The sequence below is a fragment of the Humulus lupulus genome, chromosome 2 (assembly GCF_963169125.1).
Source record: "Humulus lupulus chromosome 2, drHumLupu1.1, whole genome shotgun sequence".
NCBI classification, from domain to species: domain Eukaryota; kingdom Viridiplantae; phylum Streptophyta; class Magnoliopsida; order Rosales; family Cannabaceae; genus Humulus; species Humulus lupulus.
This window is the reverse complement of record NC_084794.1, coordinates 189962201-190023148: the sequence shown is the minus strand read 5'-3', so window position 1 is coordinate 190023148 and position 60948 is coordinate 189962201. Positions and strand designations below refer to the sequence as shown.

The following is a 60948-nucleotide window of genomic DNA, read 5'->3' as shown; positions in this document are numbered from 1 at the left end:
AAAGCAAGATCCCTCCTAAGTTAAAAGATCCTGGCAGTTTCACGATTCCGTGTTCTATTGGAGGTAGAGATGTGGGAAGAGCATTATGCGATTTAGGCGCTAGTATCAACCTTATGCCTATGTCAATTTTCAAGAAGCTGGGTATTGGTGAGGCACGACCCACTACTGTTACTTTACAACTTGCAGACAGATCTATGGCTCATCCCGAGGGCAAGATTGAAGATGTGTTAGTTCAAGTGGATAAATTTATATTCCCGGCGGATTTCATCATTTTAGACTATGAAGCGGATAGAGAGGTACCTATAATCTTGGGTAGGCCTTTTCTTGCTACAGGGCGTACTCTTATTGACGTGCAGAATGGTGAACTTACCATGAGGGTGAATGACCAACAAATCACCTTTAGTGTGTTTAAAGCTATGAAATTCCCGGATGAAGTGGAAGAATGCTCTAGAGTTGACGTTGTTGATACTTTGGTAGCTGAGAAGTTCAATGAAAGGGTGGAAAAAGCTGCTATGGAAACTCAGATTTTTGGAGATGAGGAGGAGTATAGCAGTGAAGATGAGGAGATGCTTACATGGGTAGATTCTTGCCAACCAACCAAGAAATTTAGTAAGGTGTTTGAAGCTCTAAATCTGCCAGAAAAGCACTTTCAGGCCCCTAAACCATCTGTTGAAGAACCACCTCAGCTGGAGTTAAAGCCGCTGCCAAGCCATTTAAAGTATGTATACTTGGGCGAAAATGACACTTTACCTGTGATAATATCTAGTTGTCTGGAGTCTGTTGCTGAGGAGTCATTGCTGAAATTGCTGAAGCAGCATAAAAGGGCGATTGGATGGACAATGGCTGACATTCAAGGGATCAGTCCAGCGCTTTGTATGCACAAGATCTTGCTGGAATCTGATTGTACTCACTCTGTGGAGCAGCAAAGGAGGTTGAATCCAGTAATGAAGGACGTGGTTAGAAAAGAAGTCATTAAGTGGCTTGACTATGGGATTATTTATCCCATTTCTGACAGCAAGTGGGTAAGTCCTGTCCAATGTGTTCCGAAGAAAGGGGGCGTTACAGTAGTTACTAATGACAACAATGAGCTTATTCCCACTCGTACAGTCACCGGATGGCGGGTTTGCATGGATTACAGAAAACTCAACAAGGCCACTAGAAAGGATCATTTCCCTTTGCCCTTCATCGACCAAATGTTGGACCGCTTGGCGGGAAAGGAGTTCTTCTGTTTTCTTGACGGGTATTCTGGGTATAATCAGATTTCTATAGCGCCGGAAGACCAAGAGAAGACCACTTTCACCTGTCCATACGGCACATTCGCTTTTAGAAGAATGCCCTTCGGTTTGTGCAATGCACCTGCCACATTTCAGCGGTGCATGATGGCGATTTTTTCAGATATGGCTGAGAGTATTTTGGAGATATTCATGGACGATTTCTCTGTCTATGGGGATTCATTTGAAGGTTGCTTGGAGAATTTAGAAAAAGTCTTAAAGAGGTGTGAAGAAACTCATCTAGTGTTGAACTGGGAAAAATGCCATTTCATGGTGCAAGAAGGCATTGTGTTGGGGCATAAAGTGTCTAGCAAGGGGATAGAGGTTGACAAGGCTAAACTGGAAGTTATTGAGAAACTACCAGCCCCTACCACAGTAAAAGGCATTAGAAGTTTCCTCGGTCATGCTGGCTTTTACAGGCGTTTTATCAAGGATTTTTCGAAGGTGTCCAAACCTTTATGCAGCTTGCTGGAGCAAAATAGGCCTTTTGATTTTACTGATGAATGTCAAGAGGCATTTCTGAGATTGAAGTCAGCCCTTGTTACAGCACCAGTGATCACAGCTCCTGACTGGTCTCTACCTTTTGAACTTATGTGCGATGCTAGCGACTTCGCTATTGGGGCTGTTCTTGGGCAGCGGAAGAACAAAATTTTTCATTCTATTTACTATGCAAGCAAAACATTGGTGGATGCCCAGATTAATTACACTACAACAGAAAAAGAGCTGCTGGCCGTGATCTTTGCCTTTGAAAAATTTCGCTCCTATCTTGTGGGGACTAAAGTTATTGTGTACACGGACCACTCCGCTATCAAGTATTTGATAGCCAAAAAGGATTCTAAACCGAGGCTTATACGTTGGGTTCTCTTGCTGCAAGAATTCGATTTAGAAATCCAAGATAGGAAAGGCACTGAAAATCAAGTAGCGGACCATTTATCAAGGCTGGAATCAAGCACTTACAGCAGCAATTCAGAGGAAAAATTGCAGATTCAAGACACCTTTCCTGATGAGCAATTGCTGGCTGTGGAACAAGAGGAAGTACCATGGTATGCGGACATCGTGAACTTTTTAGTTGGGGGCGTGTATCCACCAGATTTTACCAAACAGCAGCTCAAAAAGTTCCTACATGATGTCAGATTTTACTGTTGGGATGAACCTTACTTATATAAACAGTGCCCAGATCGAATAATGCGAAGATGTGTCCCAGAAAGTGAAGTTTCCAGCATCCTAGAGAGCTGCCATTCAGCCCCTTATGGTGGTCATTTTGGTGGGCAACGAACTGCTGCCAAAATATTTCAGTCAGGATACTATTGGCCTTCTATTTTCAAGGATGCCCATAATTTTGTTCAACATTGTGATCGCTGCCAGCGAGTGGGCAATATCTCCGCTAGGAATGAAATGCCTCTTAATTGCATTTTGGAGGTGGAATTGTTTGACGTGTGGGGTATCGACTTTATGGGTCCCTTCCCGCAATCTTTTGGGAATCTCTACATTCTAGTGGCGGTGGATTATGTATCGAAATGGGTAGAGGCAATTGCTAGTCCGACAAATGATGCTAGAGTGGTTATGAAGTTCCTTCATAAACATGTGTTTACAAGGTTTGGGATACCTAGAGCCTTGATTAGCGATGAGGGAACACACTTCGTGAACAAAGTCTTGGCTGCCCTCTTGGCAAAGTACAGTGTTAAACATAAAATTGCCACTGCCTATCACCCACAGACCAACGGGCAAGCTAAAATATCAAATCGAGAAATTAAAGGCATTTTGGAGAAAGTTGTAAATCCAAGCAGAAAGGATTGGTCCCAGCGCCTAGACGATGCACTTTGGGCTTACCGGACAGCTTATAAAACTCCACTAGACATGTCCCCTTATCGCCTAGTTTATGGGAAGGCATGTCATCTTCCTGTAGAATTAGAGCATAAGGCGTTTTGGGCGTTGAAGAAGTTAAATTTGGATCTTGTAGTGGCTGGAGAAGCAAGAAAGTTGCAACTGAATGAATTAGATGAGATGCGACTGTTTGCTTATGAAAACGCCAAGCTATATAAAGAGAAAACAAAGAGGTAGCATGATCAAAGAATTAAGGAGCGGGTGTTTGAAAAGAACCAGAAGGTTTTGTTGTTTAATTCCAGGTTGAAACTGTTTCCTGGCAAGCTAAAATCCCGTTGGTCGGGCCCCTTCACAGTGACTAAAGTCTACCCCTTTGGAGCTGTTTTAATTCGCGAAGATCAGTCTGGGAGGGAGTTCACAGTTAACGGACAGCGGCTGAAACATTATTTTGGTGGGGAGGTTGACAGAGAAAAGACCTCCGTCAATCTGAAGGATGTTTGAAGGAGAAAGGCTATGGGTTGCCATGTATTTCTTGTAGCACATTTGGGCAACCCATGAGTGAAAGAGACAGTTGTAAATAAATAAAGTTAAATTCTGGAAGGAAGTCAGGATCTGGAAAATTTGGAATCTGGGAAAGATATTAAGTTTGGGGTGTAGAAGTATTGCCCAGTTGCTATAGCAATTCATTTAGCAATTGCTGGGCAGCAATTTGTCAAAGCTGGGTTCAAAAACGAGAAGTATCGGGCTCGAAGCTGGGGTACTTGGGTCTGTGAGAATTAATGGGCACATGGTCGAAAAGAAAGCAACATTTTAAGTGAGCCAATGAGTGGGAGATAAGTATTCAATCATTGGGCTTATTTAAAGAATTAGTGGGACCACTTAAAGAATTAAAACAAAAGGAGATCCATTTGCAAATTTTGGGGATTAATTATTCAAATAACAAAGGGCCCCATGCATTTTCATATTCGGCCAGGCCAGATGGGTTTTGGGCTGACTTATATAAAGTCAACTGGGCCCTATGACACTGAGTTGACTCTTATACTCGGTAGGCCCAAGAAGCCACCATTGACTCACCATTGGCCCACCAAGTTAACCCTACCCTTTCCTCATTCTCACTCCGAGCCGCCTCAGCTGCACCAGTCCCTTGCTTCGCACCCAGTCGTGCGCCGATGCCCACTGCCCTGCCGCCCAAACCGACCACCATGTACCTCGCACCTCCCTGATCTAAGCCGCCGTTAGCCCAAGCCTCCATTGCCCATGTCCCTGTACCTCTGCTCCGCACCAAACACAGCAGCCGCCCCTCTCCACAGCCAGCTCCGTCGCATCAATCCGCACCACCACATCACTCGACCCACTTGCCATATCCACCGCCCATACACAACCCGACCACTCCACGACCACCGACACCGAGCCAGCTGCTGCGAAACCACCACGCGTATTCACAGCCGCAAGATCCCATTCGTCCACCGAAGAGGGGCTGTTGCATCCTAGAGCAGCAGTGAGTTTTGGCCCGGCTCGAGCTTCGAGGACTCATCGTGCCTCTGCCTCCTCCTCAGTGCATGACCCTGCTGCCCCTGTCGACAGTGCCCTCATGGAGCGGTTTACTCAGTACGAGATGATGCAGCACCAAATGCATCATCGGCAGAGCGAGCTATGTGACAGAATGCAAGCATTTTGGCAGTACGAGCAGCAAAGAGACGGCATCGTGGAGCGTACTTTCAAAAAGCTAACTCCCAGGACGGTTCCACAGTTTCCACAGTTCCCGCAGCAACTCCTCGACCCATGGACGGACTACTCTGCCCCTGCGCCCAATCCGGAGGTTCCCGATGAGGACTCCGAGTAGAGGGGGTTCCCTTTCCTATTAACTATTTTTTTTTTTTAAGTTTCTGTTCTGTGTTATGTTGTTTTAGTTTTATGTTCTGTGTAGGTTTTGTTGTTAGTGTGTGTTTTTGTGTTGTCTTGTTGTTGTTTGTGTACTCTAGTGTGTCATTGAGAGGTTTAAAATATTTTCCTTTGGCCTAGTGTTCTGCTCGATGATGATGCCTTCCATTCGTTCCATTCTGCCTGGTTTTTTATGTTGCTTTTGCTTGTTTAGTTGCTGGATATCATGGATGTTTCCTTTTAGTCTCTCCTCAATAGTTTTATACTTTTGTTTTCCCACCATACTTTGAATTTTTCAAATGACTGCTGCATATGTAATTTTAGCATCTAGAATTGGTTAGTGCATTTCCTTGAGGCGAAATCCTAGCTAGACTTATCCCTAAGACATGATTTAGGCCATCTTTGGACGTTTGAGCCTTTCTAGCCTTCCTTATAGGAATATTTTCCCTTAGTCACCCAAATTTTGAGCCGATTAGCCTATTTTTGTGTTCAACCCGATCATGCATACCCATTACCCCTACAATACACTTTCCATACATGTCCCAACTTAATTGCTCTCACTTGTCAGAAATTGATTTTCATGCTAAGTTTGGGGTGAGTGTGGTGAGTGTAGCTTGTGGCGAGCTAATTCATGATTACCATTTTAGCCACATTGGGGACAATGTTGGGTTGTAAGTTTGGGGTGGGGAATTAGCTCACAAGGCGTACCATTATATACTATCAAGCATATTCTCTTGCTATCTATCATATAATTGTATTATAGTGTTATCTTTCTTGTTTTGAATATGTTTAGTCAAAAAAAAAAAAACAAAAAAAACAAAATTTACAGTAAATGAAATATCAGAAAAAAAAAAGAGAGAAAAAGAAAAACAAAGAAAAAGAAAAAAAAAAGAAAAAAAAAAAAGAGATAAGAATAAAAATAGCAAGAGAATTATATTACAACAACATGTCTTTGTGAGTAGAAAACGTTTAGGGAAGTAATTCAAGAGAGATAAATCATGAGGGAGAGGCTCGGTTTTTGACAAGTGAGGTGGTTAGGTTTAAGCTAGTTAAAAGACATCCTTTACCATACCCTAGCCCAAGCCTTACATTACAAGCTTAGTAAAGTCCTAATGATCAAGGGGATAAGTTTAGACTACATTAGTGGAGAGGAGTGCACTAATCCAACATATGGAGCTATAATGAATGTCAAAATCAAAGGGTAGTTGTAGAGAAATTCAAGGTTTTGGTGGGATGCAATTGTATACACTATTGATTAGGTGACTTTGAGGAGATATTAGTGATATCCAGTGAGCTAAAATTGAAAGAGCAGCATATACGGTTAAGGCAGAAACATTTCTCTATTCCACTTAATTCCATTTTTCTGAGAGCATCATGTTCACTAGGCCATTTTGAATCTTTTGAATCTCTCATCTGTTATTGGTGTGTTGTTCATTGTGTTTACTGCTATGTCATCATTACTCGAGGACGAGCAATAGGTCAAGTTTGGGGTGTTGATAACTCTAGGATTTAGAGTTATTTTTATAATCTTTGAACTTGCTTTTCAAAATTAAAAAGAGTAATGAACCCTTATTTCTTATAATTTTGTCAGTTTTAGTGTGTTATTCTAGGTAGTGAGTTTGGGTAAAAGTTAGGTTTGTATTGTAATATTTTTTTAGTGTTTTTATGTAAATTACTGTGTTGTGTTAATCAGGAAGGGAAGCTTACAAAACAGGAGCTGAGGGAACTGTAAATCAAAGGGAAATGTTGCTGAAAAGGGGAGGATGCTAACTCAACAATGCTGTAGCAGTCAGTCTTAGCAATTAAACTGAAGCTAGAGAAAAAGGACTTCGTGAAAACAATTCTCCAGCTGGATTAAATGAAGTAGAAAGGTGGCAAGTGTACTGAGTACTGAGTCAGCTGAGTATGTGGGACAAAGTACATGTAGGCAAATGATCTGGATTGTCCAATTAGGGTAAAGGAAAGTACCCTAGAATTAAAGGAGGAGCCGTATTATTCTGGGATATTGACCATTTTAGAAAGAGAGAGAACTTCTGGCTAAGTACAGAGGAGGTTTCAAGGAGAAGATTTGAGAAGAGTACGACCAAAAGAGAAGAAAGAAGGCTGATGCCATAAGGGGGATTTGAGCTCACAACTCATTCGTCCTACACCATCTCTTTCTTTTTGTATTAATTTCATCTAATTTCTGCAAACTCCATGGATTACTTCTGTATTATTTTCATGTTTAAGTTTGCAACTATGAACTAATTTCTTAAGGGCTAGGGTGATTATGAACCCTCAAGTGTGAACTCAATATACAAATGCAATGGCTAAGTGATTATGTCTTTGTTCAATTGAATGTGCTTTACTGTTATTGAATGTTAATTATTGGCCATTTTTAGCATGTGCTAAGCTAGATCTAACTTGGAAGAGGGAAGTCTAACTGAACCCATTCAATTGATGCAAGAGATTCATCTAGTTTTAGGTGATTGTGAGTAGTAGAATAGGAATGTTTTGCTACCTTGCATAACGTCAGATTTGATGCTTAATTGAATGTTTATAATCTGGTTTCATGCAGGAATGTATAGAAGGGGAGTATAGACATTAGATTGCACGTTTTGGGAAAAACTTGCTGGGTTTTACGAAATTTGTTAACACTGTCATAATTGCTAACCCATTGCTGTAACAACTGGAACGAACCGAGGGGAATTAATCACCCGAACCCATTTTTCTTATATCTGAAAACCACCCAGTATTTTGTCATTTTAATCTCTGATTTTTGGTTTAATTCCTTTGTTTGTCTAAAATTATTTTCAGAGTTAATTACCCACTCTTTCCTTTGTTTTGGTTACTATTTTATAAGTTGTTTTTGGTTGATTTTACATTAATTTAGTTGAAAAGTCCCTGTGGAGACGAACTTTGATACATTATCACTGTATTACTTGTTGTCGATTGTGTATACTTGCGCATATTTTAATCGTTAGAAAATTCACAACACTAACTCAATTGTGCCTATGGGCTGTATCGAATCTCTTGTAAATCCATACAGGGAGGTATTGCAAGGCTTTAGGTGCTTGATGTTCAGTCCCATCTTCTCTAAAGCTGGGCGATACAAGATGTCTACGGAGCTTCCATTGTCCACCAGGACCCGATGCACCCTCATGTTAGCAAGCTGGACAGTCAACAACAAGGGATCATTGTGAGGGAAATGCACACCCTATGCGTCTTCTTCGATGAAGGTTATCAAGTCATTCTCCCCCTTAAAACTCTTTGGGGGTGTTACTCCAAACTTAAGACATATGGAGGTGGACTTCACCTGGCTTCCCTGGCATATTTGTCTCGCCCCTTCCTTGATTCGCCTCTGAACCCTGGCCCTCCAAAGATGGTCCTAACTTCTCCTTGCACCTCTGGGGCTACATCTCGTGCCTGTGGTGAGGATACTCCTTCCGATCTTTGGTTTTCTTTGCAGACGTATTTGGCCAAGTGTCCCCTGCGTATAAGCTCTTCGATTTCTATCTTCAAATGAGTGCATTCTGCGGTGGTGTGGCCAATATCTTTATGATACTGACAATATTTACTAGGGTCTCTTTTTTATCGGTCTTTTTTCATTGGCGGGGGCCTCCTGAAAGGGAGACCTGATTTTCATTTGTGACGAAGATATGCTCCCTAGCGTGTGTCAGGTCAGTATAAAAGGTGTAGGGGGCATGTTTGCGCTCATCAATGCATTGGGGCTTTCGAGGCCGATCATCTCTCGACCCTTCGTAGACCATCTTCTTCTTTGCGCTACTTAGACCTTCCCAGATTGAGGGTTTTGGAGGGGACCTGCTTTTTCCGGCCTTAAGGTTCTCGTGACCATCTTCGACACGAATATATTTTTGTACCCGTTCGTAGAAATCGTCCAAGTCAGTGACCTCCCTCCTAAGCATGTTATCCCACAGCTTACTACCCGGGTGTACTCCGGCCGTAATGGCCATTTTTAATTCTCCACGGGTCAAGCTTCCTACTTTGGCTGCCTCCATATTAAACCTGTGGATATAGCTCTTTAGACTCTCATTTTCTCCTTGTTTCACATTAGGGAGGCTGGTGCCTGGCATCGTGTAATCATGCATGATGTGATGTTGTTGGAGAAATTCATTAGAAAATTATTGCCAAGACCTGATGGACCCTGGTCGGAGTCTTTTGAACCATTTGTACGCAGGTCCCTTTAACGTGACAACAAAGCAGTGGCATCTAGCCCTACTACTAACTCCTCTTAATTTTATTAGGTCATTGAATGCGTTCAGATGGTATTTGGGATTCGTATTTCCTTCATAAAGGGGTCATGTCAAGCTCTTTGAAGTTGGCCAGAAGCCAGACGGCTTGGATTTCCTTAATGAAGGGTGATTCGTAATCGAACTCGTCGTCGACAGCTTGCCCTCCAAACGCGGTGATTATCTTGCTTCGAAGGCTCCTCATTTCTGTGTCTAGGTCTTGTCTCCTTTTTTTCAAGGAGTATCTCAAAGTGGACAGGTTATCCTTTCCCTTCCCCTTGTCTTCCTAGGGAGCCATAGGAGGTGTAGTCCTCTTGTTCATCCTTTTCTTGTTGAGCTCTTCCCTTAAGTCTGAGGGTGTTTTCCTTGAAGTGACTTCGAATTCATTACGAGGGTCAATGTTGTTCTTTTGCTCATTGTCTGGGACGTTCACGCTGCTTCGTCCGAGGGGTATTACTAGTGGAGAGTTAAGTTCTCCCATCATCCACTGGGACTGTGGTTTCGGCCCCCTCTTGGCGTTTCTCTTTTTGCCTAGGAAGAGACATGCTTGATTTCCCCTGTAGCAGGCCATTCAACACCTCTTGCATATTCTCTAAGGTGGTTTCTAGCATTTGGTTCTTCCAGTGTAATTCGCGTATCTCCTCTTCGTAACATTGAGACCTAGAGCTCGAGCTTATGGAATGGACTCGAGGATTCTTTTCATGCTTGCGCGTCGATGGACTCGGATCTTGCCGGCCGGAGTTCAGCACCTGTGGCGGCTTTGGGGGTGGGAACTCTCCGGTATCTCTCACAGGAGCAGTCGCTAATCTTGGACGGTTCTCATCAGGTGGGACAGTTGGGGACGAGGCCTCCCTTTCATCTTCAAGAACCCTAGGCTCCTTTGGTGCATTCACATTTTTGAGTGGCGGAGGATTCTTCATGGAGGCCTTCAGCTGAACTCCATTGAGGTGGACCTCAACCTCCCGTGGTTCTCTCAATCGCTTAGAGCGTCTTGGCATCTTTCTCTACCGGAATCAATGGAAGAATAGTGGCTTGGCACTTATCCTTCCCACAGACGGCGACAAACTGTTGACGGTAAGAACTCGTCAACTATGTTAGATCAAGAACTTCACGAGTTGTAAAAGAAGTAGATTCAAATCAAATGAATTTCAAGAAAACTTTCTTATGATTTCCAGAACACAAAATGTAAATGTTGAAATTTCAAAATGAAAAATGTATAGTGTCTATTCCTATTAACAATGTGTGGTTACAAAATTCTCCCAAAATCTCTCTCTCCCTCTCCAGATGAAGGGAGATCATATTTATAGTAGAGTACTAATGACTCTTTGTAAACTATGGTCCCTGGGGACATGACCCTGCATATGCAGTTTATAGGTGGCAGTGGTGCCAAGAGTGTGGTGGTCAGTTTTAGTACATGCAAAGGGTTTGTTGGAGCGCCTCAACTTTAGTACTTGGATCTACCTCCACCCCTTGTTTAGTACGAACGTCAGAGGTTTGGCTAGGAAAGACCACATCAGGTACCCTATTCGTACGACCACTACTTGTCTAGCGTGGTGTTCAGGGTCAGACACCTGGGGCATTCAGGGTCGTACCTCTGTTTGTACTTCGTATCTGTATGATCTCTTTTGAGTCATTTGGGTTTTCTTATACTCATAATGCATCCTACTATCTTAAACTTTAAGTGTTAAAGCCCTTATAGGTCATCATGGGAGATGCGATCCCAAAAGGCATGGGAGGCTAGAGCCTTGAGGTGCCTGTCACGAGGGGAAGGACTGTGTGCGAGGTTATGCCTCGCGAGGCAGGCTGCCGAGGGCCAATGGCATGAGGCGCTGGTGCGCGAGGCGCTGGTGCGCGAGGCGCTGGTGTCTCGCAAGGCGAGCTTCCGAGGGCCAATGGCGTGAGGCGCTGGTGTCTTGCGAGGCAGGCTGCTGAGGGCCAGTGGCGCGAGGCGCTAGTGCGCTGGTGCACGAGGCGCGGACCAAAGGCGCTGGTGTCTCGCGAGGCGAGCTGCCGAGGGCCAGTGGCGCGAGGCGCTAGTGCGCTGGTGTGCTGGTGAGCGGCGCTGGTGTCTCGCGAGGCGGGCTACCGAGGGCCAGTGGCACGAGGCGCGGTTGTGCACGAGAGGCTACAGCACGCACCTGAGGCGCGAGGCCGTTGGTGGGCGTGCTAGGCGACGCACGCCAAAACGTGGCCTTTTGGACCTTCATCTGGGCGAGGTGGGGCGAGATGCGCCAGGGGTCACAACCTCGCATGGGGCAAGACGGGCAATTCTCGTGTGGGGTGAGACATGAGGTTGCTTGACGTGCCCGAGGTCACTAGGGGAAAGCCTCAACTTTTCTTTCGAGTGTTGATTGTGGCCCTCTCAGGATCATGTCCAATTTTTGGCATTCACATATATCATGAGTAAAAGAAAATGAATGTATCCCCTCAAATAAAAGTGTGTAAAAGTATGAAAAAAAAGATGAAAAAAATAGTACAACTTCACAAAAGATCTCAAAAACACAAGTTCTAGTGAAAATTTGGCATCATGAACTTAGTGTGCAACATCACTCGCCAACTCTTGCATAAATTTAACATTCTACATGAAATCAAAACTATATTCCAAAATAACTAATAAGAAATGAGTTTTGAACATAAATATAAAAATAATTAAATAAGTGTGGGAAAAATGTAGAGTATTGTTGTCTATTTTCAACTTTTTCTAACCATTATACCTTGGTTTTCATCATATCCTTAAGCTTGAGAAGCTTCTCGTGGAAGTGGTTTACAGTAGTCTGCTCATCTATTTTCATATATTGTTCCATGGATAAGTCTAACTGTGGTTGGATGTTAGGATCACGGAGAACTATGCTCCTACTTCTGCCAAAAGTAAAGCATCGAGCAATTCCTGAAATCGAGAGAGAAGTTATCGCTGTGTACCATGTAGACACAACGTAATTTGTTCTAATATTCAAAGCATTTAGCATTTAAACTTAAAAAATGATATTAAAATTCCAAAGCAAGGCTACTAGTAAATTCTCACCACCACCACTGTGATCCACTCGGACAAAACTAAACAATTCTCAATTTACCAGACAAACAAAGATAAATAAAACCCTTGTAATCTAAGAGAAAAGTGGGAGTCAGATATACCACTCTAGTAAAGGGTAGAAACCTCGCAACTCTGCTAAGAAAATACAGCAATAAAATTAAAATAATTTTAGTTTCTCTTCTTCATTTTCATTACAATTTACAACATAATTGTTAAACTAAAACATGGACTAGTGTTAAAAAATCTGAGCTCACCATGACTCACCTTTTGTCTTCCAAAATCAACAGTAATAACTAGATTTATCATCTTTTGATCATTAGTTGCAACCTAATGATCATCATTCTGTATTATGCTATTGCTTATTTTGAATTATGTTACTCACATTAGTAGTGAATATAAAATATATAGAAGTGTCAAAGAATTTTAGAAATTTACTAACCAAAAGCAAGTTGTAGTTTCGTATAACAATTAACATTTAAATAACAAAATTTATATGTAAAAAAATAAAACAGAGAACCATATCCAAGAGAAACTAAAAACCAAATCCATTATCATTAATTATTGTATAATTATATAAATATAAATAGTAAGTTTAAGCAAATAAGACTCAACGCATTTCCTTATCATGGTAATATATAAAAAATTTAAATGGAAAACTTAAATAAATTATTCTACAAAAGCAAGAAAATGGTAAAAATGTCGTTTGGTTTACATTTCTTAACGAGAGTCAAAGTTATTCAAAAATGAAATATAAGTGTAAGAATTATTTAAAGACCCCAGAGAAACTAATTTAGTTTGAACAAAGGACCAAGACAAGGATTACATTAATCTACGCAACAGTAAATCATTTCACAACAACAAAACCTTCTAACTCCTCCCACTAGAAACGAAACACAAACCATCAAGATTCATTCAATATATATATATATATATATATCCAAATTCCCTTAATATATTCCAACACACAACACTACCCATGCCGTAGTAATGGATGAAAATAAAAAACTTCATATACAGCAATAACATAACAAAGATATCCTAGAAATATGTGAAATATATGAGACATAATCCAAACAATATAAGGTGTCCTAATCTTAGCTAGCCAGTAAAATATATGAGACATAATCAAAATAATAGAAGGTATCATAATCTTAATAGTCATGTTTAAATGTTAGACACATGAGACATATCAGTGATTTTATTGCTTTACTATAGATTATATAATATTTTGAAAGTGGACAACTAAAATGAACCAAAAAAACTTGAGTTACGATCAACATCTACTAGCTAAACAGTGAAACAGTAGCCACTAAGAAAGAAAGAAAAATAATCAATGGAATAGATTTCAGAATTGCAGCAGTACAAAAATTCCTCTAAATAAAAGAAAAATAGGAGATAAATTATCTTGTTACATTTGCTGCTAATAGAGATGAAACATATGTCCCTTTCATTGCCAAAGAAGCACATACCATAACATGGCTCAATCTCTCTGCTTCTTGTCATTGTTCTTTTCCCAACAAACCATAAACTTCTAATCATCAACCTGAAAAAAGAAAAGTGATATACTGTCTAGAAGAACAAAAAGAATTTTAAAGCAAGGTAAAAAATGGAGCTGAAATGAAATGACTAAAAATCAATCAAAAGAAAACAGAGATATATACAGTTAAGTTATCCATGTATATTATATATATATATATATGCATTAGCATATACAAGTGGATAATGGTTATAAGAATGAACCTATCATTTGAGAAGATGATGAATAGATGAGAAAGACGGAAAAAAACAAGCAGAATAGCTACCTCAAAATTAGCCCCATCACCAAACGCAAACTAAAAAAAAATGGTAAATCTCAACTGCACAAGACCAAAAAACAAATATCAGCCATATATTGGATAAAAATAGATATTGACTTTAATTAAAATGTTAATTTAGGAAAGAAAAAAAACCCTAACATTGACTAAATACAAAACAATGAGAGATTTACTTACCGAAAAAGGGAAAGCAATTCACATAGGGAAAAGGTGGTTGCCAAAGTTGAGAGAAACGATTACAACAAAATATAGGAAGAGCTAAGAGGGATGCCTACTTGATCGTCGGAGAAAGAGAGACTGAGTATTGTTATTTTTATTTTTCTTTCTTGTTGAATATGTTATTCTAAAAATGAGTTCTAGAATTTAGCGGGCTTTCTCAAAAGTATGCTGCCTTTTTTTGTTTCTTATTTTTTTTGCCTTTGTTTTTTTTTACCGCTTCTTTAACCAAAGATATAATAATACTTTTTAATAGTATTATATTCATTTATTATGGAATGTGGTGTTTGATGTAGTGATACCAGTGAAAGAGGGAGGATGCAGAGTGTACGTAGAGAGGCAGGGAGACGATGAGGGAAAATTAGGTTAAAATATTGGGATAATGCAAAAATTATTTATTTGGTTTTTTTTAAAGCACATATTTATTTTTTAATCAATAAAGAAACAAGGTTTCATTCATCATTTATTTCTAGGGTAGTTCATTCATCATTTAAATATATAAATATTGTTGATAATTTTTTGTGAAAAAATAATTATGTTTTATACCTTTAAATAAATTATGCTTAACTCAAAATATAATATAATAAATTATTTATTAATAACTAATATTAAATATTATTAAAAAGTTGGATAAATTATTTTAATTAAAATACATTTAGTATTACAAATTACAAATTAATATTATTTTATATATTAAGGATATTTATTAAATTAATTTTTTTATTTGAATTTCAGCGACATTTTATAATTGTCGGTATTGGATTTTTATTAATTTTCGACATTGGTCTTGAATTAATTGTCGGTGTTGGAGTCAATAACACCAGTGAAAAGCAACTTTGACCGTTATTAACTATCGGGGTTGGTTTTTATGCGTACAGTTTTTAACTGTCAGCGTAGAGTCGTGCTAAGCAATTACGACATGCAAAAGAGTTGACTGTCATTGTTGGGTGTCGAGAAAACTCAGTTTTGTAGTAGTGAATGGAAATAAATAACGTTAAATTATTAATTGATATTTTGTGAGAGAATAAATAGAAGAAACTTTGAGGATTTTATTGTAAAGCCTCAAAAAGAGAGTATTATAGCCAATTGGGACATTTTTGTTAATATTGATAAATTTGTATTAATATTAATACAATGAATTAAGTAAATGTCAAAATTAAATTGGTTAATTTTGACAAGTATTTAATTAATTATAATTATTAAATAATTAAATTAAAATGAGAAACTAAAATATATTTTATGTCCTAGGTAATTGTCTATATATACTAGTGTTATAGAATGCATTAGGTCAGATGAATTTGACAAAGGTAAAAATTCACTACTAGTATTCTATACATAGCCGCATACTCTCTCTTTGTTTTCTCTCTCTCTTAGTTGTTTTAGAGTAAGACTTGGAAGACTTTGGTCTTGTTTCAAAGCAGCTTGGATTCCTTGCAATACCTAACATTCAACAAGGACAAAATATTAGGAAATCCAAATGGTATAGTCATTATTCTAATACGCTTCTCGTAAGTATTTTAATGGTTCTATTGTTGTATTTACGTGTCTTTATGAAAAAAATTAATTCTATGTATGTATTTATGTTTTTTATTGTATGTTATTTTGAGGCATATGAAATATACATATAGACTTATATAAATCAGATTCTATAAAAGTTTGACATGTATAGTTGTGACTGTCAATAATCATTACAATTTCGTATAGATTTTTTATTAAGACAAATCTTACACTTATATTATTTTGAGGTTTTGTGTATCTTGTCGATGACTGTGTAGATTGCACGTTTGTCTTCGTGGAATGGTTGGATGGTACATGTTAAAATATCTCTTCTCTGAGTAAATTTTGCTTCTATTTAATAGAAAAATGTCTGCCACCTAACTTAAAACAACGTCCGTTGTAGCATTAGAATCTTAGATTGCGAAATGGATCCTCAACTTCAATTCGCTAAGTTTTTCACAAGAAATTAGGTTGTCTTTGATATAGTAGAATGAAATTAAAATGGTGATAGAAATAGTAAATGAATGGAATAATAATGAGTATCTTATTATCAGGTTTATTGTAGGAATGGAATGAATATTTCAATAGATGGGGAATGAAAGGAGAATTCCATTAAATAATAGAATTTTAGTTCCATGAACTAGGAAGTTTCAAACCAAATATTGAAATAACATGTAAGATAAAATAAAGATCCAAAATATCACTCATCAAGAGAGGTTCAAACAAAATATTAAAAATTTAAAAAAAAATGAAGTGTAAATTTCCTTATCCCCCTAATGGACTTTTCATGACAGTTGAAACATACACTAGAGTTTTATCAAACTCTGTTCAAGTAGTAGACATCAATATAATAAAAAAGCCCATTACTTTTCGGAAGAAAGTCAAACACGAGAGAGCAACAGAGACTAGTAGAGCAATGAATTAATTAGGGCATGATAAGTACTAACCTCAAGTCAAAGTAAAAGCAATTTAAACTTCGAAGAAATTATTGCAAGATGAGGAACTGCCAGATTTGATGATCCAGGATTGAAATAAAAGAAACAAAATCTAAAATTTCAACAAACGACTTGTCTTCTTTACTTAGAACTGATTCCTTTCTTGCTATAATTCATCAAGTAGAATAGGCTTTAGAAAAGGGGAAAAAAATTATAATTGGAATTTTACTTTTCACAAGGCTAAAATCTCAAGCGAATGGTAATGTGCTTGTTATACAGAGTCTCTCTCTCTCTCTCTCTCTCTCTCTCTCTCTCTCTCTCTCTCTCTCTCTCTCATTTCCTAATTTCTTTGAATTGTAGGCCAACCTATAGGCTACAGACTCTATAGTTGCCAAATGTCCACATGATATCTATTCTCTAATTTTATCTCTCTAAGAATCCAACCCCTCACATGCATCACTTCCAATATCTTTCTTTTGTTTTGTTTTTCCATAGTATGCTCCTCTTTATGCGCAACACATCACTACATATTTCTACACCTATCAAGATGCTCATAGTTTTGTCGAGAAGATTGCTATATTAAATGTTTGATGTGTACTCACATCAATGTCTTAAGAAGAAAATAAGACACTCAACCTTTTTATGATCTAATACTAAATACTCCCCACCGTGTATCTTGTAAACCTTAAAACTGTCTTCAATCAAGAGGAGAGGCCTTCGGAACTGGCTCAAGAATGAAATCAACTTAGAAAGCACAAACTAGTGTTGTCAGAGTCAAATCCAGCCTTGTGTATTTGTTGTATTTGGGAGAGCTCACTTCGTGGTGGAGATAGCGATGTCAACAGCCTGGTGAAAGCTGGCTTTTTGGAGAACACTGTTTTGTATTCTAAAATTCAAGAGTACAGATTAAGGTAAAACAAAACTTGGAGCGAGTTGGTTTGCAGCTTCACCAGAAAGGACAGTTGACAGGCTTGTTGAAGGTTTTCCTTCTTGAAGAGTTTTGGAGATAAAGGGCCCTGCTTCAATGGAGGTGGGAGTAGGGCTTCCACTTGGTCACAAATTCAACTCTGTCCTGTATCCTGCAAGTTCAGGGGCTGATGTTGATTATGGGGAAGAGATTGGATGAGGTTTTATTTTGAAGTTCAGACTCCGAAGGGATGAAACATTCAGCTGTAAAAGGATGTTGATACTTGAGTACTGAAATGTGCACTCTGAGTTTTGGTGGAAACATGTTGACCCACCAAGACTCTGCCAATATGTGGTCATAAATCCACACTGGATTAAGATCAGCCAAGCCATGGTGGTCCCTCGTGACTATTCTCTCTGGGTGGTCAGTTTTTGACTTTTTTTCTTATTGGCATTCGAAGGTTTCCACAGGTTCTCTTTTCAGATGGAGACACAAGAGGAGTCACAGATGGACCTAGAGGATATTCTTAGAAAAACTGTTTCATTGTCGGTCGAGGATAATGAGGATATGTGGGAAACTATTGATCCAGGGGACCTTATGGGAAAGATGTCAGTGGTCGGGAGAGTGATAGCACGGAGGAAATGTAAGGAGAGCTTCCTACGAACTGTTTTCGGAAGAATCTGGGAGACTACGGTGGGATGGACGGTGACAGTGTTGGAACAAGGAGAAGGAAGCTCATTTGTGGGCTTTACTTTTGAGGAGGAACGTCTGAAAAAAAGGATCATAAGCAGGTCTCCTTGGTCTTTTAAAGGGGGCATACTGCTTGTTGAGCCTTGGCCAGCCTCTGGCTTGTGGAAGGAGGCTCGCCTGGAACATTTTGACTGCTGGGTCAGAATGACAGGTATCCATCCGAAGGCATTGACAAGAAACAACATCAGTAAGCTGGGGAGTATGGCGGGGACGGTGCTGGATATTAAATGGGATGACCCCCGGACGCTCATGATGAAGCAGGAGGTGAGAGTGAAGATTAAATATCGCATAGATAAGGAAGCCTTTGTTGGGAGATACATTACAGTAGATGGAGGGAAACACTGGGTGCAGTTCAAATTCGACTACCTGCCTCTTCTCTGTTTCACCTGTGGTCGGTGGGGTCACCACAAAAATTCGTGTAGTAATGAACAAGTAAGGGTTCAAGAACTGAATGGAGGACTGGTGCCCCTGTATGGAAGTTGGCTAAACACTAATGACGAGCGTAAGAACTGCTTTAGCAACGAAGAGAATCAAAAACGTGTCGATGGTGAAGGGAGAACGGATTCATTGGTGGCCGGAGGAGCATTGCAAAAAGAGAAAGCCCTAGGGGGAGAGGTTGCCGTTAGGGAAGCGTCTGGGACAGCCGTGCATGGAGCGCCTCATTTTTCCTCGGGGAAAGAGACCCCTCAGCCACAGCCGGCGGTTCATGCTTTGGACCACTGGATAGTTAGGAATATAGGCGGGAAAACTAATTCGGAAGCTTTGGAAGACCTGTCTAAGGGACAAGCGAATGGTTCAGGAGCCATATGTGGAGATCGACTGATTAGACAGAAGGAGGGACAGGTGGCGGTAGGGACAGGGGCCTCGGAGCTGGTCTATCTTGATCAGGAAGTCATCAAGGAGTCATCGAGTGGGCTGGGCCTGAGTTCCCCCAGGACGCGGGATGGCGTTTCGGCAGGCCCAAATCAAAGAAAGGCTGTGACACGTGAAAAATTGAGAGGCCACGTGCCGCCTACTGAGATGGAAAAGGAAAAAAGTCAAAGAAAGGGGTGGAAAAGAATCAACAGAATAGATAGTGGACAAATAACAATCAAGGAACGAGACGTGAAGGAGGAAAAGAGCAAAAAGAGAAGAGGAGAGCCAGAGGGGTTCGATGAGTGGCAGGGGAGAATTCGTAAGAAGCAAGAAGTCGGAAAAAAGAAGGAGGATGAGTTCGAAACCACTCCCCTGTCTACCCATCTGCTGGACCCAGGAAATTTCGATATTGGAAGATCCAGTTTACAGGCTGGCCAGATTCAAGGGAAAGGAAAGAAGAAGAGGTCGATTAAGGAAGAGGCTCGAGCCAAAGCCAAGTGGGCAGGTGGAACCAAATCAACTGCGAAAACGGAGGCAAATGGTGAAGGAAAGCGGCTGACGATAGAAGGAGAAGAGGCCACATTGGGGGAGAGGTTTCCTACTTCGGAGGATTCCTTGGCCCCTATCACTGAATACGAAACGGCGAGCCTTGTGGAGCAAGGCCGCCGATCCCAATGAAACTTCTCTGCTGGAATGTACAGGGGTTGGGGAACCCTTGTACATTCAACATTCTAAAATCCCATTGCGATTGTCTAAGGCCGGACGTAGTGTTCATTATGGAAAGCAAACTCACTAGGAATCAAGCAGATAGTGTCACTGTCAGATGCGGGTTCGATAATTTCTTCTCAGTTGATAGAACAGGGCTGAGTGGAGGTTTGTTGCTGATGTGGAATCAATCCCTGAAGGTCAATATACGTAGCTTTTCGAAATCTCATATTGACACTCTGATTATTAAAGAAGAGGAGGGGGGCTTTCATTTTACTGGAATGTATGGGAATCCAGTCGCTGGAGAGCGCTCACATTCCTGGGATCTTCTGTGCCGTATTGCCGACTCTGTCCATGGGCCGTGGATTATAGGAGGTGATTTTAATGAAATCCTGTCTCTGGAGGAGAAGCATGGAGGGAACTCCCGGAATGGTGAAGCTATGAACAGGTTCTAGAGAGCCCTGGATTTTTGTGCCTTGGAGGACATTACGAAACATGAAAAAGTCTTCTCCTGGTGTAACGGTCAGAAGACCAACTTCATTATGGAAAAACTGGATCGTTTTCTGGCCAATGTAGAATGGAAGGAAACGTTCAAGGATTTTAGAATCCAGTACCTTGATTGGATGGGGTCCGACCATAAGGCCATTGTCTCGGTCTTTGGTGAGATCAGGTCTCGCTTGGAGACCAGAGAAGCTATCCGATCCCGTTTCCACTTCGAGGAGGCCTGGTGTGAAGAGGCTGAGTGCAAACGAATTATCGAAGACAAGTGGAATAATGGTGTTGCGTGTAACAGCCCGACCAGATTCATTACAAAGACAGAGGAGTGTAAGAAGAAGTTGAGGCGTTGGAACCATGAGATGAGGAAAAAGATGAATGCTAGTATTGACGAAGCTAACCAAAGAATTAAAGACCTATCCCTCTCTATGGATCCCGCTAACTGGCATCGGCTTAAGACGGAAGAGAAATTGCTGAATTGTCTGTTGGAGAAGAAAGAAGTCTATTGGAGACAGAGAAGTAGAGCGGTTTGGCTAAAGTGTGGAGACCGTAACTCCCGCTATTTCCATCATAAAGCTTCTCTGAGGAAAAAGAAGAATAGAATTGGAGGTCTGCTCAACAGCGATGGTATCCTTAAAAGTGAAGCAGAGGAAGTCGAGAATATTGTGGTCAAGTATTTCCAGACCTTGTTCAAAACTACTAATCCCTCTAACGATATTATTGATGATGCTCTGAGAGGGATTCAGCCAAAAATCTCGGAGGCCATGAATGTGGACCTTCTGGGCCTCTTCTCTGAAGAGGACGTGTTTGCGGCGATTAAGGATATGAACCCCATCAAAGCCCCGGGAATCGATGGTCTCCCTGCCCTGTTCTTCCAAAAATTCTGGAACTCGATTCGGGGTGACGTGGTTAGCGTGTGCCTGAAAGTTTTAAATGAGAATATCCCTCTCCATCAACTTAATGAAACTTTGATTACGCTAATCCCGAAGGTTTCAAAAGCTCAGAAGGTGGAAGAGTATCGGCCTATAAGTCTTTGCAAGGTTATATACAAAATCATTTCGAAATGTCTGGTGAACCGCATGAAAAGCTCCCTAGCGGTGGCTGTCTCGAATTCCCAGAGTGCCTTCGTGACGGGAAGAATGATACACGACAATGCAATTATCGGTTACGAAGGGCTGCATTGCATGAGGAAGGACCGATTCGGAAACGGAAAGAAAATGGCCTTAAAGCTGGACATGTCCAAGGCTTACGATAGAATTGAATGGAGATTTGTGGAGCGCCTCATGTTGAAGATAGGCTATCATGAAGATTGGGTGAAGAAAATCATGGGCTGCATCACCTCTGTCTCCTTTTCCTTCCTGTTGAACAGGGAAGTCAGAGGTAATGTTATTCCAGAGCGTGGCCTGCGCCAAGGAGATCCCCTCTCCCCTTTCATCTTTGTGCTATGTGCGGAAGCTCTCTCGGGCTTGATCGTGGAAGCTGAACAGAATAATCTCATTGAGGGTATCTGTTTTGGCAGGAGAGGGGTGAAGGTCTCCCATCTGTTTTTTGCAGACGACCAGCATCATGTTTCTCAAGGCGGATGGGAACGGGAGTAGAGCCCTGAAAGACATCCTACATCGATACACTACAGCTTCGGGACAGATGGTTAATTTCAGCAAGTCTGAAGTGTGTTTTGGAAGCAAAGTTGATGACGACACAAAGAGAGAGATAGCAGAGATCTTCGAGGTCAAGATCACGGAGCACTTTGAGAAGTATCTGGGTATTCCGGGGCTGGTTGGTAGATCAAAACGGGAAACCTTCAAACCAATCAAAGACCGAATTTGGAATAAGATAAAGGGCTGGAAAAGATCCTTGTTCTCGGCAGCGGGGAAGGAAGTCCTGATAAAGGCAGTGGTGCAGGCTATGCCGACTTATGCTATGAGCTGCTTTAGACTCCCTCTGAACTTGATTAACAGCATACATAGTATCGCTGCCAAATTCTGGTGGGGATCGACAGAGAAAAAAAGGAAAATCCATTGGTGCAAGTGGGAAGAGCTGTGTAAAAGAAAGGGCAGAGGAGGCCTTGGGTTCAAAGACATGGAGCTCTTTAATCAAGCAATACTTGCTAAACAGTGTTGGAGACTAGAGAGATTCCCTGAATCCTTGGTGTCCAAAGTTCTAAGATTTAGCTACCACAGTGAGTGTAACTTTCTGCAAGCAAAGCTGGGTTCTGCCCCCTCCTACATTTGGCGGAGTCTTCTTTGGGGGAGGAGAATTATCGAAGCGGGATCGCGTTGGCGCATCGGCTCGGGAGAAGAGGTTAGAATCATGGAGGACAAATGGCTTCCAAGGCCGTCAAAGTTCACTTTCCTGGAAAATCCTGTCCTGCCTTCAGGGAGAAGAGTGATCGATCTGAGGAAAGCCAATGGGGAGTGGGACGAGAACTTCATCAGAAATATCTTTATCAAGGAAGATGCGGACTGCATTCTGAGCATAGTTCCAGGACATCTGAATTCCAGTGACAAGAGAATATGGCATTACAACCACAATGGCGATTACTCGGTGCGCAGCGGCTACCAAATTGCAATTCGGGAGAAAGAAAGGGCGGAAGGCTCAGACATGAAAGAAACTGAAAGCTGGTGGAGAAAAGCTTGGAGTTTGAGAGTCCCCCCAAAAATCAAGCAATTCCTTTGGAAGCTAAGCAACAAGTGGCTTCCCACTAACAGTGTTCTGTTTTGCAGGAAACTCTGGAACGATCAGGGGTGCGGCAGGTGTGGAGACCATAACCAAAGAGAGGACTGGTACCATGCAATTTGGCACTGTCCCAGGATTAGACAGGTCTGGAAGGTAGCGGGTTTCAGCAAAATCGCTAAAAGAAGGAATCTCGAGGATCCAATCTCTTTCCTGTCTAGAATTGCAACTCAACTACCTATAGACAAATTTGGCTTCTTTATCACTTTGGCTTGGCAGTGCTGGTATTGCCGCAATAACGAGGCTTTCAGGAAATGGAGCCCGGAGGCCATAGCGATTGTGGACTGGTCGGCCAACTACCTTGAGGAGTTTGTCCAAAGCCAAGCTGCCCGTGCAGTCAAAACTAAAGCGGCACCTAAGTATTGGACTGCCCCTGCCGAGGGGGAGATCAAGATCAACGTTGATGCGGCTGTGAATAAGAACCAAGGGCATTGCTGCAGTGGGGTAGTGATCAGAAACAGCCTGGGTGAGGTAATAGCTTCCAGCTGTACTTTTGTTAAAAACGGTTATGACCCCCTTGTGGCAGAGCTGCTGGCTATACAACAGGGCATCAAACTTTCCATGAAGCTCAACATTAAGGGTGGTCGGATTGAGTCGAACTGCAGCCTTGCGGTGGGCATGCTAAACAGACCTCCGGATGATAGTGGAGACATGGACTTGCTGGTGTCAAGTATAAAGAGGGAGTCTGAAGACCAGAGAATACTCTCTGTCCGATTTGCCCCCAGATCGACGAACAATGTGGCGCATATGATAGCCAGATATGGAATGTTGCATCAAGAAACTAGCAGCTGGATTGGTAGTGTCCCTCAGCTGGCTTCTCTGGTTCTAGCGGAAGACACAGCCCGTTTGGGGTCTTGAGACCTGTTTTCCTTTCCTGTAACTCATCTCAAAAAAAAAAAAAAAAAAAGATCAGCCAAGCCAATTCTCAGACATGACTTGTGATATATGTGCAGTGCAGTTGCATAGCTAATGACTGCAAAAGTGATGGACCTAAACGTTCCATCAATTTTCCATAGATGAAAATGGAAAGCAGAGTCCTCCATAAGATAGATAATTAGAAAAACTAATCACTAATTTTTGCTCCATCAACACTTATGTTAGGTGATAAATACAGTAAATTTAACAGGATCTTGGTATACACAGACTATGTATTGCTTGTACATGAATGACAGTTTCCTTTCCTCCAATTGACTTGACTTTGCTCAACCATATGCCATCTCAAAAAAAAGGAAAGCCAACACTCAAGAATGGCAGCACAAGATTCAATTGCAGAACTATCCAGAGCAAGAAGTAACAAAAAAGAATATATCAATGTGACCCTGACCATATAATGGTATTGAAAATTTAATTTCATTGTCTACTTGAATATTTCTTATATGCACATATATTGGTTAAAGAAAATCGACTATGATGATAAATTAATAAGAAAATAATATATATCTTCACCAGTCATGGACCATGGCAACTAATTATCCAAAAACTAGATTCATAAAAGTGAAACCACAAATAGAAACATCCTTTTAAAGCATCGGGCTCTGCCTCAGAGGCTGAAGCATTTCGTAGTTCTTAGTTCTTACATAATATTTGACATCCAAACTCAAACCAAAAGGGAGAAAAAAAATAACAACGGGTTAAGTTTGGTTTAGATCACATTCAGTCGTCCAGCATTAGATAGCAAAACGAAAAAAGTAAGTTGATTCTAAATGCGAGAGTCCCATAAGCATTGAGGGCGAACATTGGGAGAGTTGAGAAGTTGCTCAACTTCTTTAGGTGGATTCAATCCAAGACGGGAGGCACGCTCCCACCGAGCCATCCTGCTCATTCCTGAGCATGGTCCGTACGCAATGTCCAGGTCGAATTGCCTTAACACCTCTTCATCCTTATCATAATCATCTATTTATCCAACCAAAATAATAAATGAATCAGATCAAATCAACTGGTACCAAACCCTACCGCTAACCCTAACCCTAATAATATAATGGGAAGTGGCCTATGAGTTTAATAGTAATAATAGTACCTTGAAGGTTAACAGAGGCAGGGGCCTGGGAGACATCGGAGCCGAGGGAGGCGGCTCGAGGTGTCTTGGGAGAGAAGGATGAGGAGGAAGGTGGCTTTGTTTTGGAGTTGGCCGTGGCTTTCTTCTTCCTCTGCCTGTAAAAAGCCTTCATCTGGTTTCGTTTTGAGGTCGTCGAGTCGATTTCTCTCTCTCTCTCGACTTTTGAATTTTGAAATTTGAATATTTAGTGTTTCCAATCACATTACTGCGATGCAATAGTATAAATAGAGAGAGATTAAGCGGCTACTTTTTTTTTATTATTATTTCAATTTTAAATCTATTTTGAAAGGAATATATTATTTTCCTATCCTGCCCCTTGTTTAATGTAAATTTTGAGTATCTACGAACCATAAATGCCCTCACTGACATGATTCTCTCAGTTATTCTTTAAAATACCAAACTAAAATATAAATTTTTTTATTCTAACTCATAATTTTTACATTACACTGTATATTACATTTTTTTTAGAAAAAAATATATTGCCGGAATAAAAATAGTAAAAAACTCTAAGCAAAATATATAAATAAATAATTATTTATTAAATAATATTACAACACTAGGATTGAAAATTACAAATAGAATAAAAAAAAATAAAAGAAGATAATAGAAAATTACAAGTCTAAACAAAAAAATACAAATAAAGCAAATAGTGTTTGAAATAAAAGAAATAAAAATATTACAACTTTAAACAAGAAATACAAGTAAATAAGAAAAAAAGAAAAGCAATAGCAGAAAAATAAGAGCAAGAACAATAAACAAGAAACTCTCACTCACACAACCAAAGTGAAGAGCATTGAGGGTCACCAACTTGAACAAAGTTTACAATATTTGTCCAAAAACTTATTTCCCCTAACTCAAACACTAAATGAACTCTCACAATTTGCAAAAAGCTCTGTCGAATTATCAAGCTTCTAGGTTTTTTTTAGCCAAGTGTTCTAATAGATAGAAAAATTGTGTTTTACAAGTGAGCAATAGGCTCATATTTATAAAGTTTTGAGATACCCTTTGAATTTCAAATTCCACCAACCCCCACGACTGTTACCAATGATTAATTGGATGTTTATGGAATTAAAAAAGAGATTTGTGAGTTGTTTGAGTTGTTAGAGTTGTTCAAGAAAATTGGAAAAAACTGAAAATTGGCAGCCAGCCCTCTTCGCTGCGGCCACGAGCATTTCTAGCCGCAGCCGTAGCTCTCTGTCACCCAGGTCGCGACCACCAATGCCCCTGGCTGCGACCACTGGCCTTTTTCAACACACAACTTTGTGCTATTTTTTCCAAACGGTTCCAAATCACTCCCAATTGATTTTGTAACCCCAAACAAATTATTGGGGTTAAAACCAAGTCTCCAACAGCCATTTCACTTATGACTTTGAGAAATTCTACTCAAAATTATGTAACAAAAAATTTACACAATAATGGGTAATATTTAGAAGTTGCAAATTTGTTATTGAAATTGTAACTCTCAAATATGTTACACATTTGTATTACACACTATACAAAATGTTGTAACTCTTATTTGTATGTTACAACATGTGACACTCTCTGTCACATTTATTTAATCTAAAATATTATATTATATTATAAAGTAATATAACAATATTTAAATATTATATATTTTAGCATTTTTTACTCATTTCAAATATTTTCTTTCACTATTGATAATATATCTACATCTTTTAAGTGGCATGTGGTTACAAAATAAAAATAGAATAGTAATGGTAATGGTAATTATTATACCTAATTTTGATATTGCCACATGGTAGCCCCGTAGTTGGTGACATGTCAAAATAAGTGGTGAAGTGGCAAAACAACGCGATCTCTATCGTTTACCAGGAGAGTGACCCTCATCACTCCCACAACACTTAGGCAAAAACATATTTCATCAAAAAGAGTCCACCTCACCAATCACACAAGCCAATTGGCTTTTTGCCGCTTCGAACCCCGCGTGAATGACTCAAGGACGTCGTCGGTCGCATGGCTGAGAGGCTCATTGTCAATCCTTCATTGTCAATGGCCATTGCCAATCGCTAGTGACCCTCACCACTCGTTATTGGCCCTCACCACTCGCTGGTGGCTCTCACCACCAAAACCTCATTTAGCAAAAATGTGGAACCAACCTCTTCACGCAAAGGACACGCTAGGTTGCCATATTTGATGAGTACAGAAATCTAGAACTCCTCCACATGTCTAAAGAATTAGTCTGATTGGGAAACAACTTGCCACCGTCAGCTCTTCCCATCTCGTAGCTATAAATATTGCAAATTATAATGTAAAAGGGAGTCGAACAAAAATTGTTCACCCTCTAGAGAGTATGTTGGGGTTTTATGCCCTAATTAAAATCCAAATTCTTTGTAATCTCATTTTACTATCAATAAAATAATAGAAATCATTTTTTGACTTGGTCAATCACTTTGCTCACATGTTTTATTTTCATGATTATTTGATTAATATAAACTTCTATTAAATCCCGAGCTTATAGCTAATCTTATTTATAGTGACATAATCACAGTGGAATATAAATATGATTATATGTTCAAAATAAGTTAGTCCTAAGATTAGTTAGTGCACAGGATTTACACTGACTTGCCAATCTACTTACACATTACAGTGTTATGTTCTTTCCAAAACATTAGCAAAGTAGATAAGATCGGATGTATTTGTTACATCGGACTGGACCGATATTGACAGTTGATAAGATAAGTAAACATACTGTTATTATATATTCTAGTCATATCATATAGTTGACCATAGGTCAATTCAATATCAATTCTGAGTGGTTAGTATTCTAACTGATTGTATTATTTGAGTTCTTTGACTTGTTCGTTACCAGCTTACCCTACGGACTAGCCCATACTTACATCTTGGGAACTCAGTAGTATAATTGAGTGGGAGTGTTAATCATAAATATGAACATCTATAGCTTCTGATGAAGAAGTGAAATGATGGTTTCCTTTTAGTTTGGTTCAAGGTGTTAAATGATAGAGATCTCATTTCAGTAATTAAATTAGTTTACTGAAATATCATTTACAAGGAACTAAGTGTTTTAAGGATAAAATACAATGAGGGGTAAAATAGTATTTTAGTCATATCTCATTGTAGACTGTCTATAGAGGATTGAGTGACAATTATGGTTGTAACAATGGATAATTAATAGCGTATCTATATTTATTATAGAGCGTTCTATGAAGTCAAGAGTGCAATTCTGAGTCTATAGTGGAGTCACGAGGAATTAATAAGTTAGTAAGTTTATTTGTTAGATTTATGATAACTTATTGGAGCTTGATTTCATAGGCCCATGGTCCCCATTGTACCTTGGATAAAATAATCTAGATAGTCTCAATTAATTGATTTAATCAACAATTAGAACTATCAAAGTTGACCAGGTCAATTTTGGATAGTTTCACAGAGTTGTGTAATTTTGAGAAGAAAAGAGAAATTATGGCAGATTTATTAATTAAAATAAATTGGTACATAAATTAATAAATAAGTTTAAATCAAGGTTCAAATTATAAATAATCAATTTGATAAATGATTTAAATAATTATTTAATTAATTAAATCAATAGAAAATAATACATGCCTTGATTTTAAGTCCAATGGGCTTATAATCAATTGGGAAATTTCACGGGCCTAAAGCTCATGATAATTTCAACCTAGGGCTTTAAAATGGCTATTATTTTATTGATTTTTAATTAAATTAAATGACCTAATTGAGTCTATAAAATGAGTACTTAGAGAGAAGTCAAAACATAAGTTTAATCACTGGTTTTCTGATAGTTTTATATTTTCTCTAAACACAAGTCTTGTTCTAAGCCTCTTTGTTATTTTCTCTTCTTCTCTCTATATCTATCTCATGTGTTGAGAATTTCCCACACTAGTCTAGGTGATTCTAAGGATACATTGGAAGATTGTGAAGAAAATAGAAGATCGGTTCAGTTTCTTGATAATACTCTGCGACAGAGAGGATACAAGAGTTAGAGAAACTGAAGGAAGGACTCTTTCATTCCACTACGTATACTGTAAGTATTCTATTCATTGTTTCTCTTTGAATTCAATTTTAGAAACATGTTTTAGGCTATCTCATATTAATTTGTTTAATATTAGATCTACATGAAAATAAATAAAGATCCTGTATAAGTTTTCCCAATAGAGCATTCACTCTCCATTGCTATAACTACCTCAAGAACACAATCAAAACTCAATGTAACTATTCTTGCTGGCTCAAAGTTCATCATAAATATAACTGGCTAAAGTGGATGTAGGACATCTTTTTAGGACTGAACCTCTATAAACCTGTGTCTCTTACATTTATTTCTCTGTCTTTGGTTCATTATTCACAAAAAATATCCCACTTATGATTTTACACACAAAACAACTCTTCATTTATTACTCCGTGTAAGTTGACAAAATAAAATCAGTCAACATTTCAGTGCTTTCATTGAAAGTGTGAATCTCTGAGTTGAATCCCCTCACCTACCACCAAGAGTTGCATGTACCCTCGCTGGTCATGGCACCTAGACGATTTCCAACCAAAGAAAATAGCCCTATGACCCCACCAATTCCATCTTCTCCAAGAAACATGGAGGAAGAGCCTCGTGTGAACCTAGTAGAGGGAAATGTCGACCATGTCCTACAAGAGCCTAAAGCCGTTCACAAGGATGTCGATGCCCTAATGGAAGAAATGGCACAGCTGTGTGCAGAGAACACCACAACGACAATTAAGATGGCTACTCAACGGTGGGACATGGAACAACATCCAAAGGAAGCGACCTTCACCTTTGAAGCAGCACTTCGCATGACAGCAAAGGATCGCCAAGCCTCGTCTGGATGACCCCATCCCATGAACGGAGATGGGGTGGAACAGTCATCTGCTCGCCAATCAGGCTTAAGGGTGAACTCAAGAGGCACTGCAAATCCTGAGAGGTCCCAAACTCGGACAGATCCAAACCAAGGATATCAGCGGCCATCCCAAGCTCAGGGTGGGGGTTTAGTTAGTCGCTCACTCCGTGACCATTCTCGTAGGCGAGACGAGGAGGCTGACAGTGCTAATGCTAATAATGTCTTCACCCGCCTTGGAATGAGAATAAGACCAAGGAATGACCGCAACTTACGTGAGCATCTGAACAGCTAGAAAGAGAACGCCCGAGACCATCTGAACGCCCGAAGGGAAAAGTGATGGGACCCCCATAGGCGACCACAGGTCGTCGATGGCCAAGGAACCACAATTCCTAATGACCTAGTCGTTTCCTATATTGAAGAAATGAGAATAGCGATTAGGGAGATGGACGAGGTCAAGAATGGCGAGCTTATACTGAACCCCAGAAAGGCGAGCCCTTTCTCCCCATCATCGCTAGCGTGCAACTATCTGACAACTTCAGGATGCCGATGCTAGCAACTTATGATGGCAGAGGAGATCCCTTGGAACACACTAAAAACTTTGAGATTCAAATGTAGAAACACAAAGGTATTAGATAACACACGATGCAAGGTGTTTAACCCAAAAATGGACGTGGTGATGTGGCACAATGAAATGACACGTGGCAATACTAAGCATTAATTCTAATTACCCTAGTCGATTATAATCGACTAGAGGATAAGAAGTTACCCTCATCATAATCAAATAAGAAGATTAAGGATCCTTACTTGGAACCTTGTTGGTTGAAGACAAGCCGATTACATAAGCTGCTCGAAGAGGACCTGGTCGAGGGATACTTCTAAGTACAGTTCAAACAACCAAAATGGCCCCGGATTTCATGAGATATTTATGTAACTGTAATTTGAATGTATTTTCCATATTATTTTATAACATATTCAGTTGTAACAAACCACATTATGCTTGTAGGGCCCATTTCATACTTGTAAGACCCATGACCCACTAAGGGACTCTATAAATAAAGATCTCTCACCGTCATTACTTTTCATGCACACTTTACATACATAAACTATACCAAACTATATTCTCTCTCAGGCTTAAGAAACTCAGTTGAATCTTGTTCTTCTGATCTTAAGTCTGAGATCTTTGTAATTAATAAAAGTGTCAGTGGACGTAGGTCATTACCTACCCTTGGGGCCGAACCACTATAAAATTATTATGTCGTTTATCTTAAGTTCAGTTCTTTATCATTTATCATTGTCGTATATTCAATTCAGTGTTGTTGACCAAATTTCTGGTCAACACAAGCGTCGGATGAATGAGAGCTTGGGAACTCACTTACTTCCTTTGTAAGCAAGCATACTCTTACTATTAACATAACGATAGGAATAGAACGATGCACAAGATGATGGGTTCTTGAGAGTAGTTGTCACCATACAACATGTTATCAAAGAAATCAACCTCTCTATATTCAAATATCAAATTACACTCAAGTCCAAAACTTAGTATCTTAATCTTTGTAGCCTCCACTAGAAATCGAGAATTAGCTCAAGCGAAGGTCTCTCGAGTCTTCTATCTAAATCCCTTCTTGTTTTAAACTAGCTCTGAACCAAAGAAGCTAGCATAGTGAAAAGATGCTCGACATTATTAAAACCTATATTATTATACAAGATGCTCAGGTAGACAATTTCTATGGGGCGTAGGCTTCCCAATAGGTATTGCAAGCGTGCAAAGGTTTCCTTGGGATTTGAAATTCATTTTTTTTGTTTAAAAATCCAAATTCCAAACAGAAGGGGAGAAATGAGATTAAAAAAAAATAAAAAACACCAAATGCATATGCATGTAAACAAGCAAAAAGAGTTAAAAATATAGGGCAAACTTGTTTAGCAGCTGCAAGGTTGAAATCAATAATAACTTTTCTTGTGAATTTCCATGACCAAGCATCACATGACCAATATTTACATCGATAGAGACTAATACTTCATTTTTCTCGATTACTAAAGAACCTTCTTTAGAAAGAACTCTGCAAATCAACAACAATAGCTAGAATGAAGGCTCTAATCCTTAAATTTTCTAGCAATGCAGAAATAGTTCCCCTACAAATCAGGAATACCCCATAAACAAACTTTTTAAATTATTTGAAACAAAAATGAACTAAATTACAATCTAAGGGAATATTCATTAGAATACTGATTTATATCAACCTGTCAACCTTTAAAAGTGTTATTTCATTTTGTTGATTCAGCCTCCAATGTAATGTAATGTATTTCTTTAATGAAATGTATCTTCAGAATACGTATAACAATGCAACTCCAAAAAACTTGAAAACTTTTAAACGAAAATCTAGCTATGTTTGTTTATTTCTGGGAAAAACTACAATCTAGTTTGCATTTTCATACACCATGCCCTCGTGTTTGGGTGATAATCACTAATATTTGTCTCTATAACCCATAAAATAAATAAATAAATTAAAATCATATAATCTGGTATATGGGAAGGAGCACAAAATTTTCTACATGCTCAATGATCACTTCACAAAAATTAGGTAATTTGGTATAAATATCATATTTAAGATCAGTGAACATTATATCAATTAAAATCTTCTTCTAGACGTATGTAGGATAAGGTGAGACAAGAATTGTATGATAATAAAAGTGTAGTGCCCTCACCTTTTACTAAGAATACTATTAATCTCTTCTTGAATGTTAAATTCATCAAAAAAAAATAAAAAAAGAACTCCATTGTTGTGTAACTTAACTCGATCGCAAAGATCAGGGGTAATATCCTGAAGGTAATTACATCCATGATAAATAGCAAATAATATTTATATATATAGAAATGTTGGGTTTTCTTATGTAACACGTTTTCTTATCAATAAAAGTAGAAATCATATTGTTCACTTGTTTTATTACATGTTTATTCAATTAATACAAACATTCATAAAATCATAAACATATGGATAGTTACAATTATAGTGACTAGTTCATAGTGGATTACAATTGTAATTATATGTTCAAAAGAGCGAGTCTTAAGATTAGATCAATGCATTGAATTTTTACTGATTAGGCAATCTACAATATGATCTACTTACACATTTAGGGTGTGATGTCTTATCCAAGGCATTGACCAAGTAGATAAGATTGGATGTATTTGGTTACATCGGACTAGGATTGATATTAATTATTGATAGATAAATAAGTATCGCTGTTATCGAATCTAATCAATGTCATAATGTTGACCATAGGTCAAGTCGATCTTAATTCTGAGTGATAATATTATACTAATTATATTATTTAAATATTTTGACTTGTTCATTACCAGCTTACCATACGGTCTAGCCCATACTTACATCTTGGAAATTTAGCAGTGTAATTGAGTGGGAGTATTATTCATAGATATGAAATCTATAAGTTCTGCATGAGAAGTAAAAAGACAGTTTCCTTAATTGCTTTGTTCAAAAGGTTAAATGATTGAGATCTCATTTCTGTGATTCAGTTCACGAAAATATTATTTATACAGAACTTAGTGAGAATTAAGGATAAAATACTGATGAGGGGTAAAATGATAATTTGCACTCAGCTCGTTAGTAAGTCATTGATAGATGATTGACTGACTGTAATGGTTATAACAATGGATAACATATTTGTAGTTTGGAAAATATGTTCTATGAATTCAAGAGTTCAATTCCAAGTCTATAGTGGAGTCACGAGAAGTTAATAAGGTAGTGAAATTATTCGTAAAGAGATTCACGGTAACTTAATGGAGCTTGATTTCATGGATCCATGGTCCCCGCATCACATTTGAGTAAATCATCTAGAATGTCTCAATTAATTGATTTAATTATCAATTAGGAATTTTAAAGTTGACTAGGTCAATTTTGGAAAATTTTATAGAGATATGAGATTTAGAGAATAAAAGAGAATATTTGGCATATTAATTAATAATGATAAATTGGTGTTAATATTAATAAATAATATTGAATTAAGTTTCAAATTATAAATAGTTAATTTGAATAAAGATTTAATTTTTTAATTAATTAATTATAAAATGCATAAATAAAAGGGTTTTGAATTTGAGTTCACTGGGCCATAAATTTAAGACACATATCACGAGTCCAACTCATATGGTGTGGGCCAGCCATGACAAAGCTTTATTTATATTTTATTTTTTAAATTAATTTAAATAAAAAAAATAAGCCCATGGATGTGTCGATAAATAGAGAGTGTTATAGCTAGGGTTTTCATAAGTCACATGACAACAAGAGTCATTCATAGAAAACTCTAGAGTCACACTCTTCTAGCTACTCTCTACTTCTTCTCTTCTAGATCTATATCTCATGTGTTGAGAACTAGTCCACACTAGTTCTAGGTTGATTAAAGGCTTGGTGATGAAGACTGTGCTGCTGATCTAGTTCAATCTCTTGATTTTGCTACAAAAAGGAATCAAGGGTTAGAGAGACTGAAGGAAGGAGTTGTTCCAGTTCTGCCACGTATATGTAAGTTTCTATACTTTACTCTGTTTTGAATCAATTTCATAAGAGCATGTTCTAGGAATTTACATGTCTGTTTGATAATATGTAAATTACATGAAAATAAACAAAGATCCTATAATATGAATATCCTTCAATAAATTCAATGCAAATGTAAATATAAAATGATAATCTGAACAAAAAATGTTATATTATTTATTCCCTAGCTGAAATATAAAATCCAACAACATAATTTTGTTTTTAATCACACATTATACTATTGGGGTTTTATGCCCTAATTAAAACCCAATTTCTTTGTAATCTATTTTGTTATCAATAAAAGAATAGAAATCATTTTTTGACTTGGTCAATCACTTTGTTCACATGTTTTATTTTCATGATTATTTGTTTAATATAAACTTCTATTAAATCCCGAGCATATAGCTAATTGTATATATAGTGACGTAATCACAGTGGAATATAAATATTATTATATGTTCAAATATTAGTTAGTCCTAAGATTAGTCAGTGCACAGGATTTACACTGACTTGGAAATTTACGACATGATCTACTTACACATCGCAGTGTTATGTTCTTTCCAGAACATTAACAAAATATATAAGATCAGATTTATTTGTTAGAACAGACTGGACTGATATTGACAGTAGATAGGATAAGTAAACATACCATTATTATCTATTCTTGTCATATCATATAGTTGACAATATGTCAATTTACAAGGACTAAGTGTTTTAAGGATAAAATACAATGAAGGGTAAACACAGGATTTTAGTCCCATCTCATTGTAGACTGTCTATAGAGGATTGAGTGACAATTACGGTTGTAACAATGGATAATTAATAACGTATCTATATTTGTTATACAACAATCTATGAATTCAAGAGTGCAATTCTGAGTCTTTAGTAGAGTCACGAGGAATTTATAAGTTAGTAAATTTATTTGTTAGATTTATGATAACTTATTGGAGCTTGATTTCATAGGCCCATGGTCCCCACTGTATCTTGGATAAAATCATCTAGATAGTCTCAATTAATTGATTTAATTATCAATTAGAATTATCAAAGTTGACCAAGTTAATTTTGGATAGTTTCACAAAGTTATGTAATTTAGAGAAGAAAAGAGAAATTATGGCAGATTTATTAATTAAGATAAGTTGGTGTCTAAATTAATAAATAAGTTTAAATCAAGGTTCAAATTATAAATAATTAATTTGATAAAGGATTTGAATAATTATTTAATTAATTAAATCAATAGAAAATAATACATGCCTTGATTTTAAGTCCAATTGGCTAATAATCAAATGGGAAATTTCACGAGCTTGAAGCTCATGATAATTTCGACCTAGGGCTGATTATTGGCTATTATTTTATTAATTTTTTAATTAAATAAGTGACTTAATTGAGCCTATAAAAGGAATGCTAAGTGAGAGTTGAAATCACAAGTTGAAACACAAGTTTCTAATAGGTTTTAGATTCTCTCTACAAACATAAGTCCTTTTCTAAGCCTCGTTGCTCTTTTCTCTTCGTCTCTCTGTATTTATCTCATGTGTTGAGAATTACCCACCCTAGTCTAGGTGATTCTAAGGATACTTTGGAAGACTGTGAAGAAAATTGAAGAACGATTTAGTTTCTTGGTAATACTATGCGACAGAAAGGATACACGGGTTAGAGAAATTGAAGGAATGACTCAATCATTTCGCTGCTAAATAATGTAAGCGTTCTTATCATTATCTCTGTATTTAAAAACATGTTTTAATTTTTCTTATATTAATTCGTTTATATAAGATCTACATGAAAATAAATAAAGATCCTGTATAAGTTTCCCAACATATACTTCATGATATGTCCTTTCGGATTCAATCACCATTCTTTCAACCTTAAGGTACGAAAAAACAAAAACAATAATGATGAAATGAGTTTATTGTGGGTGATAAATAAGCAGACATTTAACACAAGTATTTTAATTAAAAACTAGAAAGATGACATGATTGGAAATGAGTGACATACTCACTTTCTCATTAAATTAATCTTGGACAACCGAGAGAGTTTGACCCACGACTCTATGTAGAATTACTTGAACTACCCCTTTAACACCTTCATCTGCAGCAAGAGAAGCAAATTTTTCATGTTCCATAATGTTCTTCCAAGTTGAGAGCAAATCTTACAAGTCCTTCTACAATTCCTCTAAAGTATGACCAATTGAGATTAGTTAAATATAATGGTTAAGTTGTTTACACAATATGGTACAAAAATACTTAATGGGTTTTCACTTAAGTTGAAGTGAAAATATGAGATTTTTTAGTAGGCTTCTATAATTGAATTTTTATGGGTCTAAAGTGATACAATGTGGTATCTAAGCATGCCCAAAAATTTTGGGAGCATTTGGAGGTGTTTAAGGTCACTTTTGAGAAGTTAGACTTGTTAATATGGTGTTGCTTCACCACCTTATAGGCAATGCATCACCTAAAGTGAGGTACGTGAAAAAACACTGCATGTGATGCATCAATTACAGGGAGGTCAGGTAGGTGATGCATCGCTTGATGTGTTTCGTACAGTTACATGTTTTTGCTCCAAAATGATGTGTTTAAAAGCTCTAATCCTATTGGTTAGACTTAATGATGGCGCCTACACTATAAATAAGGGTTATTAGAATTGGAAATGACTGATCACACTTTTGAACTCTCTCTAACCTCTCTCTCTTTCTAGCTCTCAAAGAACATATATTTTCTCCAAGAAACTCATCAATCACTATTTGACTTGCATGAGTTTCCAGGCTTGTTTAATCTCACTTCTCTTTCCACATTGGTGAAATTTCAAGCAACTAAGAGAATGCTTGGAATAGAGATTTTGGACATCGATACTTTTCGTGTATAAGCATTTAGATGTTCCCCGAATTTGAAGATTCAATTGCTCAATTCAAATGTTATATCTCTCTAAAACTTAACTTTGTAATTGTGTTATTCTATTGTGATTTACTTCTGTAATTATGTTCATTATTATTAGTATTAATGATTAAATGTTTCTGAATTCATGTTATAATAATTTAATAACTTAATCTTTAATTATCAAGAATTACATTCATACTTTGAATATGGTTATTTGATTATTAAGATTTGTATTTATACTTTGAATAAGGTTCTTGATTATCATCTAGGGTTTGCAATATTGAATTATTCTCGTTATTAATTGTTGATATAGAAAGTGTAAATCCATAAATCCCCAACATGACCAACAACAACTGTCCTAACAGTCAGACCAAAAGCCTGAGGCTGCAAAGTTATTGTAATGACTTTCAAGCGTGTATGCTCTATACTAGAGATTTTCTTTGACACTCCAATTTTGTCGCAATGAGTACTTAAAACTTGCAAGGAAGTGAACTCATCATAGACATTATATAAAATAACTTTGAAGAGCTTAAACAATTCCAAGATAAAAAACCAAAGTGCCAGTATGAGGTTGAAGTGGAACATGTAGTTTTGGGTAAGCAATTAATGTAGGACCTTTTGTGCCCAAACCCTCTTGGACGACTTGTACTATACTTCAACCCATTTGGTTCTGTTAGTGGCTGCTGTTGGGAGCGAGTGAAATAACACCACCACAAAAAATAGAATCTATACAAAATTTGAATTGACAAAGAATTAAAAAAGATTAAGAAAGAACTTGCAAACCCAAGTAGATCAATGGAGTTCTTCAATCTTTGATGGAGCTTCAAAACCGTAGGCAAGACCACCACTTTCTTTGAGCAAATCCTTCAAGCAAATCAAAACTACAAAACCAAGGTTTATACATGTTGAGAAACGTTGTCGTAATACTCTATTTCCCAGCCACTATTAATGCTTGAGGCCTTCTCTTGAGGAAATGAGGATTGAGATTGAACAAGCCTTCAACTCTCTAAGTCAAGCACTTTCTTGTAGATTTCTTGGAGCTAAAGAGAGAGAGAGAGAGGGGGTAGAGAGAGATTGGAGAGAGCGATCAAGTCTCCCAAATCACTAGTTTTGACCCATATATAGAGTAGGCGCTGTCATTAGGTCAAACCAATAGGTTTAGACTTGTAAAACACGCAATTTAGAGCATTTATGTAAATCCACATAATACAGCAGGCAACGCATTGCCTGCTAGGGTTTCTGGAAATCCTAGCCTTCAGGCGATATGTTGCCTCTTGGGTGGCGACGTATCGCCTGTAACGTCCTACGTTTTTGGGTACCTTTAAACGACTTGGGTCGGGATTTTTCCCCCGGGTTAAGAATATTATTTTAAATAATATTATATTTTGTTTGTAAGTATTCCATGAGTTATTGCTAGCCAAAATATGAATTTTGTGATTTTAAAAGTCAAGATAAGACTTTCGGTCCTAGACCGACACAAAAACCCTGATCGGGTAAAAATCTCGGAAAATAAAACAAAAAATCATGGCAATTATATTTTGGGCATAAAATACATTCATAAAAGTTAAAGTTTGGTCAAAAATAATAAACCTAAAAGAAAATGGAAATTTTAAGGCATTTTGTGGTAAATGCCTAATTTTGCTGAAATGGGGAATTTTATTCCATGAATGGACCTTAGGTTAAATTTTATTATGTGATTAATTAAATTAAATGTGAGAGACATTAAATTTAATTAATTAATGTTAAGTTTGGTGATTAAAACTTAATAAGTGTGAAAAAAGATGTCAAAAGCCAATTTGGACTTTTCTTCTTATGAAACCTTTATTAACCTTTATAAAAAAAAAAAAAAAATTAATGATCACATATATGGTAAAGGATGGCCGGCCATGTGCTATTTTAGAGTGGTGTGAACCCAACTTAATAAAGATAAAATCTCATTTTAAGTAAGTCAAGTAAAGTGGGCAAGTGGGAGTAAAACACTTGAGTGTTTTTGAGATAAATTAGATACCATAAACTCTTTTAACCCCCCAAAGAAACCGACCACTCACTTCACTCTCTCACTATCATCTCTTTTTTTTTTACTCTCACAAGTTGTCCCTCAATATTCAACCTCAAGAACACCAAGGAAAACTTGGAGGCTAAGTCTTGGTCTAGGAAGTATTTTCCCTAAGGTAAAGCTTCACTAATCTAGGCTTTTGTAAAGTTTTAAGCATAGAGTTTCAAATAGCTAATTAACTATGTTGTTGGGGGAAGTTGGTTAGGGTTTTTGAAAGGTTTTGGAGGAGCCAAAGCTAATAGGAAGATCCAAACCTTAAGCAAGAACACCAAAGAGGTAAAAAGTTTACTTTTGATGATTTTGTTGTAGGGTTTTTAGTTTTAAGCATTATTTTGTATATTTAATGCTTAAAGTTTCTTGTTGGTGATGTAATAAGGTTATGGTAGTTGTTTAATAATTTTTATGATGCATGTGTATTGATTTTTAAAAATGGGAACCAAAACCCCCAAGGGTTTTGTAGGATACCCTAAAACAAAACATGTTTTAAGCTGTGACTTCCAAGGGGTCAAGCAGCCACTGTATATTGGTTTTGTAAAATTAAATTGTACTGTGATGTTGTTGAGATTGAGTACATAAAATTGAGCTTTTGAAACACTAAAAAATGTTTAGAAATGAGTAAGTTATGCTATTTCAAAGTTTAGGTAAAAAACTGTTTTTTTGTATTCTTATTTTCGAAACCAAGTTTGGACAGCCACTGTATAGGGAAAATGAACCCAGTTTTTTCTAAAATTTTGTGGACATATTACTGGCATAACCTATTATTCCACTGTAAAATTTGGTAAGAAAATATTGAACGGTTTGAAAGTTATTAACTGTCAAAGTTTGGAAAAAATAAGGACTTGAAAATAATGTCATTTTTACCTCATTGTTGGAAAATGATTTCACAAATAAAAAATGCTCATTTTGACCTAAGATTTTACAAAGACCTAAATGGCATAACAAAAATGGAATTGGGAAATTTTGGTAACAATTGGGTAAGTAAATTTCAAGTTATGAACTAACGAAGTATGTAGTTAAAAATGTGAAAAATAGGCTTTTCACACTTAGTGTAAAAATGAGATTTTGGAACATAAAGTAAAAAGTAAAATTTTGCTTATTTCAAGATATAAATTGGTAAGCCTTGAAATCATATTTTCACTAAAATTACCCCTTTGAGTTTAAATGAATTATTTTTATTAAAGAGTTTTTATTCTTTCTAAAAATAAGAGATTTAATTTATTAATAGTTAATAAATTAAAAGAGGGTTTAAAACCCTATATGTTGAGAAAATAATTAAATGAATTATTTTTCTAGTAAGTAAAATTGATTAATTGATTTTGGAAAATTAATTAGTCAAGATGGGAAATTTTTAACGGTTTTCCTAATTAAGACAAATTAGGCAATTTTCTTAAAACAATTTTTAGATATTAAAACCTTAAGAAAAATAAAAGGAAAATTTAAGAGTTTATTTTCTTTAAAAATAATTAAGGAATTTATTAGTATTTTCTGGATATAATATCGGCTAAAATCTTACATATTTTAACCGACTAGTCGAAAGTGCGGGTTAATAGCAATATCTTGAAAGAATAAGATTTTTAGTGGATTGTGGGAAAATACCATTGTGATACCCAAGCCTAGGTATCGAGACCTTAGGATAGGCCTCCCCGAGACTTAGGGTTTAATCTCGAATATTTTGTATGACTTTCCTTAATAGGTTTAAAACCAAGTAAGGATTATAAATCCTTACAAATGACTTTTATTAAAATGACCAAACTGCCGAAAATAATAATAATGAATTATGAGTGCAATAATTAATCCGAGTATACTGTATGGATAACTACAGTATTGGCTAAGCGTAACTGGACTGAACGTTGGAGGGTGAAAACCTGCTGAGCGCTAAGGACTCCAAGTAAGTCAACTTATATTGTATGGCTGCAACATGAAATGATTATTGTCTTGTATGTTAGTATAGGGATACATGCACATATATAGGCTGTCATAGAAAGTTGCTTAGAGACGTTAGTCTAGTGAGTGCTGATTTAGAAAATATGAACGGTAGAAGTCCGTCATATCCTAGACGGTTGATCCCCGTCACACTGCTTGATTTTATTTATGTCCGGTTCATTACCGCGACGAGTGGCCATGAGATGAGGATAAGCTGGTTAAACCTAGGGGCGCCAAGATAAATGGGACCTAGGGGCCCTCATGCTTACTTAATCATTGGACGGTTAGAATCCGAGCAAGTGCTCTGATAAGTTATTCCCGGATAGCAGCCGTGAATATTGGCCATTCAGTGAGAGTGCCTAGAGATACTAGGGGCTGCCAAGATTGAGTGAGGCTGAACACCCTAGGGGCAACTGCTCACCAGCACCACTGATTAACATAGAAGTCTCCGTAAAACCGTGTAAATTGGATTACACTCTTGAATAAGTAGCGATGCCCTAGGTAACACGATAGTTACCCTTGATGAGAATATTTATTGGCTAGATCTTAGTGTGGAGACTCGGTTCTCTTTTACAGATTAGCAATTATGTTGGAGGGCGCGTTACGCCTGAATTGTTGGAAATTGTCGAGCGTTGGTCTCGAATTATATGGTGATATAATATATCTGCTTGCTCTGGGATTTTCTGAGTGCAGGGATATAATTGTTGATAAGAATTAGTTGCGATATAATATATCTGCCTGTTCTGGGATTTTTTTCTGAGTGCAGGATTTTTATCTAGTTATGAATTAATTTATCCTTGGTTATCAGGCATGACCATAAGTTTGCCAGGACGCTTTAGCGTTCTTGAAATTGATTGTGTAGGGTCCGGAACCCTAATTCTCTATATGCTTTGTTTGAAAGTTGATCTTACTAAGCGTTTTCGCTTACCTAGTTGTTTCATGTTGTAGGTAAGTGCAAGGGCAAGGCAGAGCAGTGAGCGCTGGAGTCTTCCTTGCAAATGTACATGTGGACCGACCTTTTGGGAAGCCGTTTTATTTTTTGAAATGTTGTGTAATTTTCCTAAGCAAGGCTCACTCTACTCCTTATAAAATATGTTTGTAACTAAATGTTAAGTATGGCCATACGACTTTTTAAAAAGTTTTTTTTTATACGGGTTTTTGAGACATTTTGTTAAATGAAAACATTTATATTTCCGCATTATCGAGTCTTGAAAATCCGGGTCGTTACATCGCCACCCCTTCTGAATTTGGACACTTCCAAAGGTCCCAAAAATGCTCTAAATTCCACCAAACTTTTTGGGAACCCTTAGATACTTTTATGTATCACTTTGGACCCAAATTTGCATTTTATTAGTGCCTACAATTTGAAACTCAAATTCACATCTTCACTATGTGAATTCTACTAAGTGTTTATCCCTTGCTTGTATTTTAACACTTATCATTTGTATTTAACCAATCATAATAATCCCCCACTTGGTTAAATACAAGCCACATTCTCTAGCTTAAACAATTTTGGTGCATAAAATAAAATACCTTTCGATTTGAACTTTATCTTAGTGAAAATACTACAAAGTATTATCGAAATCATTAGTAGATTAAAGCTTGAACCAAGTATTCGATATGGTAACACCGGTGATAACTCACACACCTCCACCACATCTTTTGTTTTCCAACTTTCTTGCTTAGCACTATCATGGCCATGTGCTTATCTCTTCATAGACTTTCCGAGGAGAAACTCCAACTCCCATTAGAGGCGGCACCACCTCTAAGTCCATATAGGTGAAGTTCTTACATCATCTTTGCTACCTTCATAGATGCTTGTTACACTCAACTGAACTTCATTAAAAGCCCCAGGCATAACCCTAACTCGGTAGCAATCAACACCAACTGTCTCGGATGGAACTCATCATAAATTTTAGTGTTGAAACTATTCACTTATCAATGACTTGTTCTTACCCATTGAAATCTTTCCCTTGATATGTAAAATTTGAGAGTTAGGTTTCCATCATTGGTGAATCTATTTTTCTAAGAGTTTCAATCCCATCCCTTTTGAAGTAGAACTTACTAAACTTCTCACAAGAGGTTTTGTAAATATGGATCTGCTAAGTTCTCACTTGTTTTAACATATGAGATCGATATGATTCCACCTTGAATAAATTGTCTCACATATTCATGTATTAGACTAATATGTCTAGATTTTCCATTATACACACTATTATATGCTCTAGCAAGTGCGGATTGGCAATCACAATGTATTGAAATTATTGATACCATATCCGTGGTTAAAGGAATATCCATCATGAGATTCATAAGCCACTCGACCTCTTTGCCGATTGCATCTAAAGCTATAAACTCCGATTCAATGGTTGAGTGTGATATACATGTTTGCTTCTTGGAGCCCCATGAGATTGCACCTCCTCCAAGAGTAAATACCCAATCGGTGGTGGAGAGATTATCTCCAATTCCCGATATCCAATTAGCATCAGAATATCCTTCAAGTATCTTTGGAAGGTTTGTATAGTAAAGACTATACTCTTTGGTACCCTTAAGATGACCAAGTATTCTCTCAATAGCATTCCGATGCTTGATACTCGGATTGCTAGTAAGCCTACTAAGTTTACTAACCACATATGCAATATCCATTCTTGTGCAATGAGCGGCGTACATCAGGCTACCTATTGCACTTGCATATTCCAATTGAGCCACCGATCTTCCTTCATTCATTTCAAACTTCATGTTTGAATCAAATGGTGTATGTGCCTTTTTGATTTTTAGATGACTGAATTTGTCGTGCACTTTCTCAATATAGTTGGTTTGAATCAACACAAAACCCCCACAATTCCTTCTAACTTTGATACCTAGAATGGTATCCGCCTCTCCAAGGTCTTTCATTTTAAAGTTAGAAGATAGAAACCTCTTTGTTTCTATTATTCCTTTCATGTCATTACTCAAAATCAACATATCATCTACATATAGGCATACAAGTATGACAAAGTCACCACAAGTCGTAGAGTATAAACACTTGTCCACATTGTTGTGTCTAAATCCATTAGAAACGACGACTTTATCAAACTTCTCATGCCATTTTTTTGGAGCTTGTTTCAAACCATATAATGATTTGACAAGTCTACACACTTTATATTCATTTCCTTGAAAAATAAAACATTCCGGTTGTTCCATATAGACCTCCTCCTTGAGATCCCCATTTAGGAATGCCATTTTGACATCCATTTGGTGAACATAAAAGTTGTATATAGATGATAAGGCAAACAACTATTTTATAGAAGTAGTTCTTGCTACCGGTGCATATGTGTCAAAGTAATCTATTCCCTTTCTTTGTTTGAAACCTTTGGCTACTTGTCTAGCCTTGAAGGTTTGTATGGTGCCATCGGTATGGTATTTCTTTCTAAATACTCATTTTCACCCAATTGGTTTGGACCCCTTTGGAAGGTCAACCAATTCCCAAGTGTGGTTTGACATAATTGAATCCATTTCACCATTAATTGCCTCATTCCAAAAAGCAGAGTCCCTAGAGGACATTGCTTCCTTGAAAGTTTTGGGATCATCTTCTATTTGAAGTACTATTGGATGTTTCCAAGTAACTTCCTCATTATCACCTTCAACAAGGTATAGTGTCTATATTGGAGAACACTTATCATTTGATCCCAAATCTTTGAGCCTTTGGCTCCTTCTAGGAAATTGAGGTTACTCACCAACTATTCTAGGAGTCTCCTCTTGAGGCTCTCTAGTTTGAGTTGGTTCTAACTTGTTGTCATCGCATGACATGTTCTCAAAGAACTCAACCTCTCTAGATTCAATTATTACATTAGACTCCAAGCCTAATAATCTATAAGCTTTGCTATTTTGGGCATAACCCACAAATGCACATCTTATAGCTCTTAGACTCAACTTGGTCCTTTTTGGATTGGTGCTCTTGCAATAAGCAAGACACCCCCACACTTTAAGATAACCAATGTTTAGTTTATTTCCTTTCCATAACTCATATGGAGATATATTATTTTTCTTAATGGGAATACAATTCAAAATATGACAAGCGGATAGCAAGGCTTCACCCCACAAACTAAAATTCAATTTAGAATGTAATAGCACAACATTAATCATCTCAATAAATGTTCTATTCTTTCTTTCCGCTATACCATTTTGTTGTGGAGTATAAGGTGTTGTACATTCATAAATTATTCCATGTTCTTCGCAAAACAAGTTAAATTCATTTGAAAAATATTCACCACCCCTATCACTTGTAAGTATTTTAATTTTTCATTCAAGTTAATTTTTAACTTTCGCTTTATACACTTTAAACACATCAAATGCTTCAACTTTATTTTTAAGAAAATATACATATGTGAACCTAGAGCAATCATCAATGAAAGTAATAAAATATCTACTTCCTCCTCTAGTCAATATTCCATTAAGATCACATAAATCACTATGTATCAAATCTAACAACTTAGAGTTTCTTTCAACACTAGGAAAATGTTTCTTTACCATTTTAGATTTAACACATAATTCACATTTTTGATGCTCAATATTATCAAAATCAATTAATCCACATTTCACAGCCCTTTTAATTGTGCTAAATCCTATATGTGCAAGTCTAACATGCCACAAAGTAATAGAATTTGAGTCAAGCATATAACAAGAAGAAGAAACTTTATTGTTCACATTGTCAATGGAAGTACAAAGTTTGAACATGCCATCACAAGCATATCCCTTTCCCACAAAAACATTGTCTTTGGATAAAATAAGCTTGCCAGAATCTATCACAACATTGATTCCCAGTTTTCCAAGTAAATTGCCACTCACAAGGTTTCTACTCATTTTCAGTACATACAAAACATTGGTGAGTAGAACCTTTTTGTCGGATGTGAATTACAAGTCAATAGTTCCCTTTCCTTCAACCTTGGACCTTTTCTCATTGCCCATTTGGATTTCATACCCTTCCTTTGAAGATTAAAAATAGAGATCTATCATAGGTTACATGAATGGTGGCACAAGTATCATACCACCACCTACTTACCTTTCCATGAATGGCATTGACCTTACTTAGTGTTGCCATTGGCCCTTCTTGGGTTGAGTTGACTTTTGCCTCATTGTTATGGCTCCTTTTGAACCTACAATCTTTAGCAAAGTTGCCATTCTTGCCACACACAAATCTCCTTTCTTATTCGCTTTATATTTCTTTTCCAAGGCCTCCCAAATCTCCTTGGTGGTCTTGGTGTTGGTGTAGAGATCATAGAGCCTATCTAATAGAACATTGAGGATATGACCCGTACAAATCAATTCATCTTATTCGTGCTTCTTCCTTTCTTTGACAATTTCGTGAGTATCATCTTCCTTGGGCTCTTCTAAGGCTTTTAGGTCTTTCTCCAATACATAGAAAACCTTCAAAGTGGTGAGTAAGAATCTAATTTTGTCTTGCCAATGAACTAAGTTAGTCCCATCAAATCTAACAAAGTCTTGTGTCATGAATCTCAAAGCCGAAAGAGAGTTAGATTCTTCAATGATATGCTATCTCAGATTATAGAGTATTAGAATGTTGGGAGAGAGTGAAATAACACAACCACAAAAAATAGAATCTACACAGAATTTGGATTGACAGAGAATTAAAAAAGATTGAGAAAGAACTTGCAAACCCAAGTAGATCAATGGAGTTCTTCAATCTTTGATGGAGCTTCAAAACCGTAGGCAAGACCACCACTTTCTTTGAGCAAATCCTTCAAGCGAATCAAAACTACGAAACCAAGGTTTATACACGTTGAGAAACGTTGTCGTAATACTCTATTTCCCAGCCACCATTAATGCTTGAGGCCTTCTCTTGAGGAAATGAGGATTGAGATTGAACAAGCCTTCAACTCTCTAAGTCAAGCACTTTCTTGGAGAGTTATTGGAGACAACTAGAGATTTTTGGAGCTAGAGAGAGAGAGACGGTAAAGAGAGATTGGAGAGAGTGATCAATTCTCCCAAATCACTATATTTGACCCATATATAGAGTAGGCACCGTCATTAGGTCCAACCAATAGGATTAGACTTGTAAAACACGTATTTTAGAGCATTTACGTAAATCCATGTAGTACAAACCCTAGCCTTCAGGTGATGTGTCGTCTCTTGGGTGGCGACATATCGCCACCTCTTTTGACTTTGGACACTTCCAAAAGTCCCAAAAATGCTCCAAATGGCACCAAACTTTTTGGGAACCCTTAGATACTTTTATGTATCACTTTGGACCCAAATTTGCATTTTATTAGTGCCTATAATTTGAAACTCTAATTCACATCTTCATTATGTGAATTATACTAAGTGTTTATACCTTGCTTGTATTTTAACACTTATCATTTGTATTTAACCAATCATAATAGCTGCTTGTAGCGCACCAAATTTTTGTTTATGTGATTAGTTATTTTAATTAATTTATTTAAGTATTAAGTATTATTTGTGTGAATTGTTTTTTTTGTATTTATTTAATTAATTTATAAATTGTTCTGCATGAGCTTTGATTGTGTGCATGTGTGTGCATGTACATGGTATGCATGGTGAGCATGCAAGAAAGTACCATGAACCTAGACTAATTAGAGGGAATGTTAATAATTTTCCTATTTTTATAAAATTTTCAAATGGAAATTGTAGAATACTTGTGTTCACACAAGTGAGAATTGGAAACAAATGTAAGAGAGAGAGAGAGAGATAGAGAGAGAGAGAGATAGATAGATAGAGAGATAGAGAGAGAGATAGAGAGAGAGAGAGAATAGGTGGCGTGTAAAGTGAATGGGAAATCAAGGAAATGAAAAACTTTCCTTATTCAAAATTTTGACATCTTTTCTTGATTAGAAAATTAAAAGAAAAATAAAAAATTTTGGTAAGTGTTAATAGGATTAGATTTTCATTAGTTGTCCTTAGTCTTTTTGGGTAAGTGAGGAATGAGATTTGATGGTGTGAGTTGGATTTTGGTGGCCGATATATATATATATATATGTGTGTGTGTGTATGTGTGTGTGTATAGAGAGAGAGAGAGAGAGCGGAGAAGGAGGGGTCGGTCAACTAGGGCGAAAACCTTCCTTTTTCTTTGAGCCAATTACTTGATTTTGGGGAGAGATGATAAACAATTTTTAGTCTCGTTTTAGTGTGTCTTTTTAGGAAGTTTTTGTAGTCAATTAGGTTTATTTTGTTCCACTTTATGCTTGTTTTGGTTTGTTTTTATGTTTTGAAGGACTCGAGACGCTTTGGAACGAAAAGAGGTCAAAATCAATAAAAAGGCGAAAATCTGGCAAAAATGGTGATTGGAAGCATGTAGTGTGACCACGCTACACAGTGCCGTGACCATGTCGAGTGATTGGAAAGCAAGGATTTCTGCAGATTTCTTTAATGAAGGGAAATTTGGTAATTTCACTAGGGGAAATCGTAGGGTTTTGTATTTTAATGTGATTTTCAGCAATAAACCCTAATTATGCAGAATTGGGACTAGGGGAAGATGGCTGGAGACTATTGGAGAGACCTGGGATCAATTAGAGATTTTCTTTTCCTCATCTTTTCTTTATTTTCTTTTCATCTTTAGCTTATGTTGATTGTCAATTTCATGGATTGGAATAGTATCAATATGAACTAAATCTAGTTTTAGGGTTTTTAATTGAGTCTCGTGAAACTCTTCTATGAATTAATGCAAAGTTATGTTTTTGTTCTTCTCATTTGAGATCTTTTCAATTTATGCTCAATGATTGTGATTTATTGGCTAATTATTACATGCTATAATTGACTAGACATAGATTTCGATATTGAACGAAAGTATCAATATGGTTTATGTAGCTTATAAGTTCTTATGCTTAATGCTTCCTATATGTTGAGTTTATCATAGAAATATAGAAAATTCACACATAGGTCGAATTTTATATATCTTAACACGAATATAGAATACTTTTGTAACTTGCTATCTCATTTAAAAGAGAATTTTATGAGAACATTGCATTAATGAAATAGAGAGTGGAAAGATGATGAGATTAAATTCCCTAATTTTCATCCATTAGTTAATTATCTTCATTGTTATTTGTTTAGAGTTTATAGATTTTAATTGTTTTTATTTCGTTGTTTTTATGTTTATGTTTTAGTTTTCTCTTGTCAACAAATTTTCATTAGCCAAATAGAGATTAAGAATTAAATATTGGTACTTAGTAATTCAGTCATCGTGGGAAGATACTCGTGCTTGTGCACTATATTACTTGAAACGATATGTATACTTGCATCATTATATTTTCGTTATCAAGTTTTTGGCGCCATTGCTGGGGACTAAAAATTATTATTATCAATTCAATTAATTTTAACTCTAATTTGGTTGTTTATCTTCTAACTTAGTTTGTGTCTGAATTTTCTAATCTCAGGAAGTTTTGGTATATGCGACGTGGAAAGACATTTGAGAGCATACCAGTGAATCTTGAGATAGAAAGAACCTGCAGAAAGAACAAAAAGAAGAAGAGGTTGGAGAGTACTATGGATGAGAATCAAGGGAATGTAGTGAACAATGCTGCCAATAATGTTTATAGGGAAGCAGTTGCTGTTGAGATTCCAAATGTAGCAGAGGTTCCTGTGGAACAAGGACCAAGGACCTTAAGAGATTATGTACTTCCCACTGTCACGGGAGTGCATTCTTGCATCAGACCTCCAACAATTGCTGTAAACAATTTTGAGATTAAGCCAACAATTATGCAAATGGTCCAATCCATTGTTCAGTTTGGAGGCTTGCCTACAGAGGACCCTAACATGCACATAACGAATTTCTTGGAGCTTTGTGCGACTTTTAAGATGAATGGGGTGAGCGATGATGCAATAAGGTTGAGGCTGTTTCCATTTTCCCTAAGGGTTCGCGCAAAGAGTTGGTTGATTTCCCTACAGCCTAACTCTATCACCACATGGGAGGAGCTCGCTCAAAAGTTCCTTGCAAAGTTTTTCCCTCCAACAAAAGTTGCAAAGTTGAGAGGGAAAATTAATAATTTTTACCAGACAGAAGGGGAATCATTGTAGGATGCATGGGAGAGATTTAAAGAGCTGTTAAGGAAGTTCCCTCATCATGAGATTGAAAAATGGATGTTAGTCCATAACTTTTACAATGGGTTAGGCAGTACTACTCGCACTATCATAGATGCAGCAGTAGGAGGGGCATTTATGAGCAAGAGTGCCAATGAAGCTTATGATCTACTAGAGGAGATGGCTATGAATAACTACCAATGGCCTATAGAGAGGGAAAATACAAAGAAGGTAGCTGGTATGATTGAATTAGATGCCATCACAATGCTTACAACTCAAGTGGTCATTTTAACGAAACACCTACAATAGAGCAACATGTCAGTCCAAGCCATGCAAGTACAAAGTTTATGTGAGGCATGTGTGAGTGTTCATCCATTAGATAAGTGTCCTAACATGGATATGAATAATATACCTATGGAACAAGTCCAAACTATAGGAAACTTCCAAAGACCTGCCAATAACCCATATTCCATGACCTACAACCAAGGGTGGCAGAATCACCCTAACTTTTATTGGAAAAATAAAAATCAGAGTGTTCAGCAACCTTTCCAACAAAACCAAAAACAATTCCAACATCCTCCTCCTTGGTTTTATCAACCACAAAATAGACCACCACAACATCCAATACCCATGAAGCAACCCAAACCACAACCTGATGCATTGAACCAATTCATGACCGAAACCAGGGCATCTATTAGGAGTTTTGAGACTCAAATAGGGCAGTTGGGAACTTTGATGACAAACCGTGCTGAAGGGAATTCACCAAGCACTACAGAGGTAAACTCGAAAGAGCAGTGTAATACAATATCTTTGAGGAGTGGCAAGGAGTCAAAAGAGCCAAAAGTGGTTGATAAGGAGAAGGAAGTGAGTGGGTCAAATGTTACTGAGAACTTACAGTAGCAACCGAAAATAAGAATAGATCCCCATATAAAGATCCCATATCCTCAGAGGCTTCAAAGGAATAAACTTGACAAACAATTTGCTAAATTTTTAGAAGATTTTCGGAAGTTTCACATAAATATTACATTTTTTGAGGCGCTTGAGTAGATGCCAACTTACCTTAAATTCTTGAAGGAAATTTTATCTAAGAAAATGAAGTTGGAGGAATACGAGACAATTGCGCTTATTGAGGAATGCAGTGAAATATTGCAAAAGAAATTACCTCCAAAGCTTAAAGATCCTAGTAGTTTCACCATTCCATGCTCTGTAGGGGGTTCAGTGGTGACAAAAGCCTTATTTGATTTAGGGGCTAGTGTGAATCTAATGCCTCTATCAATCTTACGCAAGTTAAAATTGGGAGAAGCTCGCCCTACTACCATGTCCCTACAAATGGCCGATCGTTCAATTAAGCATCCAAGGGGAATCATTGAAGATGTGTTGGTGAAAGTAGACAAGTTTATATTCCCTACAAACTTCATAGTGTTGGACATGGAAGAAGATACTAATATCCCAATAATTCTTGGAAGACCGTTTTTAGCTACCGAAAGGGCGTTAATAGATGTTAAAAATGGTGAGTTAAAGTTGCGAGTTCAAAATGAGGTAGTAACATTTAATGTTTTTGCAGAAATGGAAATTCCAAGTTGTTGCATAGTTGATGTAGTGAAAAGAGGGGATGATGAGTTGGGAGTCACTAGGAAAAAGTCCATGGTTCAATGTGGTGTTCGAATAGTTCATCATCGTGTGAAAATGATCTTTTGTGGGAAAGCTCGAATGTTACATGAACGATGGAAAGTTCCAAAAATTTCCAATATCAAGAAATGAGGGTCTTCTCATGATATTATGGCTCTTAAGGATTCGAGGGGTGGACTTGATCCGAGTTAAATTTGAAGAGATTTAACATCTGGCTAAATGACTTTAAAGACATCACTATTGAGAGGCATCCAATTCTTTTATTAAATTTTTGTTTTCGTTGGTACATATGAATTACTTTGGGAAATTATTTTTAATTTTGTTTTTTTAGTTTTAGTGTTTATTTTTTTAGTTTAGTTTTGGGATTGTTTTGTAGTCATTGAATCATGAAGATCGTGAAAAAAATATTAAAAAAAAGGAAAAAAAAGAGAGATAAGAGAGAAAAAAAATATTATTTAAAAAAAAAGGGTTCAAAATGGCCATTTTTGGGCCATCATCGCGACTGTGCTCATAGAGGCCCAGGCCACATATGTGAGGAAGCGCGACCGCGCTGAAGAGAGCATGACCATGCCAGACGCCGTTCAAATGGCAGTAACGAAATCAGTAGCGCGATCACTCTACCATATAGTGCGACCACGCCCAACGGGTCAGAGAGTTTTAAAAACTCTACAAACCACGATTTTTTTCACAATTTTTTTTTCCATCCTCCCCTTTTCTCTGCTCTTAGGTTTCGAATTCTATCTTTCTTTTGGTATGTATTTCCTCCCTAAACTCTTTTTTTTCTGTATGTTTTTGTGATCTAGCACCTACATTGTGAGTTGTTTCCATTTTGTTTTTACTTTTGGGGTTTTTGGCTCTCATGGTTGTGGAATCTGAAATTCTTGTGGATTGTGTGATGTCTTGCTAAATATTTTTATTTAGGTGAGATGAATGTTGATTATATTTCTTGTGTGATGATATTGTGATTTCAATTTGTAAGATTGTTTGAGAATTGTGGTAGTTTGAGTTTTGAAGCAGGTTTGGGGGAGTTTTGACCTAGAAATTGGGTGTTGAGAAATGTTGATGTTTTGATGAAATTGGAGTGAATTTAATGAAATTATTGTGATGCTTGTGGGTTTTTATCATTTATTTTGTTGAATTTCATTGTAATTTGGTTGGATTTTCAATATTGAAATTTCTAGAGCTTGAAATTGGGGGTTATGTTCAATGTAAAGAATTGATCCATTAGAGCATAAATTGAGGATTCATTTGGATATTATTGGTTATATCATACTTGATTATGCTTGGGTACTGATTCTATTTGGTCATTTCTTGCATAATTGAGTAGTTTGGCATATTAGGTTCACTTTGGCAATTTTTCATTGTGCAATTAATTGTTCATTTTCTAGTGGGTGGTTTTGTTTATTGATATCATTTAAATTTGGCTGGGTACTTGTTTATTAGTTTTAAGTGTTTCCATTGTGTTCCATTATATTTTTATATTTCTTTTGTGAGATGGCGCCTTCTAGGAAACGAAATAAAAGAGTGCAAGAACAGGTGCCTGAAACCCATGATCTTGATATTGAGTTTGATGAACCTACTGATACTAGATTTACTTCTAACAGTGCTAAGTCTAGGTATAGAATAGAAAAGTCTAGGAATTTGATTCAGGAAAGAGGGTTTGCAACCAATGTCGAGGGAGAGTTTACTGTCCCTGAAGAATATTTCCAAGTCATTAACACTCATCATTGGAAACATTTTTGTTCCCCACCTATTTCTGCTGTAATACCCATTGTGAGAGAATTTTATGCAAATGCATATGACCATGATTATACTTGGGAAGCAATAGTTAAGAGAAAAACTGTTTGCTTTGATAGAAAGACAATTAATGATTTCTTTAGGTTGGCCACAAAAGATAATGATAATTACCAGGATTTAAAAATAGTTTATGTGAGGAGAGTACTTGGAATAAAATTTTGTCTGCTTTGACTCTAGCTGGGAGTCAATGGACTTTTAATGGGACCGTAAGTATATGTTTTCCCTTTAATTTGTTAATCCGAGAGAGAATAATTTGGTTGAATTTTCTATGCTCCAATCTGACACCCAGTAGTCATGTGAGTATTGTAAATCCTGATAAAGCAATATCACTTTATGTTGTTTTGTCAGGAATATCTGTTGATATTGGAAGGATTATAGCGTCTCAAATACATTATGCATTGTTTACTCAAAATGTGGGGTTTTATTTTTCCTAGTTTGATAACGAATCTATGCTTGAAAGCTGGGGTTTAATTTCATGAGACTGAGGAGCTTTTAACTCCTTTGATTTATGACACTATCATTATTAACAAGACCAAAATATTTGGTCATTCTAGTGTTGCTTCTACAGGTGGTACATCGTATCATGCTCGGCCTAGACGCCCTCTTTCTTCTTATTCTTTGGAGGAGAGGATGAGTAGGTTGGAGCTTAATTTCCAAGAGCATAAGTTATGGAGCATTAATATGGTCGGGTATCAGCAGGCATTTGCGTCTCATTTCGACATTGATACCAGCTAGTTGCCTCAGTTTCCACAATCGCCACATTTTGGTTATCCTCCACTTGAGGGAGATGGTGGAGAAGGTCCTTTGTCGTGAGTACGTTAAGTTGTCAGGTATTTTTCTTTTCCTTAGCTTTCTTTTAAACATTGGGGACTATGTTTAGGTTAAGTTTGGGGGAAGGAATTTATGGTTTGTATTTTTCTGTGTTAGTGTGTTTTGTGTAGATTGTTTATAGTGTTAGTTGAATCAAGTTGACAATGATTAGCCAATGATAATATGATTGAATGATGTGATGTATAAATTGAATGGGAATGAAGCTATGAAAAATTTGTGTGCATGGTTGAATATTTCTTTCCACTTTTACTATGTCCACTTAAATAATTGAGAGCTTGGTCATAAATTTTAAATTTTGCGTGATAGAATATTATTTATGCTTGCTGAATTTTTAAAACTAAAAAAAAATTGAAAATGGTTTTATCCTAGAACTTGTTTGCTTTCAATTTGAGACAAAATCCTAGATGATGCATGTTTAGAAACACGATTTAGGTAATTATTTGGAACGTTTGAGCCTGTCAAGCTAACCTTAATTTATTGAATCCTTAGTTAACCCATTTTGAGCTTAATGTGATTTTTTTTCCCTTTTTGTTGTTTGACACTTATTTTGAGCCTATGGGAACTTTGTTATTTGTCCTTCCCTTTTGATGTACCATGAGCGTATGAAAAGTGTAATGCCTTACTACCCAAGGACCACTACGCTGTGTATTTTATGCTAAACTCGCTAAACGAGCCATTTGGCCATAATTGTGTAGTAAATGTGATTAATGGTTTAGGGTTAAAAATTTTGGTCAAAGATACAACGTTTCACTAAAACGTTTACTGTATACATTGGGATCCCAAAATATATTTTAAAGGTTTATTACAATAAAAGAGTTACAACCAGCCAACCTAAGCGACAAAATAGGGTTTAACCCTAGTTCCTCTTTAAACCCTCGACCATGGTGGTGGAGCAGACGCATATGTACACATCATCACCTAAGCTCTCCAACTCAAGAATAGTCCAGCTTTTTTTGCCTTTACCTGCACCACATAGCACCCGTGAGCCTAGGCTCAGCAAGAAAAATTAAACTGCATGTATACAAGATAAATAAATCATTCTGGGGATATAGCCCTAATCAAATGGTGAATAATGAGTCACTTTCAGGATAGGTGACTAATGAGTCACACTCTGGATAGGTGACTAATGAGTCACACTCTGGATAGGTGACTAATGAGTCACTCTCTGGATAGGTGACTAACGAGTTACACTCTGGATAGGTGACTAATGATTCACTCTCTGGGTAGGTGACTAATGAGTCACACTCTGGGGCTTTGGACCCTAAGCCATGTGACGTCTCAGTCACCTGATCCTTTTGTGTAATGGCCCAACTACTCTAGACTTTGGACCATTAACAACAACTATACATAGCCACTAATCTTTAATAAAACTTACAAGTGAAATAACCATTACTTCATTAAAAACTTGTAAAAACAAATGTTAAACCACATAAAATTTAAAGTAGGATATGGAATCCCATTGTTTTAAAAGAAAAACATAACATAATTGTAAATAAAATTGATTACATAATAAAGTGCGGAAAAATACATATAAAACTATAAGTAAAGAAACTTCATCCTCGAATCGAACTCTCGGTCCTTGATTCCATTCTGCCTCAATACACATCCCCAAGCTACCAAGAACCTTTCCCGCCACCAAAGCTATTTTCCTGCACATATAAACATAAAGGAGTGAGCCTAATGCCCAGCAAGGAAAACCTAACACGTAAACCATATACATAGAATTCATAATGCAACATAAAACATATCATAAACATATGTCACACGTACTATAATGGCCATTATTACTTGGGGTCCCATAAACTAAACAAGTCATATGCCCATTAGATTTGTGGGGCTTGCTAGCTAAGCAAGTCATATGCCCATAAATTTATTGGGGCTTGTTAGTTGTATAGGTCATATGCCCAAGTCTACAAACATACATAACATCACATAAATCATAGGTTAACATAACACATAATCATAAGATAACACATATCATAACATATAAAATCCTATCCTATTTTCCTTACCAAAAGTACCGGAATATGAGAACAGATTTGGGACTTTGGAACACTCCTAAAAACCATAAATGGAAGGGTGAGTATACTAAAGAGAATGAGATGAAAAGAATGGACGAACTATACCATCAAGAATACACTTACCAAGAATCTTATGTTCAAGATCTTAGATTTCCTATTCAAGAATAAAGAATAAAGTTAAGATGTTGAGTAGAAACTATAAGAACTTAAGGAAAAATAATACCAATGAACTAGAGTTTGGAATACCTTGAATGCTTCTATGACCAACCTTGAACTGAAATATGCTATAAACCTTACTTCCCAAGTGTTTGGTAAGCTTATAATCCCCAACCCAAGTGTTTACACTCTAAAAAATAACCTAGCAGCTTGCAACCTCAGAACTTAGCTTAATGAATGAATAAATGGCTGAGTACTAGGTCCTATTTATAGAGTTCAAGAATGAAAAGATCTTCATTTAACTTGAATAAAATAATGGCTTTTTAAGTGAAAACTATTTGAATTATCGTTTAGTAGAGGCTGAAGACTCGGTCAGAAAGATGCTGGACTTATCAAGAGGTTAAAGATTAAAATGAGAACGTTTTCAAAAATATTCAAAAGTATGCTAAGGGAGCCGATATATCGCCCATTGTAGGCGATATATCGCCTGGGCCAGCATGCCCGAGGCTCGTCGAGGTGCTCATGCGAAGTTACGTGTTTTTCGTATCCCCGTACTGCGATATATCACCCCTATAGCTGCGATATATTGGCATACGCTGAATATTTAAACACGAAATTACACATTTTAAGCTTAATTTGAATTGAGTAAACAACCTTGACTAAGTCCTCTAACATTTTCAAAGCTGCTGACAGACCCTAGGATATTCAAATATTACTCTTAATAAATTTATTCCTCAAAATACTTAATTATCATTAAACATACACATGACAAGTGTTACTTTCTTATTGGGTCTATCTAAACCTTATAATATAATAAATATCACCATCAATATCAGTCATATTAATCAAACCTTAGGTTAAAATTAATATTCTTAAACTATAGGTTAAACTTAGAAAATCTACAAGTGTTACTATGAGTGTCCAAATAAATCTCGGTTTGAACCAAAATCCACAGTCATAAAAATACTACTACTATTACTATTATAATACTATCTAACTAGCTAAGTAAAGTTCTTGGACTCTACATTTTGGCCCTGGCTCAAAGTAACTAGCCTTTAGAATAGACAAGCGCTTTAGTTTTCTTTGACCTTTAGGTTGGTCATGCATTTCATGCTCATGCCGATTAGATCTAATCATTTAGGCCTCTATTAAACAAATTAATGCCAATCTTGAATCATAAGCCAATACCATACGACCAATGCTCAATACTACACTGATCTTGACTGATAAGTCATAGCTTCACGACCAAGACTAAACACCCATGTCGTTCCCTGACTAATAAGCCAGTGCCATTCACAAGTAAGCAAAGCGGCTATGCATTTACAATGCAATCAATGTCCATATATAGAGCACTCAACATGCCTCATCAATAACCATGCATGTCACATACTGGGTACAATTTTCTTACCTCTGATCCAAGCACAGGTTACCAATAAACGACCTTCAACTACAATCCTGTTTCCAAGCCCCTAGCGATACCCTAGTCATAACCATGATATAAAACCCCATCAAAATGAATAAATAAATACTTCTGGACCAAATCCTAGCCTCTCGGACGTCGAATCCTACTCAACTAGGTAATAGGATTTATCCCAGGCCCTTAGAGTTAAGTTCCCATGACTAAAAATCAAATCTGGGCAAAACTACACAGGTGAGTCGCGACTTGCCCCCCAAACAGAGAGCCTCTGCCTGGGCTTCAGGGTGCGGGCCGCGACTTGGCCCCACTTGAGTCGCGGCGCGCCCTCCAGGCAGCCTCTTCCTGGTTTTGGCTTCATCCAAGTCGCGACTTGTAGAACAAGGTCACAACTTGACCACGAAACCATCCATTTCCTATGGTTTTTCCCATTTAAAATCCTTCAAAAACCTATCCAAACATATCCAAATCCCAAAATCAAAGTTCCCAAACATCTTAATTTCCCAAAACCATGGAAACCCAAGTCTCAATCCATCCAAAAATTCATCAAAACGTAAAATCCAATGAAAGCTTAAAAACATGAAAACTTGAAACTTAAAACTTGGATTACCTCCAATTGAGTCGTTTCCCAACTAAATCCTTCGACTGATAAGCTTCTAATCTTCCCTAAAATTGCTACGCCTCGATCCTTGCTTGAATTCGAGTCCTAAAACTCAAGTTTCCTTAAAAAATGCAAACGGGTGTCGGAAAGGGAACGAGAGGGAGAGAAAATGTTCTGAATGTTCTTTTTATTTCTGGCAGGTTAATTCAAGCTGAAGTAACCTCAAGCAAATCCTAATGCCCGGGGTCCCAAAAATGCCCCCGAGGTAAAATAGTCAAAGTTCCCAGAATTCCCTCCTGATCTCACTAACTCCCAATGTATCATCAAATATTTATTCCCATTACCCAATATCTCGGTAATGTGCTAAATACCCAAAATACTCCTTGACTCACTCCGATTGAAGTTTGGATCCCGTTGTGACTTTTCCACCAGCTTTCTTCCTAGGATCGTCTCGTGCCGAGTAACCCAAACATACTCACATAATAATGTGGTCCCACACATATATCACATATATGCCAAATATACCCAAAACGGACCAAATTATGAAAATTTCCCAGTTAAACAAAAATGGGTCCACATGCATATTTAATACACCTAAACATGCATAACAAGTCATGTTATAATATAACTCACGTAATCACATAATGATACACATAAATATCATATAATCGCATAATTCCATAATTTCCAATCTTGGCCCCCTAATCAAGGCCCTAAGCCTTATTAGGAAATTTGGGACGTTACAACTATCTCCTCCTTACAGAAATTTCATCCTCGAAATTTTATCTGAATAGCCCAGAATAACAATCTCGCATAACTGATTCCAGTTTCCAGGTTGCTCTCTCAACCTTACTGTTTCTGTATAATACCTTAACCCAAGGTATAACTTTGTTCCTCAGAACCCTGTTCTTTCTGTTAAAATCTGAACTAGCTATTCCTCGTAGGATAACTTAGCCTCCAATTCCAGATTCTCATAACTCAACACATGAGTCTCATCTAACACATGTTTTGTCAACATGTAAATACGAAATATATTGTATACGACCGACAATGCCAAAACTGTGGCCAACCCATAGGCAACCTGACCAATCCTATCCAGGATTTACAACGGTCCTATAAATATAGGGTTCAACTTGCACTTTCCTCCTCATCCTTTTCCGATGGTGAGACTATAAGGAAGATACAGTACTCCACTTGGAACTCCACGTTCCTTCACTTCAAATTAACATACCTTCCCATTTACTCTGAGAAGTGAGCATCCGAGCTCTAACCTTTTCAATAGCCTCAATGATTCTCTGAACTACCTCAGAATCTAGATATAGCATCTCACCCATCTTATCCCAATGAATGGGCGATAAAGATTCTCTACTGTACATCATCTCATAAGGTGTCCCTCCAATAACTAGATAACTCTCTCTCTGATTTACCATCAGTCTGAGGATAATGAACTGTACTAAATTCCAACTATATACTCATCGCCTTCTGTAACCTTCCCCAAGACTTGGAAGTAATAACATGGTCTTTATTTGATAAGATAGACCTCAAATTCCATGAAGGCGTACTACCTCTCTCATATAGAGGTTTGTATACTGATCAACTGTATTACTCGTCCTTACTGATAGAAGTGAGTTGATTTTGTTTACTGGTCCATAATGACCCGAACCAATCATGCTGACCCACTATCTTGGGCAGCTCCACTGTGAAACCTATCACAATGTTTCCTTACTTCCACTATGGAATACACAAAGGCTGCAATGGCCTTACTGGTTTCTGATACTCTGTCTTGACATGCTAACATGTCAAGAACTTTGCCACGTATTCAATCATGTCCCTCTCCATCCTAGGCCACCACTATAAAGCTTTCATATCCTGGTACATCTTCATGACGCCTGGATAAAGAATAAGGGGTAGTATGAGATTCATCTAGAATCCCTCGTTTAATCACAGTGTCCATCAGATTCCAAGTTCGATCCCTATACCCCAATAAACTCATACCTGACACTACATAATCCTTAGTTAATCAAGCTAAGACATTCCCCTCAATT

At 37.2% G+C, this 60948-nt stretch overlaps 2 protein-coding genes, 1 long non-coding RNA gene and 1 other non-coding gene across 4 annotated transcripts; 1 reads left to right on the top strand and 3 right to left on the bottom strand.

Annotated features, from left to right (window-relative positions):
• Positions 1 to 11287: 11287 nt before the first annotated feature.
• Positions 11288 to 14717, bottom strand: LOC133816460 (uncharacterized). Its single transcript, XR_009885261.1, has 4 exons — positions 14228 to 14717; positions 14039 to 14092; positions 13706 to 13779; positions 11288 to 12092 (listed from the first exon to the last, which is right to left on the bottom strand). It is a non-coding gene; the product is annotated as an uncharacterized LOC133816460 (long non-coding RNA).
• Positions 14718 to 24602: 9885 nt separating this feature from the next.
• On the bottom strand, positions 24603 to 25413 carry LOC133818821 (uncharacterized). Its single transcript, XM_062251893.1, has 2 exons — positions 25161 to 25413; positions 24603 to 25036 (listed from the first exon to the last, which is right to left on the bottom strand). Exons 1-2 carry the CDS (start codon positions 25309 to 25311, stop codon positions 24843 to 24845), a joined length of 345 nt encoding a protein of 114 aa, XP_062107877.1. The 5' UTR covers positions 25312 to 25413; the 3' UTR covers positions 24603 to 24842.
• Positions 25414 to 50397: 24984 nt separating this feature from the next.
• On the bottom strand, positions 50398 to 50504 carry LOC133820091 (small nucleolar RNA R71). Its single transcript, XR_009886525.1, has one exon. It is a non-coding gene; the product is annotated as a small nucleolar RNA R71 (small nucleolar RNA).
• A 1042-nt stretch (positions 50505 to 51546) lies between these two features.
• Positions 51547 to 52215, top strand: LOC133815023 (uncharacterized). Its single transcript, XM_062247916.1, has one exon. It carries the CDS (start codon positions 51547 to 51549, stop codon positions 52213 to 52215), a length of 669 nt encoding a protein of 222 aa, XP_062103900.1.
• Positions 52216 to 60948: the final 8733 nt, after the last annotated feature.

Coding starts and splice junctions, on each gene's coding strand:
- LOC133818821 (XM_062251893.1), bottom strand. CDS start 25,311: ATGAAGGCTTTTTACAGGCAGAGGAAGAAGAAAGCCACGGCCAACTCC. Junction 25,037..25,160: donor TGCCTCTGTTAACCTTCAAG/GTACTATTATTA, acceptor TTGGATAAATAG/ATGATTATGATAAGGATGAA.
- LOC133815023 (XM_062247916.1), top strand. CDS start 51,547: ATGAAGTTGGAGGAATACGAGACAATTGCGCTTATTGAGGAATGCAGT.